The sequence below is a fragment of the Gossypium arboreum genome, chromosome 3 (genome assembly GCF_025698485.1).
Source record: "Gossypium arboreum isolate Shixiya-1 chromosome 3, ASM2569848v2, whole genome shotgun sequence".
Lineage (NCBI taxonomy): Eukaryota > Viridiplantae > Streptophyta > Magnoliopsida > Malvales > Malvaceae > Gossypium > Gossypium arboreum.
This window is the reverse complement of record NC_069072.1, coordinates 135,044,640-135,115,803: the sequence shown is the minus strand read 5'-3', so window position 1 is coordinate 135,115,803 and position 71,164 is coordinate 135,044,640. Positions and strand designations below refer to the sequence as shown.

The 71,164-nt window shown below is 35.8% G+C and overlaps 8 protein-coding genes, 3 non-coding genes and 1 pseudogene across 12 annotated transcripts in view; 8 read left to right on the top strand and 4 right to left on the bottom strand.

Moving 5' to 3' along the window:
* The window catches only part of LOC108474860 (uncharacterized), a 3,094-nt gene extending 2,198 nt beyond the window's left edge, over positions 1-896 (bottom strand). The window contains exon 1 of the mRNA XM_017776887.2: positions 281-896. Coding sequence (XP_017632376.1) covers positions 281-649 — 369 coding nt within the window. The 5' untranslated portion in view covers positions 650-896. The remainder of the gene's footprint in view (positions 1-280) is intronic.
* Positions 897-12,943: 12,047 nt separating this feature from the next.
* LOC108475329 (callose synthase 12-like) lies at positions 12,944-18,146 on the top strand. The gene is given in 3 exon segments (XM_053026337.1): positions 12,944-13,680; positions 13,683-17,280; positions 17,282-18,146. Coding segments are annotated over 3 exon segments (5,142 nt in total). The 5' UTR covers positions 12,944-13,001.
* Positions 15,903-15,983, top strand: LOC128290906 (small nucleolar RNA J33). The gene has a single exon (XR_008280684.1). It is a non-coding gene; the product is annotated as a small nucleolar RNA J33 (small nucleolar RNA).
* A 2,037-nt stretch (positions 18,147-20,183) lies between the features above and the next one.
* Positions 20,184-35,549, top strand: LOC108475328 (callose synthase 12-like; annotated as a pseudogene).
* LOC128290904 (small nucleolar RNA J33) lies at positions 28,587-28,667 on the top strand. Its single transcript, XR_008280682.1, has one exon. It is a non-coding gene; the product is annotated as a small nucleolar RNA J33 (small nucleolar RNA).
* A 2,205-nt stretch (positions 35,550-37,754) lies between the features above and the next one.
* LOC108476025 (uncharacterized) lies at positions 37,755-45,150 on the top strand. Of its 2 annotated transcripts, XM_017778075.2 has the most exons (9): positions 37,755-37,974; positions 38,094-40,419; positions 41,402-41,531; positions 41,641-41,729; positions 42,574-42,812; positions 43,410-43,496; positions 43,694-43,793; positions 43,924-44,131; positions 44,210-45,150. In XM_017778075.2, exons 2-9 carry the CDS (start codon positions 38,218-38,220, stop codon positions 45,064-45,066), a joined length of 3,912 nt encoding a protein of 1,303 aa, XP_017633564.2. In that variant the 5' UTR covers positions 37,755-37,974; positions 38,094-38,217; the 3' UTR covers positions 45,067-45,150. The 2 variants fall into 2 exon arrangements, with proteins under 2 accessions (XP_017633564.2, XP_017633563.2); XM_017778074.2 differs by having other exon boundaries at positions 37,755-40,419.
* An 887-nt stretch (positions 45,151-46,037) lies between these two features.
* LOC108476140 (FRIGIDA-like protein 4a) lies at positions 46,038-49,591 on the top strand. The gene is made up of 3 exons (XM_017778248.2): positions 46,038-47,147; positions 48,267-48,442; positions 48,822-49,591. The coding sequence occupies exons 1-3, from the start codon at positions 46,262-46,264 to the stop codon at positions 49,308-49,310; spliced, it is 1,551 nt and encodes a 516-aa protein (XP_017633737.1). The 5' UTR covers positions 46,038-46,261; the 3' UTR covers positions 49,311-49,591.
* A 1,034-nt stretch (positions 49,592-50,625) lies between these two features.
* On the top strand, positions 50,626-52,199 carry LOC108475443 (uncharacterized). The gene has a single exon (XM_017777403.2). It carries the CDS (start codon positions 50,904-50,906, stop codon positions 51,927-51,929), a length of 1,026 nt encoding a protein of 341 aa, XP_017632892.1. The 5' UTR covers positions 50,626-50,903; the 3' UTR covers positions 51,930-52,199.
* Positions 52,200-53,232: 1,033 nt separating this feature from the next.
* LOC108474439 (callose synthase 12-like) lies at positions 53,233-58,618 on the bottom strand. The gene is made up of 2 exons (XM_017776358.2): positions 57,265-58,618; positions 53,233-57,024 (listed from the first exon to the last, which is right to left on the bottom strand). Exons 1-2 carry the CDS (start codon positions 58,474-58,476, stop codon positions 53,317-53,319), a joined length of 4,920 nt encoding a protein of 1,639 aa, XP_017631847.1. The 5' UTR covers positions 58,477-58,618; the 3' UTR covers positions 53,233-53,316.
* Positions 55,482-55,562, bottom strand: LOC128290905 (small nucleolar RNA J33). The gene has a single exon (XR_008280683.1). It is a non-coding gene; the product is annotated as a small nucleolar RNA J33 (small nucleolar RNA).
* A 140-nt stretch (positions 58,619-58,758) lies between the features above and the next one.
* On the bottom strand, positions 58,759-60,032 carry LOC108474440 (late embryogenesis abundant protein D-34). The gene is made up of 3 exons (XM_017776359.2): positions 59,594-60,032; positions 59,223-59,510; positions 58,759-59,128 (listed from the first exon to the last, which is right to left on the bottom strand). The coding sequence occupies exons 1-3, from the start codon at positions 59,933-59,935 to the stop codon at positions 58,964-58,966; spliced, it is 795 nt and encodes a 264-aa protein (XP_017631848.1). The 5' UTR covers positions 59,936-60,032; the 3' UTR covers positions 58,759-58,963.
* A 2,663-nt stretch (positions 60,033-62,695) lies between these two features.
* LOC128290160 (uncharacterized) lies at positions 62,696-67,626 on the top strand. The gene is made up of 2 exons (XM_053025316.1): positions 62,696-66,860; positions 66,963-67,626. The coding sequence occupies exon 1, from the start codon at positions 62,798-62,800 to the stop codon at positions 64,412-64,414; it is 1,617 nt and encodes a 538-aa protein (XP_052881276.1). The 5' UTR covers positions 62,696-62,797; the 3' UTR covers positions 64,415-66,860; positions 66,963-67,626.
* Positions 67,627-71,164: the final 3,538 nt, after the last annotated feature.

Below are 71,164 nucleotides of genomic sequence, written 5' to 3'. Positions count from 1 at the left end.
TAGCAGCACCATTTTAAGTTACTTAATAAAATACAAATAATTATACTAACCCAAGGCATTTTTTTTAATCAAAATCAGAGTTTAATGCATATACAATTAAACCAAAAATCAAAATCTCATTTATATAATTGCATTAAATCGAAGTTCAATTATAGCATTACAAATTGGATCTATATCTCTAAATCAGTTGAGGGTATGTTCATCTTTTAGTTAAATGATAATGATAATAATAATAAAATTTGTTGATTAAGAATAGTAAAGCAAGAAATTTGAGCATTACCTGAACTTGAAGAATACTTGTTCGATTTTGCACGGTGCTACTATATACAATAACTGAAGCTACTCCCATGAAAATGGTTAAAATTAAATAAGAAACAGCCGCCGACGCAGGTCCACTCTCTTGATCGACGCTCCTCGGGAAACCAGGCTGGGAATGATGATAATGATGATGGTGACGGTGATGAAGATCATGATGATCGTAATGATGATAATCATCATCATTACGGTGTGATGGCGGGCTCTCTGAAGAGAAAGAAGAGCCACCCATCCGACCACCGGTAGCAGCGGAGACTTCATATAGGTGGTGGGATAATAGTAAGGTAACAACAACAGCAAGAATGGAGAGCTTTGGGAAACTCTTGAAAGCCATTATTTTGGGGAAGATGAGATTTCGAGTTTTTCTTTGTATTTTGAAAGCTTAATGGAGTGGGTTTTGGAATCTCGATTTTAGGGTTATATGTATATATATTATTATTATATACAATTGAAGTACGCGTTTTCACATGAGAATTTCCTTAATTTTCTGGGAAAAACTTTGCTTCCAATAGAGGCGGTCATGGTTGGATGAAGGTGAAGGGTTCCTCCAAAAAGGAGAGATTTAGATAAAAATATAGTCTTAAAAATAAGTTTAAATAAAAAAATTTAAAGATTTTTTAAATAGGTTGAGCTTCCAATAAATTTTATTGGTTTGGATTTAATTTAGCTCGAATTTGTAAAAAAATTAGATTTTACCTTAATATTATAAAAAAATTATATACTGAAAATAAGTTATCGATGATTAATTACGAAAATAATATATTTTTTAGATCGTACTTACCAGCACAACTAATTTTTTTAATATTAAATTTTTTTTCGTTTAAAAAATAATTATTATATTATTTTTTTAATATTTATATTAATATATATGTAAAAATACGGATTTTATAAGGGTAAAAAAATACCCGAAACTGGTCGAGCCTGTCAAGTAGGCACGACTAGTCGTGCTTGACAGGTAGGCATGACACCCCCACTGCTGCTGCTGCTCCACCTACTTTTGCTGCCCCTGTATGCTACCCATTTTTTCTCCATGCATAAGTCACATCACTCATGGGAAAAAAAATTTTATAGGGATCTTATAAGCATGGTCCCCCCATATTGAAGCAGCCACTGATTGTGAGAAAGAAACGAGAGAAAAGAGAAGGAAGAAGAAGAAAAAAGGGTAATGTATTATTTTAGTAATTTGTTATAAAATTATAGTGTTTTGTGAGTTTTAGCAATGTAATTTTTTTAAAAAATTGTATAATTATTTTGTTAGTAGTTTATGATTAAGTTATAAATTATTAGTTTTTGTATTTTGTTATAGTTATTTGTTTTGTTAATAATTTATAGGATTAGGTTACAAATTGTTAGTGTTTAGTGTATTAGTGTATTGTGATTTTTTAGTAATAATATATTTTAAAAAATAATTTTATAGTTGGTTAGGTTATATAAATTGTTAATGTTTAGTAGTTTAGTGTATTAGTGTATTGTGATTTTTTAGTAATATATTTAAAAAAATAATTTTATAGCTATTTTATTAGTAATTTAAGATTAAGTTATATAAATTGTTAATGTTTAGTGGTTTAGTGGTTTAGTGTATTGTAATTTTTTAGTAATATATTTTAAAAAATATTTTTATAGCTATTTTATTAGTAATTTAATATTAGGTTATATAAATTGTTAGTGTTTAGTGGTTTAGTGTATTAGTATATTGTGATTTTTTTAGTAATATATTTAAAAAATATTTTTATAGTTATTTTATTAGTAATTTAAGATTAGGTTATATATTGTTAGTGTTTAGTGGTTTAGTGTGTATTAGTGTATTGTGATTTTTTTAGTAATGTATTTAAAAAATAATTTTATAGTTATTTTGGGTTAGTATATGATTATAAATTGTTAGTGTTTATAGTTTAGTGTTTTGTGATTTTCAATGTAATTTTTATATAATGTAATTTTATATTATTATATATTTATTTGATAATTTTATTGATTTATTAAAATGTTGATTAAATTTGTTGTTATATAATTTTATAGGTTATGTGGAAGTTCTTCAATTAGGTATGTTTCTAGTCCTTTTTTTTTAATTAAACGTTTTTTATATTTAGATAGTTTATATGTTTTTAATTATATTATTATTGTTATCTAACCTAAAAAAATTGTAGGTAAAAATGAGAAATTATGAGATATTTACCGTGTTTGTTTCTAAAATTTGAAATAATTTATTATATCTTTTGAAATAAGAAAAATGAATTCAATTTTTTTATTGCGATTTGTAACAAATGGGTTCTTTAATTGATAATACAAATCACATATCAAGTACCATTAAGGAGATTGTAATAAAATTTTTATTTCAGTCATGTTATTTGTTGAATTAAATTATATTGTATTAACTATTTCGCTAATATAATAATGTCAGGAGCCGTACTGCGTATTGAGAGGCCGTGTTAATAGTATAGGGTTTCAGCCAGATAAACGTCTAATACCGTTCTTGGAGTTTGTCGGGTTCGGATCAGCAGCATTGATCTGGACTTTTGATCTGCGATATGACTTGATTTCCGCTTTAGTCAAGCGATGGCGTCCGGAGACCCACACATTTCATTTGCCGTGCGAGGAGTGCACCATCATTCTAGAAGACATTGCAGTACAACTCGGGCTCCCCATCGACGGGAATGCAGTCACGGGCGTAAGTTCGATCTCCAAGCCGGCAACCTTTTGCTATGAATTACTTGGACGCTCACCAAGTGAGGGGAAATTTGCCAGTTTGAGGTTGTCATGGCTAAAGGCCAATTTTGAGTATTTTCCGAGTACTGCCAATGAACGGAAGGTGATGCAGGCCGTTCGAGCTTACATTATGCACCTTATAGGGGGTGTACTTATGACAGAATCAAACGACAGTACTGTTCACTTAATGTACTTACCCCTATTATCTAATTTGCATAACACCCGTTCATACAGTTGGGGGTCTGCAGTGTTAGCCATGTTGTATCGAGAACTTTGTCAGACGACAGATCCTTCTGCGATGGACATAGGCGGACGCCTCATACTACTGCAGTCGTGGGCACTTTACCGGATGCCATTCTTGGCATCAATTAGTCACCAATCATATATATTTCTACTCGTTAATAGGTGATGAATTTTTATGCGTTATAACAATTAGTTGACTTTTTTTTTTCGGATTATGTTGTTCTAACAAATTTTTTCTTAGATGGAGCACAAATCCAGGTATCGGAAGGTCATACACGGTTCTGATATACCGTCTGATGATTCAGAATCATTCTGGAGAGGGGGTAAGTTTTCCAATATTAATTTTATTTTATTATTTTATTTCACTCGACCTACGTTAATATAAAAAATATGATTAACTGTGCAGTTCATTTGGATGCCATATTCTGTTCTAGAAATTATGACTGTTATTCCCTCGTCTGCCCGCGTCCACTCAAACTTATGGTGCATTAGCGCACCCGTTATCAATTTTCAGATAGTGGAGTTGTATCATGGCGATCGAGTACTTCGGCTGTAACGTCCGCTAACCCTATACCGTCACTGGAAAAGGGTTACTAGACATTACCAGTCAGTACAGTCTAATTTCGGTCATTAATTAAAATAAATATTCACACACATCCTAGTTTTAAGATGTCGTCCCTTTAATGGGCCCTCGCTGTTCAATATGAACAGTAAATTTAATTCGGGACTAATTTAGAATCACTACGAATTTTTAGTAAATTTCAAAATTCATACTACATACCGTTGCCAACCATAATTTACTCATTTCATCAATACTTTTTCAACCTAAATGACTCTCATTAAACATCCTGGGTACATGCCATTATCAATACTCAACATACTTTACCTTAATGAATTCGGGATTGTCTTGGGATGCTGATTCAACGTACTATCTTTACTTAACCTGCGCACGGAAACAAACCGTACGCTGAGTATGGTATACTCAGTGGTATTTCTATAATCCGAACATTTAATAATATAACAAATACTTAAGATCATAATAACAATTACAATTATGCAATTATTTATTCATAGATAAATTTCAACTACTTACCATATAAATTTTATACAGTTCATATAATAAACACAATAACATAATTGTTCAATTCTTAAATAAATCCATTACTATTTACTCCATTCTTTCACTTACTATTCGGTATAGCTTTCCTTAATTTATTCACAATTCAGTATCATTAAACTATATTCAACTATACACTTATCAATCATATTCCATTTTAATTCATTTCAATAACAGTCAATTTCATTTATATCATATCAACTTACTATCCCTGATAGCTTTCAGTATATACATACGGTTCATATATCTCAAATCACATTTCAATTCATCAAGTGGCATCATATATCATCAATTCGAACTCCAATCATTTCATGAACCTTTGGTTCATATTTTCAATTTCATATCTAAATTTTCAATTCTCAATTCAATTTCTCGTTTCATTTCAATAGCTTGATCAATCAAATTTATTCGATTTATCTTTCACTTATTTACCCCTATTAACAAACCCGGACTTTGACGGATACATGGATTCCAACCCAAACACACCAGTACGGCACGTTGTGCCTAAAACGGTACATAGTACCTGATCAGTATACGACACATAAAGTGCCTAAAACGACACACGAGGTGCCTGATACGACACACGAGGTGCCTGAAATACGACACATAAAGTGCCTGATCGATAAAGCCAGCAAATCCCGTACACTTCCAGATCCTATGGCATGCCAATTATATCCGACTCAGCCCGACTAGTTAATAGGGTATTTCATTCACTTTCTCAATTTAATAATTCTTTCATCAATATCTCATTCCGATAATTACACATATTTACCCATTTTCACAATTCATACAATTTCATTCAATTCAACAAATATATTTCAATTATGCACATTAATTCATAATTCAATACAATTCAATTTACTTTTCAATACCAAATATTCAAATATCACAATCTCATATATTCATATCAATTTCCTCATATTTCCAATCAATATATTTTTCAATATAACATTCATTCAATATTCAAATTTCTACATAAGTCATATATATTATATAATTCAATCAATATAAATTCAATCAAAATAATTTCAATCAATATAAATTCAATAAATTCATCGCATACCAAAATCAATCCATTCCAATTGTAAAACATCATAATTCTAACACTAACAATTGCCATATGTATATAAATATAACAAATAATAACTAAGTTCGGATTATAGAAATACAAACCGTAATTTTCAAGCTAACTCCGTTGACTTTGTCTTGTCCTTTCTTAGCCAAGATTTCCGCACCACATTGACTACTGAAATTAATATAATTCATAATCATTAATACATTACTAATTCATATCTTGAGTTACAGAATTCTAAATTAAGATCCGCTAATTTTTCCTGAAACTAGACTCACAAATCTTCTTACAATAAAATTTTCAGAATTTTTGGTTTAGCCATTAAGTACAGTTTATTCTTTAAATTCACCCCTATTCTGCTGTCTGACAGTTTCGTCCCTTCTTTACTAAAAATTAATTATCTCACAGTACAGAACTCGGATAACATTCCCGTTGATTTCTCCTGAAATAGACTAATTAGGGATTCTAAACATATAACTTTAAGCTTCTAATTAATTTTCTTCAATTTTTGGTGATTTTCCAAAGTCAGAACAGGGGAACCCGAATTCATTCTGACCTTGTCTCACAAAATTTATTATATCTCCTAATTTACAATTCAGTTGCTTATATCGTTTCTTCTATAAGAAACTAGACTCAATAATCTTTAATTCCATATTTTATTCATCCTCTAATTCAATTTCTAAAATTTTTGGTGATTTTTCAAACTTAGACTACTGCTGCTGTCCAAAATAGTCTTAGTACAAAATGTTGATTTACTTTAATTTCAATTTAATTCTAACTAAATTCACTTACTTTTCTATCTTAATTCATACTTTATTTCTACTCAATTTTAACCAAACTTAGACATAATTATCTATTTTTCATCATAAAACCATAATTTCGAAATTCTTTCAATTTAGTCCTTGAAGCATAAAACTTATGAATCACTTTACAATTCAATCCTTGTATCATTTTTAACTTGAATTTCTATCAATTTAGCCCTTAATTCATCATTTTATTTAACATGGACAATATCTAGAAATCTAATAACTATCAAAATATCAACTTAATTTCATCAAAACTTTGTTCTAAAACCTCTAAAACATCAAAATTAAGTAAAAAGGGCTTGATTGACTTACCTATTAAAGCTTAAAGCTTCAAACCTTAATTTTCCCTTTTCTCCCTTCTTTCTTTCTTTTCTCCCCTGCTCTCTGTTTCGTTTCATTCTGTTTCTATTTCCTTTCATTTGCTTCTTTAGTTTATATATATAATATAATATAATATAATATAATATAATTAAAACATAAAGTATCTTTATTATATAATAATATAATAATATAATAATATACTAAACATAAAAAAACTTAGATTTTCTTCACGATAAACCGCCTCAATTTATACTTTTGTATAATTGCCCTTTTAGTCCTTTTATTTTTTTAATCTATAATTCAACTTTCACACTTTATTCAATTTGGTCCTTTTACTTAATTAAATTCACTTAATTAAACTCTAATTAACCACTCATTTTACTTCGTAAATATTTTTAATAAATATTTACGAATCCATTTTTCAGAAACGGAGACCCGAAAATACACTTTTTCGGTAACGATAAAATTCGGGTCATTACATCGGCAGTTCGGTTGCATTCAATTACAAAGGATAGTCATCATTCCCCCGGTTAAAGAACGTAATTATAATAGTAAATGAAATACATAATAAATCCGAGTTAAGTATGTATGAACACAAATAGTCATGCTTCACCCGGAGTAAGTATGTAAATTGTATATAAACATGTGCTTTGAAGGCGAATTTTGGATTTGCTTGGGTTGAAGTGCATAATTGCAAAAAAAAGAGGAGTATTAAAAACAATCAATTTTAAAATGCTTAAAAAATCCATTTAATACTACTCGGTGGGACATTTTCTTCCAACATGTAATTAACAAAATCTTAATTTCTATCCGATCGCGACGATTGTCCAATATGGTAGTTTCGGAGCGGGCATTTATTCCGATTATGACCGGGTAAACTGCATACTCCACACAACTTCCCATCAGATTTCTCTTTAATGTCCATTTCGTTACGGATTTTAGATGATTGCGGACGACCTTTTGGGTTCTTACGCAACCCTTTGTCTGGGATAAGCTCGAATGTCATCGAAGAAACCTCACAAGTAGATAGGTCAGGAAGTACGGGAAACTCATTCTCCCATACACGCAACGTGCATTCGAGGGTATACACTTCATCGATAAATTGATCTACATTGAGCGAGACTTTAGCACAAGCTGATACAACATGTGCACAAGGATAATGAAGTGTCTGAAACCTCTTATAATCGCATTGTCCATTTCGGAGATCAACTCCGTAAGACCTAGGTGGTATACCGGGTCGACGACCGATGGTTTCTGTAACGCGAAACGTTTCATTACGTCGTGAATATACTTCTACATTCATCGACCTCGCCATCCGACGGTTTGCAACCATTGCATCTTTGACATATTCGACAAACACATGTCTTGCCTCATCTGGTTGACTTGTTACTGACCCATTCTTAGCATCAAGGTAGCCAACCTGTAGAATGTAGCCGAGAAGACAGATGAAATCGAAAGATGTGTTTTCAATAACACAGCGTTGATGCCCTCCACCAAATTTATGGTCATTTGACCGTAACGAAAGCCCTTGTCAAAACTTTGAGCCCATTGCTATGGCTCTATGGTACTCAACCATTGTCGGAAAGATGTGTTCGTTTGACCTTTCATGTCATTCTCAAGTCGAGTCATCCTTTGCCGAAAAATGTGTGGCTCAAGCTCGTACACTGTGTATGTATTAAGAAAATATAAGTTACAGTCTTATCACAAAACATTAGGTTATATATTGAAAGGATAAGGTTATTCTTTACCTATTTTCACAACTTGTTTCTTCCAGTCTGCATTCTTATAATCTCGATGGAAGTTAGACGCAATGTGTTGTATGCAGTAAACAGATCTCCATGGCACACCGGAACGCCTAATGACGGCAATTAATCATTTCCCTCTATCAGAGATGATGCAAATACTATCATTACTAATAACATACCTCCGCAGGTTTGTAAGGAAGAATTCCCACGACTCTATATTATCTTTATCTACGATGGCAAACGCAATCGGGAGCACGTTATTGTTCCCATCTTGAGCAATCGCAATAAGTAAGATTTGTGTATATTTACCGTATAGCCATGTCCCATCTACTTACACAAACTGCTTGCAGTAGGTAAATGCACGTACACATGATCAAATGTCCAGAACATCCGTTGAAAAATTCTTTTTTTAGGTTGTAGTTGCTCATCCGGGCCATAATAAAGTCGTGTCTGTAACTCAATGGCAGTCCCTGGTACGTACTCCCTCATAGCGGCAATCCATCCCTGCAACTCATTATATGATGCATTGAAATCTCCATACAATTGCTCCATTGCCATATGTTTAGCTATCCATGCCTTCCGGTATGACACTCAATACTGGAATCGTACCTGTATTTCGGCAATAAGTACCGAAACTTTAATGGTCGGCATGTCTTCAACCATTGGCATGATGCACGTACAGATAGTTTTGGAATCAAGTTTTCGACGATCTTCTATCATACGTGATGAAGTGCATGTGTGAGGCCCAACAAATTTTCGTATCTCCCACATCTGCGACTTTTGGATAAATGCAGCTCGTATCCGCCAATTACAGCCTTCCGCCGACTTCCAACACTCTCCAATATATAATGTCGGTTTAGACACGACGACTTTATAGTCTATTGATATATTCATACTATACCATTTAATGGAAAATACGCACTCTTCCTTATTTTCGAATCTCTGGCCCACGAACAACTCCTCAGGATCAGAATATACGGCCATCCGATGAGCAGATTATATTTCAGGGTACTCTAGAAACTCGGCTACATGCGCTACATTGGGGTTTATCCGAGACATGTGTGTCCCAGGATTATTACGTATCATAATACGACGAATCTGGTTCCCAACTGAAAACGCATTAACATTTACTTCCTCATTCACACCTTCATCATCAATATCATCCGGGACCTCATCCACGTCGGGATCACTTTCACTATCAACTTCATGATCAGAAGGATCACTACTATGGTATACATCATCACCAACCACAGCAGTCTCGGGTGCAGCATTAAGATCAATATCGATCCCATGTATAGTTGATTGACTACCAACGTATGATACTGGAACCACCATACACGATTCTTGAGCTCCATTTTCTTCACCTAATGGAGTGGGATCTTCAGTTTCCTTCACATCAGCTAACTCAGCAAATAACTGAATCGGTGCATTTTGGTTGCTCCAAGTCCCACAATAAAGAGTGACCATTGTCTCCACGTCTTCATCGTCTACAAGTTCCATTTCGGTGAATTTTATGGGATCCGTCGAAACTGGAAACTTGTAGAAAAGTTTCGACATCCTTCTCCTACAACGTTTATAAATTTTTTCACTAATTTTTTCCTTCATATCATCAAAAGAGATATTTCTATTGAATCTCATTGCTACTTGTTTGCGACATTCAAATATATATCCTACGCTTGTTGTCAAAATTTCTCCATCAAAATAAACGCATGCGAAAAACTGATTCTCAATATTCAATACTAGATCTGTTAAAAAATTTTCAAAATTCTCAAAATAGTTTCGAATAGCGAAAAAGTTACATAAAATTTTTAATGCAAAATTTTTCATTCAGAAGCTAACAAAATTATTAATCTAACAAACTTTTAAATAATAAAATTTCTAACAAAATTCTACATTCTATTTAAAAATAAATAAATTAAAATACCTTATCCTTCTTCTTGCTTTCCTTTCTTTCCTTCTTCTCCCTCTCTTCTTACTTCAATTTCCTGCTAAATTTTTTGTATGTTCTTCATCTGATTTTCGGGGAAATATATAGGGGAAAAATTAAGCATGTGGCCCCCACTAGTTGCGCCTACCAAGAAGACACAACTAGTCGTGCCTGTCAGATAGGCTCAACTAATTGAGCCTTTCAGATAGGCGCAACATGTATGTATGCTTATCACGTCCATATACACGGGTTGTATACTAACCCGAAAAAAATATATATATAATAACTTTTTAAACGAAAAAAAATTTAATATTAAAAAAATCGGTTGTGCCTGTCAGTGAGGCACGACCTAAAAAAATATATCATTTTCATAATTAATCTAGTGACAACCCATTTTAGTGTATAAATTTTTATTTATAATATTGAGGTAAAAAAGCCAAGAAAATTATTTATTTTAATGAGTCGAGCTTCTAATAAGTTGTATGTAAAATTTATTTTTATATAAAAAAGAACATAAAAAATTTAATACAGTCTATCTGGATCGTGTTCAAATTTTAATATTTTTATTTAGACTGAATTTAAGCAAAATTTTAGATCTGGATCGAACTTAGACCAAAAAAATAGGCTTGAATTTTTTACTTGAACCTATTTTTTATTTGAATTTTGACAGGTCCAAAATGGATGTAATTAAAAACAAATTATAAACCCAAGATTTTAGTACTTAAATTTTAATTCTATTTATCAATCTGGTACTTCTTTTTAACCGTGTTAAAATCTGACATTAATTTTTGATGATACGACATTATGATCGATAATAACGTGACATGTGGCAATTTTATTTTACAACATCAGTATCAATAACAGTAACATGATTAATAACAATTAAATGAAAAATTGAAAATGGTTTAGATTAAAACTCACAGATGCGCAATTTCGCGTATTAAAATTAAAAGATGAGCACATAAAACCCGATATCAATATCACTGAGGCTTCATTGGTACTAAACATTGTTTTTCAAACCTAATATAATATAATATAATATAATATAATATAATATAATATAATATAATATAGGATAAACTATACAATTAGTTACTCAATTATGAGTAAATTTTTGTTTTGATCGTTTAACTAAAAATAGTTATGTTTTGGTCACTAACATATTTAAATTTTTTTTTTTGCCACTTGATCGTTAAGTGGCTAACGATGACACTTTTTAGTTGGTATAATAATAATTTTAATTCTCATATTTTATATTTTCTATCAATTTGATCCTGATTCAATATAAAAATAATAAAACACTTGAATTCTAAAACTTTTCTAAAATACATAGAAAATTTAAAATTTAAATAAGAATTCATAAAAATTTCAAAAGTAGATAAAGTGAGAGAAAATGAGGAAAAAATTAAAATTTCTTGCAATATATTTTTAAAATACCATCTAAATTTCAACATGTCGTCAAAGTCATATATATGTATAAATTAATACGAATTATAACACAAATTTTTATTTAAAATAATATATAATATTTCACCAAAAAATAACATATTATAAATGATGAAATGTGTTAATAATACATGAAATATGTACTATATTAAAATAAATAAATTAGATTAATTTGTTAGTAAAGCGAAATTTAAACACATGAATACATCAAATTAAGATTATTAAATGAATACAATTATTTATCATTATGTTGTCATCAGTCCTAATTTGGTGTCAAGTTAATTTGTGATACCATCATCTCAATCAACAAGATCATTAATATTTTATCACATGCGCATGCGTGTTTAAAAATAACATAGGATAAATAACAAAATGTACGGTTTGAAACTGATTAACAATAAATGAAATATGTATAATATTAAAATAAAAATAAATTAAATTACAAGTAAAATGAAATATGCCTAATCGACTCATGACACCAACTCGGTGAGTGGCTTAGTAAGTATATATATACACAAAAAAAAAATTGATGGAGGTAATAAAAGTGCATATTAAAATAAAATGTATACAAAATATCAAAATAAAGTTTTAGTTGAGTGATAAATTTAAAATTTTACTAATCTAATTTGTAAGAGTTCAGATCTTAATTTTTGCATTTTTGTTGGTTTTAAAATAAATAAAAATCTCTCAAGTAATATAACTTATTTTAATTACAAGAAGATATTTTCATAAAATCTCTAATTAAATTGGTATTTGGTTGACTTGTGACATCAATTCAGTAGGTGCAATTACACAAACTCAATAAAAAACTAGATACTAACAGTTAAAATATTTATATAAAGGTTAAATTGTGTTACTAGTCCTTGTAGTTGTACATAACTATTAATTTTGTTGATAGTTTTGTCAGAATTTATAAAATTTTAAGTTGACAAAAATTTTAAAAAAAAAATATTGAGGGTAAAAAACCGTTACAGCTTTTTCAGGTCGAAGCGTTTTTCTTATTTTATATAGTTAAAAAGGTAGAACTCTAGAAACATACCGTATCAAATTCAGTAGGAAGCTTCCTTCATTTGGAAATTTAAAGCTAGATGAGTTCTGAATGAATAATTTACAACCACTTGTGCTAAAACAATTAGGACTTTCAAATGTTAAATGTAATTAATATGTATTACAAAAATTATTAATTTAATACCACTTGTGATCAAACAATTTACTAAGCTAAAAAAATCTATGAAGACGAACACATTGACAATCCTACTCAACTTCCTGGTATCCTGTTTGCATTTCCTCCAGCAGTTTTGGTGCCATGTCCCGACCCTGTAACCGGCTTTCACTAGAAGGCGAAGGGTACAACATAATCCCTGTTCACAATCTCGATGCCAATCATCCCTGCGTTCGGTACCCTGAAGTACGCGCTGTCTTATTATCTTTACGCGCCTTGGGTAACCTCAGCGAGCCACCATACCACACATGGCATCCTTCTTCCATGGACCTCCTCGATTGGTTGGGACTATTCTTTGGTTTCCAACGCGATAACGTAAAGAACCAAAGGGAACACCTTGTTCTCCACTTGGCTAATGCCCATATGCGCCTCTCTCGGCCACCGGTTGACAACAATGGAACCTTCCAAGCCATAGTCCTCCGCGAATTCCGGCGTAAGCTACTCGAAAACTACACTAACTGGTGTTCTTACCTGGGGAAGGCATCCAACGTGGACAGCTTGGAGTCTGATACTCGTAGAGAGTTGCTTTACGTTGGACTGTATTTATTGATATGGGGAGAATCCGCGAATTTGAGGTTCATGCCCGAATGCATCTGCTACATTTTTCATCACATGGCCATGGAACTGAACAGAATCCTAGAACATTACATTGATGAAGAAACGGGACGGCCATGGATACCATCGATATCTGGGGAAAACGCGTTTCTAAACCGCGTTGTAAAGCCAATATATGATACGATCAAGGCCGAGGTGGCGAAAACAAATATGGAACCGCCCCGCATGATAGGTGGAGGAACTATGATGATTTCAATGAGTACTTTTGGAGCAAGAGTTGTTTTCATACTCTCAACTGGCCACTTGATTTCAACAGTAAGTTTACAAGTGAAAGGAAAACTGGGTTTGTTGAACGAAGGACGTTTTGGAACGTTTACAGAAGCTTCGACAGGCTATGGGTGATGCTGTTTCTCTTCCTTCACGTAATGGTAATCTTGGCCTGGGAGGGGAAGAAGTATCCATGGCTGGCTTTGGATAACAAGGATGTTAAGGTTCGAGTTTTATCATTGTTCATCACTTGGAGTGGAATGAGGCTTTTCCATGCTTTACTTGAACCAGCTATGGAGTTTAGTCGAGTTTCGAGACAGACGTCGCGACTGGTCCTTGGGAAGGTGCTAAGGATTTTGGTTGCTGCAGCATGGACTGGCGCATTTGTGTTTTGTTACACAAGGATTTGGGAGCAAAGGAACCACGACAAGCATCGGTCTAATGAGGCTAACCAAAGGGTAACATTTTTTCTAGGGCTTGCATTTCTTTATGGGTTACCTGAACTGGTGGAATTGGTGTTATTATTCCTTCCTCGTATTTGGCTGAATTCGAAAGTATTTGACCCGCTATCATGGTGGTTCCATGGTGACTGTTACATCGGTCAAGGATTGAGGGAAGGGGTAGTTGATAGAATCAAGTATGTCCTATTTTGGGTTGTGGTGTTAGGTACAAAATTTATCTTCAGTTACTTCTTCCAGATCAAGCCCATGATTAACACAACAAAACAATTGTAGGATTCAACAATTGCAGAGCATGAGTGGGACTGGCAAGCCATCTTTAGTGTCAGCAACAAGTTCATCATTGGATTGTTGTGGTTGCCGGTGGTGTTTGTTTACTTGGCTGATACTCAGATTTGGTACTCAATCTATTCTCCCTTTGTGGGGGCTGCCATGGGGTTGCTGCAAATGTTGGGTGAAATTCGAAACATCGAGCAGCTGAGATGGAGGTTTCGGTTTTTTGCCACTGCCATTCAATTCAATTTGATGCCACAAGAGGAAATAAAGATCTCTGGTGGATCGTTAAGGGAAAAACTGTGTGAAGCCTTTCATCAGCTGAAGGTGAGATGTGGGCTGCAACTGCCTTTCAAAATGGTTGAACTCGAATCGAACCAGGTTAAGGCTAACAAGTTTGCTTTGATATGGAATGAAATAGTTACCACTTTTAGGGAAGAAGATATCATATCTGATCAAGAGGTTGAGCTACTACAGTTGCCTCCGAATTCATGGGAAATCAGGATCATTCGTTGGCCATGTTTTCTTTTGGGGAATGAGTTGCTACGCGCTCTTGATCTGGCTACGGACTTATATGATGCGCCGGATAACTGGCTCTGGTATAAAATATGCAAGAATGAGTATAGGCGTTGTGCTGTGATTGAAACATATGATTGTGTCAAGTACTTGATGCTTCATAAACTAATCAAAAGCAGTACCGATGAGCATTCCATTCTCGAAGTCTTGTTTCAGGAAATCGATCATTCTATCGAGATCAAGAAGTTCACTAAGACATTTAGAATGATTGCACTGCGTCAAATCCATTCCAAGTTGATAAAACTTGTTGAGCTGTTGCTTGAACCAAACAATAATATGAATGAGATTGCTACTGCTATGCAGTCACTTTATGCAGTTGTTGTTTCTTACCTTTTCAAAGCAAAGATGACTATGGACCAGTTGAGGAAAGATGGATTGGCTCCCAAGAGTCGAACCGCCATGGCTGAATTGCTATTCAAGAATGCGATTGAGTTTCCGGATCCGAGTGAGGAGCACTTCTATATGCAGATTAAGCGCTTGCATACAATTATTACCACCAGGGACTCGATGCATACTGTTCCCCTTAATAACGAGGCAAGGCGTCGACTTGCTTTCTTTAGTTACTCACTCTTTATGAAAATGCCTCGAGCTCCTCGAGTGGAGAAGATGATAGCTTTCAGTGTCCTTACCCCTTTCAACAATGAACATGTGTTGTACAGCAAAGAACAACTAAAAACTAAGAACGAGGATGGGATTTCCATCCTGTATTATTTGCAGACCATTTATGATGATGAGAGGAAGAACTTTATCGAAAGAATGCATCGAGAAAGAATGGTGACAGCTAATGAAATATGGACAACCAAGTTAAGAGATTTAAGGCTTTGGGCATCTTATAGAGGCCAGACATTTGCACGCACAGTCAGAGGCATGATGTACTTTTATCGAGCTCTACGGCTGCTAGCTTTTCTCGATTCTTCATCGGAGACGAATATTACCGTAACAAAAGAGGAAGAAGGTATTGCTTTGATGAAGTATACCTATGTTGTTTCATGTCAGAAGTATTGGGAATATAAGGCCATAGGGGACCCTCGTGCTGAGGAAATCATTGATCATTTGAAACACAATGAAGCCCTTCGGATGGCCCATGTTGATCAGGTTTCAACAGGGAGTGACGAGAAGGAATATTACTCGGTTCTCCTTAAGTACGACCGGCAATTACAACGGGAGGTGGAGATATATCGAATCAAGTTGCCTGGTCCAATGAACATTGGAGAAGGCAAACCAGAGAATCAAAACCATGGCATTGTCTTCACTCGTGGTGATGCAGTTCAAACTATTGATATGAACCAAGACAACTATTTCGAGGAAGCACTAAAAATCCGTAACCTGTTGGAAGAATTCAAGCACCATCATGGAATCCATAGACCAACTATCTTGGGAGTTAGAGAACATATTTTCAGTGGCTCTGTTTCGTCAGTTGCTTGGTTTATGTCAGCACAGGAAACGAGTTTTGTTACCTTATTTCAACGTCTCTTCGCGAATCTGCTGAAAATCCGAATGCATTACGGCCATCCTGATGTGTTTGATAGGTTTTGGTTCATGACTCGTGGCGGCCTTAGTAAAGCCTCCAAAGTGATTAATATCAGTGAGGACATTTTTGCCGGCTTCAACTGTACTTTGCGAGGGGGCAGTATCACACACCATGAATACATTCAAGTGGGTAAAGGACGAGACCTTGGGTTGAATCAAATATCAGCTTTTGAAGCTAAGATAGCTTGTGGGAATGGTGAACAATTCCTCAGCAGAGATGTTTACAGGTTGGGTCAAAGACTTGATTTTTTCAGGATGTTATCATTCTTTCACACGACAATTGGATATTTCTTCAATACAACAGTGATCATCCTTTCTGTCTATGGATTCCTATGGGGTCAACTTTATCTGGCTCTCAGTGGTGTCGAGAATTCCGTTCTAGGGTACAATAACAATAGCAGGAAAGCACTGAGCGCTGTTATCAATCAAGACCTCATCATCCAGTTTGGTCTCTTTATGACACTTCCAGCAATATTCGAGAGCTCCGTCGAAAACGGTTTCCTTGAAGCCATTTGGGAATTCTTGGTTATGCAGCTCCAGCTTTCAACTGTTTTCTACACGTTCTCAATGGGAACACGTGCACATTTCTTTGGTCGGACTGTCCTTCATGGAGGTGCAAAGTATCGACAAACCGGGCGTAATTTCGTCGTACGACACACAAGTTTCGCAGAGAATTACAGATTGTATGCACGCAGCCATTTCATAAGCCATTGAGTTTGGATTTATTCTCATGGTTTATGCAACATGCACCCCATCAGCCAAGGTCACATTTTTTTACATAGACATGTCAGTCACATGTTGGCTCCTAGTTCTCTCATGGATATTTGCTCCTTTCCTATTCAATCCTTTGGGTTTTGATTGGCTCAAGACCGTGTATGACTTCGAGGAGTTCATGAACTGGATTTGGTGCCGCAACGGAGTATTTGCAAAGGCTACACAAAGCTGGGAACGTTGGTGGAACGAGGAGCAGGACCATTTAGTCACAACCAGCCTATGGGGACAGCTACTGGAAATCGTTTTGAACCTACGGTTCTTCTTCTTCCAATATGGAATTGTATACCATCTGGGAATATCAGGCCAAAGTAGGAGTGTTTTCGTTTACTTGTGGTCTTTGATCTTCATATTCGCAGCATTCGGAATCTATCTAACGATGTCGTATGTTCGAAACAACTACGGGGCAAAAAAGCATATATATGTTCGGCTGGCTGAATTCCTTTTGATGGTACTTGGTATACTTCTTGTTATTGCTCTGAGACAGTTCACAGCCTTCAGATATGTTGATATTTTCATCAGTCTATTGGCTTTTATTCCCACTGGTTGGGGACTTTTATCCATAGCTCAGGTATTTCGACCCCTTCTTCGGCGTACCAGACTGTGGGACTCTGTGGTTTCCTTGGCTCGATACTATGAGATAATGTTTGGAGTCATAGTGATGGGTCCAGTGGCAGTTTTATCATGGATGCCTGGATTCCAATCAATGCAAACAAGGATTCTATTTAATGAAGCATTTAGCAAAGGCCTGCAAATGTTCAAGATTATTACAGAGAAAATACACCTAAAGGATGTCTAAGCTCCACTTACTATTGTACCTCATTTTTAAGCATCTATTTAATAGCATTACTCGTAATTATTACCATAGGCTGTGTTTATTATAATTATTTTATTTTTCCATACAAACTAGTCCTCTAATATGAAGTTTCATACCAACTTCCATTTTTCTTTTTTTTCTCAGTTGAACCAATAACGATTTCGTTATCATAAAATTAAAAATAGGGATTTGAATTTTTAAAAATATATTTATTAGGAGATTTTTTTAAATTTTCATAATTTTAATTTCAATATCACTTGAAAATTCCTTAAATTCAATAAAGAAATAGGATTTAAAAAACCCTCAAAATTGTACATTTAAATCACTTAAAAATAATATAATATGATATAAACTTATCTACATGTAAAACAAACTATCTTGAATGTTTTTTTATATATATTTTTAAATTACCCATAAAATATTCGAATATCAAAGTAACTAAATCTTTAGAAATTATGCTTTAGGTATTGTGGCACTCCAAAATTATACATGCATGCTAATCAACATATAACCTAACCATTCATCTAGCATCATTCATGCAACAATCCAAGCGATAAAAGCACCTAAAAACTAGTTATAAAAGTCCTTAAACAGTTCATGGAATATCCATTTACAAAATAAAACTAAAACTAAAGTATAATCCCTCAAAATGATCCCATGTTGCCATCTTTTATTTTCAAGAAAGCCATCTCACATACACAATCGAATTGTTTTGCCTTCGGATCACAAACTTACTGACTTTACCACTCCACACAAGCTATTTCTCTACAAAAAAACAAAAACAAAAACACGAGAGTGTGAAATTAAACAAACTCAGTGAGTGCTCAAGATGCTACAATAAACCACAATATTAACGGTTAAGAGCAAGAATAGATAGCACATAACACTTATCACCATTAATCATTTAATCATGTTGATACATTGGCATCTTGTGATTATGAAATATGTATAACAATACAACACATCAGACACTTGGATCTCCATTACACCAATTACTCATAGAGTCTAACATGTTCCAGTAAGTGTGGGATTAAGCTATCACTCTCCAACACACCAAACATGTCCAAATGAATGGAGCTTAGCTCTATATTCTTTTATCCCTCCAACATGTCCCAATATCAAAGCATGCACATATATGAATACTTAAATCTTATGACATGCCAATTATATTCAATGATTTCAAGATATCACAAAGCCAATATATCCACATTGCACATTCATTTTCTGGTTTATGCACACTTACACCTATCATGTTTATCATGATAAAAAACACTTATCACATGTTCATGCAATGCACTTTCAAGTTCAATCACTTCGTTCATTGAGCCACATACACTTTCATATCAGATGTGTGCATTAAACCAACATATCAATAGGCATATTTTGACATATTCACATCCATTTCTTTAACATATCACATGCAGATCTTGTCACAATTCATCATCATTTACGTAAGATTCTAGCTCCATGTAATAAAAAATAAGGATAAATTATACATGAATTTTGGTCGAATGTGCAATTTGATACATAAATTTTGATTTGATGCAATTATACACATGAAACTTGAATTGTGGTTCATATGTGTACATAAAGCTTTGATTTTGATTCAATTGTACACATTTAAAAAAAATGAATACATTCATTTATTTTCATATTGGGTTAATATAATTTTTTATGCAATATATCAACGTAAAATATTGTTAATTTATTAACATTGTCATGATTTGTGAAAATTGAATCAAATAAATTTTTTGTATAAAATCGCACAAAATCATAATTCATATATGAAATTGCACACTAGATCAAACTTCATGTATATTTTTGATAATTATCCCTAAAAAACATATCAATGGATAAGTGGGACTTCTTTTAACAAGTTAGAAGTATAAATGGTATGAAAAAGGAAATTTTCTTAAAAAGGAAACAAAAAGTACGTCAAAAGTTCCAGTTTCAACCCCATTGAAAGACAACTAAACACATTGAAGACTCCATTAACTACCCAACATCACTTTTGCTGCCATGTCTCAACCCCGTTACCAGTCATCTCCACCAGAGGACGAACCATACAACATAATCTCTATACACAATCTCCAGTCCGCATATGCACGTGTCGTCATGTCGTCCTTACGCGCTATCAATGGCCTCCGAAAGCCGCCATGCCATCCATGGCTTGCTTCCATGGACCTCCTTGATTGGTTGGGACTGTTCTTTGGTTTCCAACGTGAGAACGTAAAGAACCAATGGGAACACCTTGTTCTCTACTCGGCCAACAACAAGCGTCTCTCTTTGCCACCGGCCGACAACATTGGAACCTTTCAAGCCGTAGTCCTCCACGAATTCCACCATAGGCTACTCAAAAACTACACTAGCTGGTGTCTTACCTCGGCAAGGCATCCAACGTTGACAGATTCGATTCTGATACTCGTGGAGAGTATAATGCTTGTTACCTTATCAATTAATTACCATCATTCAATTAAAATAGAATCGTAAAAAAACTCATAAGATTCAAAATAAATAAAATATCTACGAGATATGATTTCAAATCATTTAACTCAATCTTCACAAATCAAAAGATTTTATTTGCTTGGTCCAGATCAATTCAATCTTTAAAGATATGTTGCTCCATAAGATTGATCTTCAAATATAGATCATTATACATCCATAATATCATTTAAGTCATGGAACGACTATTTTGATTCAAAATATTGCCTACTCCACAAAGGCAAGTTACGAATTCTAAGCAATGCCAAGTGTAGTTGTCGTTACTCGTGCCATTACTCTCAGAACAATTTCATTACTATTACCTCTTTCAAGCTTGAACAAGATTTTCATATTTAGAGCACAAATCTAGTTTCGCAAAGCAACATTTAATCCATGATGATCTACTTAAATCTCATCAAATCAATTACTTTTAATATAAGGATGCAAAGGATTGAGACAAACTCATATTTTCTTGGATATATCCGTATACAAGGTAAGTAGATCACATTAGGATTATTGAAAAGAAAATCTTGTTGTGATCCAATCTTGTTTCCAATTATAATTATAAGATTGACTGCGCAAAATTCTTAAAAAGATATAGGTAAATAATCAAACTTTTCGAATTTTGAAATTTCAGTCCCAACTCAAATCATAGCTATTAAATCTTGTTGGTTAAAATTATGCTGCTAATATTTTATTATGCATAAAGTTGTTGATTTTGTCCATGTCCTCTAATTAGAGTATTTTAATCTATCAAATTTTAAAATTTCAGTATTGACGTAAACAAACTACTAAATCCATTAGTTGACTTTTTTTTGAGTAACATGCGGAAATAATAGTTTCATATGGATTATTCATGTGGAAATATGTTTACCGCCAGGGGCGAAGCCAGAACAATTTTTTGGGGGGGCCAAATGAAATTTTAATTTTTTATAGTCTATATCTTTATAATCTTTAAAAGATTAAATCAAATTTTCATAATTTTAGGAGGGTCAAAGTGTAATTTTACTTTTATTAATTTAAAATTTTAAAAAATTTTAAAGGGCGAAAATGTCAATTTTTCATTTTAGGAGGGCCGGGGCCCTTGCCATCCCCCTAAATTTGCCTCTGTTTATCGCGTCAAATTTTGAAAATAATATAACTTAATAAATTTAATAGTTACAATTTGATAAGTATTATAATTTTAAAATTCAAAAAGTACAAGGATTAAAAATAATAAATTATAGTATAAGGACTAAATGCATAATTTACGACTAGTAAAAGATTAAGAGAAGAATCTAATTTACTATTTTTATTTTTATAAACTTTCCAAAACAAAACAAATGAAGGGCAATTAATTGTTTTTATTTTGTAAGAAAAGACTCTTACAAGTATAAATGTAATGTAAGCACAAGTAGTATAACACTAATTATATGAATATGTTTAAGTAATTAAAATAATATAATATAATATAATATAATATAATATAATATAATATAATATAATATAATATAGGGTAAATTGTACAATTAGTCACTCAATTATAGGTAAGTTTTTATTTTGGTTACTTTCTATCAATTTCATCCGATTCGTATAAAATTATAAAAAATGAAATTCTAAAATATATAGATATTTAAAAATTAAATAAAAATAGATAAAGTGAGAGAAAAGCGAGGGAAAATTGTTTTCATTATAATAAAAGAAAAAGATTTGGAATATAATTTGTTTTTACGATTTGAGTTTTGAAAAATAATTTAAATGAATTGAAATTTTGAATTGAGTTTGAAAAAGAAAACTTTATGGTATAATTTAAATGAATTTAAAAGATGGCATTATAGTCAATTTTACAAGTCTCTGTAATATCGGTTCTGGGAGAAGCTCTTTACCAATTTGAAACTCGATTGAAGATATTATTAATTTGGTTTTATTCTATTGAATGATGATTTTCGTTCTTATGTTTAAATATTGCACAATCTTGAGCTTTATTGCAATAGAACCTTGACTTCTTTTATATAAACATTAATTTTAATCCTATTTAAGCTTTATACCAAATGAATACTATGTCAAGAGATTGAAATTGATCTATTTTTTAATTTATTTTCATGATTTTATAAGATTTATTGTTGTAATAATCTGAATTTTTATATAAATTTTTTAATTTTTAAAATAAATTTTATATAGAAATAGAGCTAAATTAACAAAAAATATAAAAGTAGAAAGTTAAAATTGCTATAATACGAACTAAAATAGTGCCACCATTGCTTATCAATAGGGTAACTGAAAATATAATTTTAAAAATATTGTTGATGAAATTATTACTTTTCTTTAATTAAGTGATTAAAATAAAATTTACTTCTAATTAAATATAAAATATAAAATATAAAATATAAAATATAAAGTATTATATAAATATTTTAAAATAATTGATGCAATTTGGTACCTAGTTGGTAGATATATTCATGGGTTGGGTTACTCGTTTAGATCCGAAAGTTTGCCTGAAATTTGAGAGGGTTTGGACAAAAATATTAGCCTCGAAAAATGAGCTTGAGAAAAAATTAGACCGTTTAAAATTTGGTTCGGGCTCGATTAGTTTTAAGTTTATAGTACTTTATATTATGTTATTTTTATATATTATGTAATTTAGAACACATTAAAAAACACAAATCTATACTAAATATATAATACTACTCTAATGTAAACATTAAAATAATGTTAAGATAACTACATAAAAATTTCAATAAATAAAAATGTATAAAATTATTAAATATTAAAATAAAATAAATATTTTTAAAAAAATTAAAAATAATATAGACAGACCTAAAATATGCTTGGATTAATCTTTTACAAATATGGGTAGGATTAGACAAAACTTTAAGTCCATATTTCAGGTCGGGTTGAGTTTAGGCAAATATAAAATATGTTAATATCATACTTAAGTCCGATCTAAACTCAACCCGACCCTACTCATAAGCATCTCTTCAATATATTACACATTTATCCAAAAAAAAATAAAATAATTAATATATAATTGTAATAGGATGAAATAAATAAATTAGACAACCAACTACCTATCAAGTTCCTCTCATTGACTTCCCATCAAGTTTGGTAATATCAAGTCTTTGTTTTTTCTTTCTAAGAAAGTTCCTGACCATATTATTTTCCTTTTAGTAATTTCTAAATTTCAACATGCTGTCAAAGTCATATATAAATTAATATAGAATTATAATATATAATAATAGTGAAATGTATAAATAATAAAATATAAAATATGTAGAATATTAAAATAAATAAATTAGATTAAATTGTAATTAAAACGAGATTTAAACATATTAATACGTTAAATTAAGATTGCTAAATGAATACAATTATTTATCATGATATTGTCATTAATCTTAAATTGGTGTCGAGTTAATTTGTGACACCATCTCAATCGACAATATTATTTTTTTTGGTGAATTACAAACAACAATTAGAATCCAGGTCACACTAGGGGCAGTGAACACCTTTGATCATCAGGCCAATACATGGGGTTCTCAATCGACAACATTATTAGTATTCTATCACATGTGTATGCGTATGAAAACCACTATTTAGAGCACAAATGCATGTTTAAAAATGACATATAATAAATAATGAAATGTATGGTCGGAATCTAATTAATAATAAACGAAATATGTACAATATTAAAATAAAGAAATTAGATCACATTGTAAGTAAAATGAAATATTTTCGGTTGACTCGTGACGCCAACTCAATTATGGGGCGTAAATGATAACAAGTATATATATTTCTACACACACAATTGATGGAGGTAATAAAATCCCTCGAATAATATAATTTATTTTAATGATGAAATGACATTTTTATAAATTCTCTAACTGAATTCATGCCAGGTTGACTTGTGACACCAACTCAATCAGGTGCTTAAATAATAGTACGTATAGATATAAATATATACAATTGATGAAGGTAATAAAGTGTGATAATAAAATTAAAATGTATAAAAATATTAATATTTTTTTTAGTTGAGTGGTAAATTAAAAGTTTTACTAATGCAATTACTTTGGGTTTAAATCTCACAATAAACGTTGTCGTTTTAGCTCGATTGGTATGAGTATTGTTGCCAATGCAGGAGGACGTGAGTTCCAGTGCTTTGAAGCGCATTATCCTCCTATTTATGAATTGGGGAGAGGTTATGGGTAGTTATAGTTATTATGTCAAAAAGAGCAAATATGATCAAAATTTATAATAAGATTGTTGAAAATAAAAATTCACAATATGCATTTTTGTATAAAGGTTAAAATGTGTTGTTAGTCCCTATAGTTGTACAAAATTATGGAAGGGCATTTTTGTAATTCTCTAATTGAATTAGTGACCCGATTGAAGGTGACACGAACTTAGTAAAATACTTAAAAAGATAGTATAGATACTAATGGTTAAATAATAGTAATATAATATTTATATAAATGTTAAAATGTGTTGTTAGTCCCTATAGTTGTACAAAATTTGAGATTTAGTCTTTGTATTTTGAAAGTTAAAAATTCAATTTTCTACTTTTTAAATTTAAAATCCTAACTTAATTATTATCTTCGTTGGTTGGTAGTTTTGTTAAAATCCGTCAACCTAACATGTTTATTTTCGCCAATTGTATGTCATGTGATATAAAAATAACTTAATTAAAATTTCAAATTGACAAAATTTGATGAAATATTTACAATTTTCATGACAAAATCGAGATTTTTAAATCAATAAAATAGAAAGACTTAAAATTTAACTTACCTAACAAAATATTTTTATTTTATATAAACTTATAAAATTAGTTTTTTTATATTATACAATTAGAATATTAGTATTCACGCGTGTCCTAACAACATATCCTTTTGTATTCACTCATAAGACCACTTGTGTTAGAACAATTGTAATTAATAAATATTACAAAATGAATAATTTAAGACTTGTAATAAAAATAATTTATAATTTAGGGTTAATTTGATAAGCTAAAGAAAAGAAGACAAACCGACAACCGAACACATTGGCAATCCTACTCAACTTCACGGTATCCTGTTTGCATTTCCTACAGTTTTGGTGCCATGTCCCGACCTCAGAACCGGCTTTCACTAGAAGGCGGGTACAACATAATCCTGTTCACAATCTCGATGCCAATCATCCTGCGTTCGGTACCACAAGCACGCGCTATCTTATTATCTTTACGCCTTGGGTAACCTCGTGGAGCCACCATACCACATGGCATTCTTCTTCCATGGACCTCCTCGATTGGTTGGGACTATTCTTTGGTTTCCAACACGATAATGTAAAGAACCAAAGGAACACCTTGTTCTCCACTTGGCTAATGCCCATATCGCCTCTCTCGCCACGGTTGACAACAATGGAACCTTCAAGCCATAGTCCTCCGCGAATTCGGCGTAAGCTACTCGAAAACTACACTAATCGGTGTTCTTACGGGAAGGCATCCAACGTGGACAGCTTGGAGTCGATACTCGAGAGAGTTGCTTTACGTTGACTGTATTTATTGATATGGGGAGAATCCATGAATTTGAGGTTCATGCCGAATGCATCTGCTACATTTTTCATCACATGGCCATGGAACCGAAGCAGAATCCTAGAAGATTACATTGATGAAGAAACGGACGACCATGGATACCATCGATATCCGGGAAAAAGCGTTTCTAAACCGCGTTGTAAAGCCAATATATGATACGATCAAGGCCGAGGTGGCGAAAAGCAAAAATGGAACCGCCTACGCATGATACGTGGAGGAACTATGATGATTTCAACGAGTACTTTTGGAGCAAGAGTTGTTTTATACTCTCAACTCGCCACTTGATTTCAACAAAGAAGTTTACAAGCGAAAGGAAAACTGGGTTTGTTGAACGAAGGACGTTTTGGAACGTTCTGAAGCTTGACGTGCTATGGGTAATGCTATTTCTTTTCCTTCACGTAATGGTAATCTTGGCCTGGGAGGAGAAGAAGTATCCATGGCTGGCTTTGGATAACAAGGATGTTAAGGTTCGAGTTTTATCATTGTTCATCACTTGGAGTGGGATGAGGCTTTTCCATGCTTTACTTGAACCAGCTATGGAGTTTAGCCGTGGTTCGAGACAGACGTCGCGACTGGTCCTTAGGATGGTGCTACGGATTTTGGTTGCTGCAGCCTGGACTGGCGCATTTTTGTTTTGTTACACAAGGATTTGGGTGCAAAGGAACCACGACAAGCATTTGTCTAATGAGGCTAACCAAAGGGTAACTTTTTTTCTAGGGCTTGCATTTCTTTATGGGTTACCTGAACTGGTGGAATTGGTGTTGTTTTTCCTTCCTCGTATTTGGCTGAATTCGAAAGTATTTGACCTGCTATCATGGTGGTTCCATGGTGACTGTTACATCGGTCAAGGATTGACGGAAGGTCTGGTTGATAGAATCAAGTACGTCCTATTCTGGGTTTTGGTGTTAGGTACAAAATTTACCGTCAGTTACTTCTTCCAGATCAAGCCCACGATTAACACAACAAAACAATTGTTGGATTCAACAATTGCAGACTATGAGTGGGACTGGCAAGCCATCTTTAGTGTCAGCAACAAGTTCACTATTGGGTTGTTGTGGTTGCCTGTGGTGTTAATTTACTTGGCTGATACTCAGGTTTGGTACTCATTCTATTCTCCCTTTGTGGGGGCTGCCATGTGGTTGCTGCAACTGTTGGGTGAAATTCAAACATCGGCATTTGAGATGGAGGTTTCGGTTCTTTGCTAACTGCCATTCAATTCAATTTGCTGCCACAAGAGGAAATAATGATCACTGGAGGTTCCTTAAGGGAAAAACTGTGTGAAGCCATTCATCAGCTGAAGGTGAGATGTGGGCTGCAGCGGCCTTTCAAAATGGTTGAACTCGAATCGAACCAGGTTAAGGCTAACGAGTTTGCTTTAATATGGAATGAAATAGTTACCACTTTTAGGGAAGAAGATATCATTTCTGATGAAGAGGTTGGGCTACTACAGTTGCCTCCGAATTCATGGGAAATCAGGGTCATTCGTTGGCCATGTTTTCTTTTGGGGAATGAGTTGCTACGTGCTCTTAATCTGGCTATGGACTTCTACGATGAGCCGGATAACTGGCTCTGGTATAACATATGCAAGAATGAGTATAGGCGTTGTGCTGTGATTGAAACATATGATTGTGTCAAGTACTTGATGCTTCATAAACTAATCAAAAGCAGTACCGAGGAGCATTCCACTCTCAAAGCCTTGTTTCAAGAAATTGATCATTCTATCGAGATTGAAAAGTTCACTAAGACATTTAGAATGATTGCACTGCTTCAAATCCATTCCAGGTTGATAAAACTTGTTAAGCTGCTACTTGAACCAAACAAGAATGTGAATGAGATTGCTAATGCTATGCAGTCACTTTATGAAATTGTTGTTCCTTACCTTTTCAAAGAAAAGAGGACTATGGACCAATTGAGGGAAGATGGATTGGCTCCCAAGAGTCGAAACACCATGGCAGGATTGCTATTCGAGAACGCAGTTGAGTCGCAGGATCCTAGTAATAAGGACTTCTATATGCAGGTTAAGCGCTTGCATACAATTCTTACCACCAGGGACTCCATGCATACCATTCCTGTTAATAATGAGGCAAGGCGTCGACTTGCTTTCTTTAGTAACTCACTCTTTATGAAAATGCCTCGAGCTCCTCCAGTGGAGGAGATGATAGCTTTCAGTGTCCTTACCCCTTTCAACGATGAAGCTGTGTTGTACAGCAAAAAAACACTCAAAACTAAGAACGGGATGGGATTTCCATCCTGTATTATTTGCAGACCATTTATGATGATGAGTGGAAGAACTTCATCGAAAGAATGCGTAGAGAAGGAATGGTGGCAGCAGATGAAATATGGACAACCAAGTTAAGAGATTTAAGGCTTTGGGCATCTTATAGAGGCGGACATTTTGCATACGATCGGAGGCATGATGTACTATTATCGAGCTCTACAGCTGCTAGCTTTTCTCGATTCTTCATCTGAGACGGATATTACCGTAACAAAAGAGGAAGAAGGCATTGCTTTGATGAAGTATACCTATGTTGTTTCATGTCAGAAGTATTGGGAACATAAGGCCATAGGAGACCCTCGTGCTGAGGAAATCATTGATCTTTTGAAACACAATGAAGCCTTCGGATGGCCTATGTTGATCGATTTCAACAGAGAGCGACGAGAAGGAATATTACTCGGTTCTCCTTAAGTACGACCAAGCAATTACAACGGAGGTGGAGATATATCAAATCAAGTTGCTGGTCCAATGAACATTGGAGAAGGCAAACCGAGAATCAAAACCATGGCATTGTCTTCACTCGTGGTGATGCGTTCAAACTATTGATATGAACCAAGACAACTATTTCGAGGAAGTACTAAAATCCGTAACTTTGTTGGAAGAATTCAAGCACCATCATGGAATCCATAGACCAACTATCTTGGGAGTTAGAGAACATATTTTCAGTGGCTCTGTTTCGTCGGTTGCTTGGTTTATGTCAAGACAGAAACGAGTTTTGTTACCTTATTTCAACGTCTCTTCGCTGAATCTGCTGAAAATCCGAATGCATTACGGCCATTCTGATGTGTTTGATAGGTTTTGGTTCATGACTCGTGGCGGCCTTAGTAAAGCCTCCAAAGTGATTAATATCAGTGAGGACATTTTTGCCGGCTTCAACTGTACTTTGAGAGGGGGCAGTGTCACACACCATGAATACATTCAAGTGGGCAAAGGTCGAGACCTTGGGTTGAATCAAATATCAACCTTTGAAGCCAAGATAGCTTGTGGGAGTGGGGAACAATTCCTCAGCAGAGATGTTTACAGGTTGGGTCAAAGACTTGATTTTTTCAGGATGTTATCATTCTTTCACACGACAATTGGATATTTCTTCAATACAACAAGTGATCGTCCTTTCGTCTATGGATTCCTATGGGGTCAACTTTATCGGCTTTCGGTGGTGTCGAGAATTACGTTCTAGGAACGATACCAACAAAGAAGAAAGCATCGAATACTGTTATCAATCAAGAACTCATCATCCAGTTTGGTCTCTTTATGACACTTCCAAAGCAATACCGAGAGCTCATCGAGATTGGTTTCCTTGAAGCCATTTGGGAATTCTTGGTAATGCGACTCCACTTTCAAGCTTTTTACACGTTCTCAATGGGAACGCGTGTACATTTCTTTGGTCGGACTGTCCTTCACGGAGGTGCAAAGTATCGACAAACCGGGCATAATTTCGTTGTGCAACACACAAGTTTCGCAGAGAATTACAGATTGTACGCACGCAGCCATTTCATAAAGGCCATTGAGTTCGGATTGATTCTCATGGTTTATGCAACATACACCCCATTAGCCAAGCTCACATTTTTTTACATAGACATGTCACTCACATGTTGGCTTCTAGTTCTCTCATGGATATTTTGTTAGAATTAAGTGACCCAAATTCTTATTTAAATAAAATACGATGGAAAATAAAATAAAAGTAAAATCCATATAGAACTAGACTTCTTTTATTTTATTTTAGAATAAGGTTTTAAACCTTATTAAACTCCATCTATTTTATATTGATTAGGATAAGGTGTTTCAATCCTACTAGAATATGGCTTTGCAAGCCTATAAATAGACATAGTCTATTCCTCTTGTATTTGAGTAAAAATTTTTCGACATAGTGAATTTTCTTCTCCTCTGCGTGGTTTTTTTCCGAAAGGGTTTCACGTAAAATTTATGTGTTCTTTATTTTATTTATTTTATTCTATTTTATTTTTCACAAACCGGTATCGAGCTTAGGGTTATTCATCTCGATCACGGTAATGGCGTCTTTGAAGTATGAAATTCATTGTTGGATCGCAACACCGATTTGCGTTGTGGCAAATTAAGATGCAAGCGTTCTTGCAGATGGATCTAGAGGATGCCCGCTAGGATAGATAAGATGCCTTCGACATTAACAGATGAAGAGAAGAAGCGTAAGGATCGAAAGGCATTAACACAATTACATCTCGCATTTGTCCAACGAAATTTTGCAGGATGTGATGAAAGAGAAAACCGCCATTGCATTATGGAAGAGGCTAGAACAAATATGTATGTCGAAAACTCTAACAAGCAAGTTACATATGAAGCGGCGTCTTTATGCTCATCGTTTGGAGGAAGGTGCGTCGTACACGAACACTTAACAAGTGTTTAAAGAAATTCTCTCAAACTTGGAGGCCATGGAGGTTCAAGATGATAAGGAAGATCTAGGGTTGATTCTACTTTGTTCGTTGCCCCGTCTTATTCAACCTTTAGAGACACGATTTTATATAGCCATGAGTCTCTCACAGTTGATGAGGTTTATGATTCTTTAACCTCGTATGATAAGATGAAGCATCTTGTGGTTAAACCCAACTCTCAGGGAGAGGGTCTCATTGCTCGTGGGAGACAAGACCGGAATGTTGATGATAATCGTGGTAGAACACAGGAACGGAATCCTTGTGGTAAATCTAAGGGTAGATCGAAATCTTCAAACAGAGGTAAAACTTGCAACTTCGCAAGAAGAAAGGGCACATTAAATCTGAGTGCTATAAGCTACAAAATAAGATTAAAAGGAGGTGCGAATCAAAAGGAAAACAAATGAAAATTCGGTGAAGGCGATGTTGTAGAAGACTACAACGATGGTGAACTTCTAGTTGCTTCATCAATGATTCTAAAGTAAGCGAGAGTGGATACTTGATTCAGTGCACCTTCCACATGAGTCCCAATCGGGATTGGTTTACAACTTATGAAACAAGATCTGAAGGTGTTGTTTTGATGGGAAATAATGCTTCATGTAAAATCGCGGTGTTGGAACAATTAAAGTTAAGATGTTTGATGGAGTTGTCGAACACTTAGTGACGTGCGGCATGTTCCGAATTGAAAAAATTTAATTTCATTGAGTACTCTTGATTCAAAAGTGCAGATACACATTGAAAGTGGGGTTTTAAAGATTTCAAAGGGTCCCTTGTTGTGATGAAAGGGCAAAGAAAGATTGCCAAGTTATATGTTTCTGTGGTTCTATCATTATTGGTGATGCAATTGTCGCTTCCTCTTCCTTGTCGATGATGATATTACTAAACTTTGGCATATGCGCCTAGGGCATATGAGTGAGAATGGCATGGCGAATTAAGCAAAGAGGACTTCTTAATGGGCAAGGAATTTGCAAACTGAATTTCTGTGAGCCTTGTGTTTTGGGAAGCAAAGAGAGTTCGATTCACTAGAGGAATCCATAACACGAAGGAAACGTTGGAGTATATCCATTCGATCTGTGGGGCCGCCCGAGTGCCTTCGAGAGGTGGAGCTAATTATATGCTAACCTTTATTGATGATTTTTCGAGAAAAGTTTGGCGTTCTTCACAAGCGAAAAGCGATGTGTTTTCCATATTTAAGTCTTGGAAAATTATGATTGAAAAACAGACGGAAAAGCAGATAAAATACCTCCGTGCATGACAATGGCTTAGAGTTCTGCTCGATGAGTTTAATAGATTGTGCAAGTCGAAGGATCATGAGACACTTGATTCGTCATACTCCACAAACAAAAGCGGCATTGCGAAGCGAATGAACGAAGCGATCATGGAGAAGGTTCGATGTATGTTGTCAAATGCCAACTTATCAAGTCATTTTGGGCGAAGCCTCTCTCTGCATGTTTTTGATCAACCGATCTCCATCCGTTGCCATTGAGAAAAGACTCCACAAGAGGTATGGTGCGTAATCCCGCTAATTATTCGATTTAAAGATTTTTGGGTGTCTGCGTATGCTCATGTTGATAATGGAAAATTGGAACCGAGATCCATTAAATGCGTTTTCTTGGTTATAAAGTGGTGTAAAAGGCTATAAGTTATGGTGTCCTGAAAATAGAAAAGTTGTGATTAGCGAGATGTTGTTTTTGATGAAACCGCTATGCTACCTAACTTATCTCTTAAAGACTCTTCCAATAAAGAAAACCAAAAGCGGGTGGAGCATCGATTAATACAGAATCAACTCCTCAAGCCATACAAAAATTGAGAATAGAGTTGCTTCTTCACCGCAATACTCTATCGCCAAAAACAGGACAAGAAGAGAAATTAAACCTCCAAAGAAGTATGCCGAGGTTGATCTAGTTGCTTATGCTTTAAATGTGGTGAAGATATAGATGCGAATCAAGAGCCATTTAATTATTCGAGGCGATTAGTGTGAAGACTCGAAAAGTGGATGTTTGCTATGCAAGAGGAGATGGAATCACTCCACAAAAACAGAACATGGGATCTTGTAAAACTTCCTAAAGGTAAAAAGGTCATTCGTTGTAAATGGGTGTTTAAAAGAAAGAAGGGACTCAGGAGTTGAAGAACCCGGATATAAAGCAAGGCTTGTTGCAAAGGGTTACATCAAATTCGAGTGGACTTCATGATGTGTTCTCTCCGGTTGTTAAGCATAGTTCGATTCGAGCTTTGCTTGGTATTGTGGCCATGCATGATTTGGAGCTTGAGCGAGTTAGATGTAAAACGCATTTTGCATGGAGAACTTGAGGAAGATATTTACATGCAACAACCAGAGGGTTTTATAGTCTCGAAAAAGAGGACTATGTTTGCTTGTTGAAAAAGTCCCTTTACGGTTTGAAACAATCACCAAGACGGTGGTACAAGAGGTTTGATTCCTTTATGACTTCTCATGATTTCAAAAGAAGTAGTTTTGACAGTTGTGTCTACTTTAAGAAAAAAGTGATGGTTCTTTTGTGTATCTACTTCTTTATGTTGATGACATGTTGATAGCAAAGAAAAGATAAAGAGAGATAAGAAAGGTTAAAGCCCAACTAAGTGAAGAATTTGAGATGAAAGATCTAGGACCAGCAAAGAAGATACTTGGTATGGAGATTCTCGAGATAGAAAAGCAAGTAAATTGTACCTAAGTCGGAAGGGTACATTGAGAAAGTTCTTGCGTGTTCAATATGCAGAGTGCTAAGCCGTTAGTACTCCTTTAGCGACCCATTTCAGACTTTCATCGGCCTTATCTCCTCAATCGATAATGAGATTGAGTACATGTCACATGTTCCATACTCTAGTGCAGAGGATCTCTCATGTATGCTATGGTTTGTTCACGCCCGATTTATCATATGCGATCGGTGCGGTTAGCGGATACATGGCGAATCTGGTAAAGAACACCGGAAAGCGATTCGGTGGATTTTAAGATACTTACGAGGCACTACTAATGTTTGCTTACAGTTTGGAAGAACTAAAGATGGAGTTATAGGGTATGTTGATGCTGATTTTGCTTTGGAGACCTTGATAGAAGAAGATCTCTCATGAGTTACGTCTTTACAATCGGAGGTTGTGCAATTAGTTGGAAAGCCACTTTGCAAACTACGATCGCTTTGTCTACCACTGAAGTTGAGTACATGGCGATTCTGAGGCTTGTAAAGAAGCTATTTGGTTGAAGGGACTATTTAGTGAACTCAATGAAGACCTTCAAATCAGACAAGATTTTGTGACGATCAGTGCCATCTTTCTTACAAAAGATCAAATGTTTCATGAGAGAACAAAACACATTGATATTCGGTATCATTTTGTTCGTGATATTATTGCTCGTGGTGATATTGTTGTGAGCAAAATTAGCACTCATGAAAATCCTGCAGATATGATGACTAAGTCACTTCCTATAACCAAGTTTGAGCATTGCTTAGACTTGGTTGGTGTTCATTGTTGAAGTTAAACCCTTAAGGGGTTTTTGGAAGAGGTGAAGAACTTGTTTATTGAAAGTTCGCGATGAAGAACTTGTTCATTGAGAATTTGTGTCAAGGTGGAGATTGTTAGAATTAAGTGACCCAAATTCTTATTTAAATAAAATACGATGGAAAATAAAATAAAAGTAAAATCCATATAGAACTAGACTTCTTTTATTTTATTTTAGAATAAGGTTTTAAACCTTATTAAACTCCATCTATTTTATATTGATTAGGATAAGGTGTTTCAATCCTACTAGAATATGGCTTTGCAAGCCTATAAATAGACATAGTCTATTCCTCTTGTATTTGAGTAAAAAATTTTTCGACATAGTGAATTTTCTTCTCCTCTGCCCGTGGTTTTTTTCCCGAAAGGGTTTCCACGTAAAATTTATGTGTTCTTTATTTTTATTTATTTTATTCTATTTTATTTTTCACATATTTGCTCCCTTCCTATTCAATCCTTCGGGTTTCGATTGGCTAAAGACCGTAGACGACTTCGATGATTTCATGAACTGGATTTGGTACCGCGGCAGCATTTTTGCAAAGGCTACAGAAAGCTGGGAAAGTTGGTGGTACAAGGAGCAGCACCATTTACTCACAACCAGCCTATGGGGAAAGCTACTGGAAATCATTTTGAACCTACGTTTCTTCTTTTTCCAATATGGAATTGTATACCATCTGGGAATTTCAGGCCAAAGTGGGAGTGTTTTCGTTTACTTGTGGTCTTGGATCTTCATATTCACAGCATTCGGAATCTATCTAACGATGTTGTATGTTCGGGACAACTACGGGGCAAAAAAGCATATATATGTTCGGCTGGCTAAATTCCTTTCGCTGATACTTGGAATACTTCTTGTTATTGCTCTGAGACAGTTTACAGCCTTCAAATATGTTGATGTTTTCACCAGCCTGTTGGCTCTTGTTCCTACTGGCTGGGGACTTATATCCATAGCTCAAGTATTTCGACCCCTTCTTCGGCATACCAGACTGTGGGACTCTGTGGTTTCCTTGGCTCGATACTATGAGATGATGTTTGGAGTCATAGTGATGGGTACAGTGGCAGTTTTATCATGGATGCCTGGATTCCAATCAATGCAAACAAGGATTCTATTTAATGATGCATTTAGCAAAGGCCTGCAAATGTTCAAGATTATTACACAGAAAGTACATCAAAAGGATGTCTAAGCTCCACTTACTATTGTACCTCATTTTTAATCATCATTTAATAATTTCAATTAAAGGCATGTTTATTATAAATATTTATAAATTTTTATTTTTATTTTTAGGTGATTACATTTCAAAATCAAATTGAGAAATGTTGTAAATTTTCGAGATTTAAAGACTCAATTTAAAAATTACAAAATAAAGGGAGTAAATCTTTCTTTAATTTTTAAAATTTATTTTTGAAATCAATATGCCACCATAGTGAGCCATTGATTTATTTTTTTGATATTTTTCATGTCTGTTTACATTTAATAGTTAGAGTTCGTGGCTACACCTCCAATAATATCATTTCCAAAGTTTTAACCTCTGTCTCTCTCTGAGAGTATAACGTGCTTTATTATTGCACCTAACACTTGTTTAATAATTAATAATTTTATTGTTTAAAAATTTAAAATAAAAAATAGTTACTGTTATGTACTAGGTAAGTTTCATGCATACAAATACGTATTCTATTCTAGACCTGACATGTGTTTATCAGATCTTATGCACGTGTATCTTCACAGGAAAACAAGTTCTGTCTACGAGCTCAATAGAATTCGACCCAAACCCATTTGAATTTTTGAGTCAATAATGATAATTATTCTAACAAGACTATTTTATTAATCAAATAGTCTAGACTCCATTTCTAAAACAAACAAGAATGGTGAGCGTGAATCGCCCTTTCTATTACCCTTAAAATGATAGTTAAGAATTATTTGGAAAAATAAATTTAACTCATCAATGTGCTTCTTTAAGATGGTCTCATGCTTAGAATTACTTGAATGAATCATTGTTATCTTCATCTCTCAAAAGGAAAAATGTTGTCGTTGTTTCACTGTCTCATTCCGTAATAGATAATCTTTCAATGTTTTTAACGGGGTGCTGTGGTGTACTTCATATTTTATGGATGCTCATTTCTACTGACACCGCAGCAGTAGCCATATTTGATATTAGAGAGTACGAGAGAGTTGTAATGAAAGATCAACCTGTGCACGAGGTTCTTGAAGGGTTTATTTGGATTGTTGCTGCCTGCCTGCCTCTACCGGCTCCGATGTGGAAATCAAGTGACATAAACCTGATTGCTTTCTAATATAGGCCCATGAGAGATGTTATAGGAGGTTGTGGTAATTTTACATCATGTGGATCAAATTCGTAACTTAGATAAATTTTCAATCTTATTTCCGCACTCATTTTTATTATTTAGTATCATAAAATAAACAAAAATAACTTATTTTTTAGCACATAGATGGCGACAAGTCGAAAAGGATGGAATTAGCGACTGATATTAATGGATAAAACACAAAGTCAATTACTAGATTTAGATTATCATTGTAATGAAAGTGGGAGGATATTTCTTATTTTATTTAATATTAATATAATTATTTTTATTTACTAATAATATATATTTTTATTTAATTAGATTTTAATCAGCGGTGACATAGTGCTTTTTAATTGACTGACTATTTTTTTTAACTGACTATAACAGCAGTGGCGAAACCTAAAATGGAACAATTTCCATTTTAAATTACAAACTCTTACTATGCTTTATGGGAAGCAAACTCTAGAGTAAAAAAGGCATAATAAATTTTTTGGCCCTCCAACTTTACAGAAAAAGTTATTTTAGTTCTTTATTAAATTAATTTTAAAAATTTTAAAATATTAAAAAGTAATTTTATATTTTTAAAAATAATTAAATATTGACATGTCATCTATATTATATCTATGTATATCTCACGTCAAAAAGTTAAAATTGTTAATTTTTATTTATTTTGGATAATTTAATAAAAATAAGATTAAAGAATAAAAGAGGGAGGACTAAAATAAATTTTTTGTAAGGTTAGAAGGTAAATGAGTCATTATGCAAAAGAAAAAAGGAAAAAGGGAGAAGAAAAGGGTTTTGTCAAACGGTAAAAACAACAACAGACCACCTGGGTCAAACAGTTCAACACTAATGTGTAATGAGAATCGTTACGTAAGCAAACGGAAATCGTGGGCCCTATCTGACGTTTTCATCAAACGATGTCGTATCGTCATGGCCCGACTTCTTGTCACAGCGAGATTTGGACGGAGAAAAACCGCTGACGAGGTTAATTAAATTAATCAACAACCCAAAAAAAAGGAAAAAGAAAACGTAAAATATAAAATAAAAATAAAATAAAAAAAGGCAAATGGCAAACAGTAGTAATATAATTATATTAATTAATTAAATCCAAAGCAGCTTTGGATTTGTTTTTATTAAAAATTTTATATAATCCAAAGGCGAAGTATATATATATTTCTCTCTGTCTCTCTGTCCCCTTTGTTCTTTTTCTCTAATTTTCTCCTCTCGTTTTCTTCGCCGGAAAATTGCGTCAGTTATCACCGGCGAATTCCGATAAAAGGGAACTGTGTTTTAATCTACAGCGAGGTATCATCACTTTTCGCCTGAGAAATTATCTTGTTTGGAAACTTAAACTATTTTTTTAAAAGAATTTCTTTTTTCAGTCTGGTTTTCACTTTCTTTGTTCTTGGAAATTTTCACCGCAGATCTGGTGGATGAGAGAGATTTAGGTTTTATTCTTGTGTTTTTAACGGATTTTGTCTTGAATTTGTGATGAATTTGAGGAGAAGGATAGGAGTTTAGGGTCCTTTTTTGTTTGGTTGGTTTTTGATGGAAGAGCGATTGAGATCTGGTGAGCATTCGGGGGTTGTGGTGAAGAATAGGAGCCAATCGGGTTGTTTGATTGTCAGGAAGAAAGGGGATGGTTCGGGTGGAGCCGGTTCCACAGGGGCCCGTAAGATTTTCGAGCCTAAAGCAGATAAGAAGAGGTCTAGGATGATTATGAGTGACTCGGGTTCTAGCGATGAGCTAGTAATGCCACCTCGGAGGAGGGTTGGGCCGGAAACAATTCAAGTTTGTAATGGTTTAGCTATTTATGAAGAGAGTGAAATTGGTAGGAAGAGGAATAGGGAGGAGAGGATAAGGCCAAGTGAGGAATGTTTCATTGGTTGGAATGAGGAGGATTTGAGTGAGAGTAAGAGGAATAAGTTAGATGTGTTTGACTTTAATGAGTATGATGGACTTGATGAGGACGTGATTATGAGAAGGAACAGATTTGATTATGGTGGAGAAGAGGTTGGTGGGAGGAGACTGTTGGGATCAATGCCTGCAGTTGCTCGGATGAGAATTGAGAGAGAGTATGAGAGTGGTCCAAGCAGGCATGCTTTTCTTGAGAAAAAGAAGAAAAAATTGTACTTTGATCAAAGTGATGGGATAGGTCGGGATCATGATGATAGAAACAGGTTTAGGAAGGATAGGGATGGTGGTCGGATGCATTATCCCTTGTTGAGGGAGAGGTACATGGCTGATTCAGATGGACCCATCAGGGTTCAGGGCAAAAATGGTGTTTTGAAGGTAATGGTGAACAAGAAAAAGAAGGTTGGTGAGCCTTTGAAAAATTTTGATCACTTGGAAGTTGAGGAAGGGCGGAGTGGTTCAAGGATTGATGATATAGTTAGGAGGAACTTGCATGTTCTTCCATCATTGTACTCTGAGACAGAAGTTCTGGAGAAACCTGTTTCGTTTGGTAGGAAAGAGAAAAAGAAAGCAAATTTACCAAGGACACCAACAACTAAGAAGAATAAGGTCTCTGACTGTGATTCAGAAGACAGTGATACATCTCTGAAGCTACGACCAAAGGATACAGAAGCTTCTAACCTGACGAAGAGGGTAGGTAGCAAAGGGCAGAAAACTCAAGTTGAGCAACTTCAGCCTACCAGAATCAAAGAAGGAAAAGTTAGGCGTGGATGTGGCACAGAAAAACAGAAATTACGGGAACGAATAAGGGGGATGCTTCAGGAAGCAGGCTGGACCATAGATTATAGACCAAGGAGGAACAGGGACTACTTGGATGCAGTGTACATCAACCCTGCTGGAACTGCGTACTGGTCTATCATCAAGGCATATGATGCACTTCTAAAGCAGCTGGATGAGGAGGATGAGGGCAAACCCTATGGGGATGGTCCTGCATTTACCCCATTATCAGATGAAGTACTCAGCCAATTAACAAGGAAAACAGGAAAGAAGATGAAAAAGGAGATGAAAAAGAAGCGAAAAGATGAAAGTGGCAGTGAGAATGCTCAAGACACTGTTGCTAGGAAATCTTCAAGTACCAGGCATGAGGATGAGAGTATGGATAGCTTGAGTCATGAAGAGAAACTAAGTTCCTTCATGAAGGGTAAGTCATTCAAATATCGAGTGAATGACAACAATGGAAATGCAAAAGGTCAAAGTTCTTTCCATGTGCATGATAGCTATGAAAAACCATCCTCTATATCCAGTTCTCATATTCTTCATGGAAGAAAAAGTAGAAAACTTGGGAGATGTACCTTGTTGGTTCGTGGTTCTAATGTGGGTCTGAGTTCAGAGGGTGATGACTTTGTTCCATATTCTGGGAGAAGAACACTGCTTGCCTGGCTGATTGATTCTGGGGCTGTGCAGTTGAGCGAAAAGGTGCAGTATATGAATCGTAGGAGAACAAAAGTGATGCTAGAGGGCTGGATCACAAGGGATGGAGTCCACTGTGGTTGTTGTAGTAAAATCCTCACAGTTTCAAAATTTGAGATTCATGCTGGAAGCAAATTACGCCAACCATTTCAGAATATATATTTGGATTCTGGTGTTTCTCTCCTTCAGTGCCAAATAGATGCATGGAACAGACAAGTGGAGTCTGAGCAGATTGGTTTTCATTCTGTAGACGTAAATGGTGATGACCCCAATGATGATACTTGTGGCATTTGTGGAGATGGTGGGGATTTGATATGTTGTGACAGTTGTCCCTCAACATTTCATCAGAGCTGCCTCAATATAGAGGTACTTCTGCATGATTTTTGCACCAGCTATCTAGTGTTTTATATTTATAATGGTGTTGAGTCTCTTGTTTGCTTTTTTTTCTCTGAGTGTTCCTTGTAGACTTCTGGATCAGTTATAGAGATTAATGCAAGGTTTGTAGTTGAAGAGATTGCTCTTAGTGGTAGAGAATTTAGGGGATACTTGAAGTGTGACTACTCCAATTCATGGATCTTGGGTTCTTTAGTTTGCATAGATCATTTATTTATTTCTCTCCCCCGTCCCCCTTCCTGGCCCGATTCCAACTATCTTCTTGCTTCCTCTTGAGAAATAGCGATTGTGTTAATTTAATGGAGCTAATGACCAATTTGATCTACAAATGTTGTTTGGTAATACAATTTCTTTCTTTAAGTCGATAGTTATGTTCTTTTGAAGGTCTTAACTATTGAGCTTATCCCTAAATATGTTTAGAGCCAAACAGAATTTAAGGGAATTCTGAATAGTCCTTGGATTAGCTGTTGGACATGTAATTTACGCGGCATATATCTCTTTGCTTTCTATGACTTCTGGAAGACGTACCTTTTCCTGAATGTTTTTCCTAGCTGACTGTTCTTAGTACCTGCTCCCTCAGTTGGTATGAGCAATGTTTTTTATTTTAATGTAAGAAATATTTTTCAGTTGCTTAATGATGCTCCCATATAAAATATTTCAACTATGACCAATAAATATATTAATTGCTTTCTGTCTTACATTTTGATGACCTGAAAACTATTGGCTTTTAATTGCCTTCCAAAAGATGAAGTGAAAAAAGTTTATCCTTCTTACAGTATCTGCTGTTTTAAAAATTGAAAAATTATTTTGAATTTGTTCTCCTGGTTGAAAGTTTGCTTTTTTTGACCTTTGGTGCTTGTTGACTTATACTGATTAGTAGTTCTACATAACTTGGCTCTTGCTCGTTAACGATGCTGCGTAGTTTCACTTAGCTTTTACATATGCTCTTTCACAGTTCCTACCAGCGGGTGATTGGCACTGTCCAAATTGTATATGCAAATTTTGTAGTAATGGCAGCTGCATTGCTCAAGAGGATGAGATAACTGATTGCGCCCTTCTCACTTGCAGCCTGTTTGAGAAAAGATGTACTGATTCTCTTCCTTTTAGTGTTCTCAATTCTTTGCAGTTTGAAGTTGCTGTGTAGTTTCCTTGATTTCTTTTTCAATAATATTCTGATCCTTTCCACTTTTGCAGACCACAAATCATGCATCGAAGTGAGAGATGAGATTCATGTTGATTCGAACAGTTTAGTCCTTCCTTTTTGTGGGCAGACATGTAGAGAGGTAATATGTTTTTCTTCTGTTGGAATGCTGAATATTTTGATTAGATGTAAACCAAGAAAATGGGGAAAGAACTATCCTAGAAGCAATCATACCCTCTATATGTCATCTTTAATTGATGTTAAACCTATCTTACATCACATTGCCTAGAATAGAGTAATATATGTTATAAAGTAACTCAGGTTTATTCATGACATGAAGGTATTGGCATTTGTTACTATAGTTATGGGTAACTAAAATTGCTATTTGACCTTGATCCTCTGTTATATATGAACAGGTCATCAAGGTTTGTATATGTGTTTTCTGTTAGATTGTATATCATGCCATTTGTCTTGGGATTTTGTTTCTCTATTATTCAATTTATGCATATCAAAGTTTCATTTTTTATCTCTTTAATTGGGAAGTCATAATTTTTCTTTAAAATTTTTTAAGTGAGCAACACAACTTTTTGCTGTTGCTGTGGGTGAAACTGTTATCATGAAGTGTAGCAATAAAGTTCGTATTTGCTGCAGTGTTTGCTTTTTTATTTTTTTTATAAATGTTTAAGCAGAAAGGTTGGTTTGTAGGTGTGTGATATATCATTGTCTGGCAGTTTTAGTTGTATCTTATCTCATCATTTGATTCAGGAATTTGTTCTTTTAGGTTCTTTCCTAATTGAGTTGATGCATAATGAAAGTATAGATTCTCACTTTCTTTATTTTCCCTGAATAAAAGTTGGTATATTTTTTGCTTTTTTCTAGCGCCTTGATCTGGTTCCTGGCTTAACTGCTTTTATATCATACTATGAAGGCACTATGTTTAAAAATATGAAGTCACATATTAAGAAATATTTTTGTTGTTTCTACAGCTCTTTGAGCATTTACAGAAGTATCTAGGGGTCAAACATGAACTCGAAGCAGGATTTTCATGGTCTCTTATTCGAAGAACAGGTGCAGATTTGGATATAATTGCCAGAGGGCTTACGCAAAGGGTGGAATGCAATTCTAAACTAGCTGTTGCACTGACTGTGATGGATGAATGCTTTTTGCCCATTGTTGACAGGAGAAGTGGGATCAACATAGTCAATAATGTCCTTTACAATTGTGGGTAAGCATTTTGGTTGCTGAATTTTATTAGGATGTTGGTCATATTAGTTTCTCCATGATAGTGCTTGTCTAGCATATCACACTTATTTTTTTTTTCTTGATGTTAATTATTAGTCTCATTCTAATTTGTGAAGTGGGTTTTTGTTTATTTTATCCTGTGGTAGTTGAATTTTCCTGCTATGTTTATTAGATTATGTTTGATATATTAGCATGAACAGTTACTTCCAGGTTTGGATGAGCACAATGTATCAGTATGCACATTATGATTTCTTATTGCATTTCTTTTCATTTATAGATTTACTTTCAGAGAACTGTCCAATAATGATTGTATGTAGTATTATAGGTATTATAACAGTTTTCCAAATAATCCGAGGGATAAATTTCATATTTATGTGCTGTCTGATATATTTTATTCAACAGCTTAAAATTAACATTCAACAGCTTATGTTATGATTTTGGCTAATGTTATTTATCCATTTGCTGTTTTCTGGTTGGCAGTATTGTGTACTTGTTATAGTTACTGTGGTCGTAATGTTCTTTTCTGAACATCAAATATCTAACTATTTTCAATTTGCTTTTGCTGCTTTTATCTTTCAAGATCGAATTTCAACCGGCTGAATTATAGTGGCTTCTACACTGCTATTCTGGAGAGAGGTGATGAAATAATTTCTGCAGCATCAATCAGGTAAATAACATTTTAGCATCTGTAGTGCTGCACTTTCCCCCCTTGGACCCATAAAAATGTCAAACAAACATAGTGAAGACCGGAATCACTTATCAAAACACACTCACCTGACTTCTTGTTGGATGGGTGCATTACATGCATCTGGGCTATTAATCAAATGAACGCTTACCAATTTGGTATCTTATTGCTGTATGTAGGTTCCATGGAACTGAGCTAGCAGAGATGCCGTTCATTGGCACACGTCACATCTACAGGCATCAGGGAATGTTCCGACGGCTTTTCTGTGCTATTGAGTCGGTAAGCCGTGAGGATGGAGACGTTGAATTGTCTTTGTGTATATATATATAAATATATATCATGTTTGCCTTATGCTTAACTTTGTTGTTCCCTGCATCATTGATTTTGTTTGTTCTTTTGTTTTCTGAAGGCTCTCTGTTCTCTCAAGGTTCACAAACTAGTCATCCCTGCAATTGCTGAACTTACACATACATGGACTGCTGTTTTCGGTTTCACCGCACTAGAAGAGTCAGTTAAGCAAGAAATGAGGTCCGTGAATATGTTGGTCTTTCCTGGTATAGATATGCTGCAGAAGGTTCTATTGAAGCTGGAAAACATGGAGGCCACTGCTGTGACAGGTAATGCAAATGTTCCAATTGTTTCACATTTATGTTTTATTTACTGTTCTTAACTTCCTCAATGATTTGCCCCTCTAGGTGCTAAGTGTACTGAAGCGACACCTGAGGTGGCTAACGGATCTAAACCTGGTTCATCATCTGGGAATGATACTCAAGAATGTGATGATGGTGGTTTGAATCATTCTAGTCGGATAAATGGTAAAACTGAAGGTGCTGATTCAGATTCCCGATGTCCAAATGTTTCTGCGAATGATACTTGTGGAACCAGTAGTTCCTCAGATGCATCCCCAGATAGTAAATACAATGCTAACCCTAGCTCAAGCCATGATGCACTTAAGCTGCAGAATAAGGTAGGACTTGATGATCCCGCCGAAGATAATCAGTCCGATGATGAGACTGATTCACAGTCTGGGAACAAGGAAACCGAATCTGCTTCGGACAGTGAAAATTTTGCTACCTCTATGGACTATAATGCGGTAGACAAGGGAAATAAAATGGTGGTATCAGATTCTGCTATCGAGAAAAATACTGAATCCCGTGAAGATGGTGATATAGATATGGATGCTGTAGATGCAGTCGACAATGTTGAAGAAACTCTATCAGGGGACAGGCTAGCTGAATCATCTGTCGGAGAATCTGATGAACGTAACAGTCAGAGTGATACGACGAGTAAGGGTGTTAATCAAGTTGATAACGTAGCTGTTTCCGATGAACTTGAAGTTCGAGTCTCAGTTAAGGAAAACACACTTGCCGGTTCTGAGTCCAGGGAGACGTTAGCAATGTCGGCTTCCCCCGAGAAGGCTTTATTCTCTGGTACACGTACAAATTGTGATGCAATAGAGATGGAAACTAAATCAACGTTGGATCTTCGCAAAGATCTTTCTGGTTATTGTGAGGAGCATAATGTGTGTGATCAAGTGTCGAATTTACAGTGAAATGCTTACTCTTTGGGTTGTATTATGTAATTACCACAAGTTTTAGAAATGAAAAAGATTTAATTTTTTTTCTCCCACTGAAAATTTTTTTAATTAGTATCTCATTTCAATTTTTTATTTCGAGTTTTGTTCAAATTACATAATTAGTTTGCTTTTTTTTTAATGCATATTAAAAATTTATGGTATAAAAATGGGTTGAAAGAGTAAGTTGTTTCTTGTCAATTTATAAGAATAAATTATGATTATTGCTATTACTTTCAAATCTAATATATATATATATATATATATTTCTTTGGTTCAATTGGTTAACTTGTGAATCGGTTTTTAAATATTTTTAATTTTAAATAATTTATTAAATTGAATCAAGTAAATAGATTGGATTGATCAAATTGGTTAGATTAGGTATTTATGATTTAGTCAATTTAATCAATGATTTAATCTTGAAATATGAAACCACAAGATTATCGATTCAACCAAAGTTTTACTTTGATTTGTTACAAATTTTAATTTTAATTATGTTTTCACTTTTATCATTATATATCTATAATTAACTTTAATTTCTTAAATGGGTGTTATAAATTAATCGATATAACTCGGTTGAATAAATAATTAAAATATAATTTAATTGAGAAAATAAGTTATAAAGTGTTTCATTATTTATTAAATATCATTTTATATCGTATTCTTATTTGTAGTCTCAACATATATACACATAAAAAATTATACATATTTTTAAGTTTTTATTATTTTATGTTAACAAATGCATGTCTGAATAACGAATCAACTCAGCCCATGATTGGGTTATGACTCAATTGATGTCAGCATTTAACACCGTTAGTGTCAGGTACCAAATTGAAAAACGAAATAAAAATTTTAGGTATCAAAATGAATAAATTAAAAATACAGGGACTGTGAAAGTAAGGAGTCAAACTTGCTATTATCCCTATATGATATATGTAGACAAAGAATAGGAAAGAAATAATTCAGACAAAAGTATGCGCACCGACGGCGTAAGGTAGAGACAAGCATTACACGTGGCCTGCTCTGAAAGATCCACGCTAGCATCTGCTTAAGCTTTTTGACTTCCTTTGTCACTCCATTGCTAGGGTTTCTAATTTCTAATTTCTTCTGTCCTTTGGTTTCAGCGAACTGAGTCAGTCACCGGGACGATTTAACGAACGAAAGAAAGTTCACGATGGGGTCGATCCCCGATCCGGGTGAGTTAACCGAGTTAACTCATCCTAGTTTCGATGAGTTCCAGCATCAAACATCTCTTATGACGGGCTGCACTCTTATGTGGAAAGAACTCTCCGATCACATAAGTTCACTTGAGGCAAATCTGATTAGACAATCGGAGGCCTTGAAACGCAAAATCGAAGCACTAGACTCGGAGACCAAGACCTCACTCGACTCACTCAAGAAGCGAGAACTCAGCATCGACGACAGCGTCAAGATTGCAGTCAACCGAGTTGAGCTTCTAAAAAAAGATGCTTTGAAAACCTTAAACGACGACAATCCCGACGGAGAAGTTGACAACGGAGACGGCCTTTTGCAAATCCTGAAATCAACGTGTTTGAGAATGGAAGCTAAAGAGTTCTGGAACTTTGTCTCCGGCCGGAAGAAAGATATCGAATTATTAAGAGAGAAAATTCCAGAAGCTTTATCGGAATGCATCGATCCAGCGAAGTTCGTTATGGAGGCCATATCGGAGGTATTTCCGGTGGATGAAAGAGGGAATGAGAGAGGAAATGATTTAGGATGGGCTTGTGTTTTGGTTCTAGAAAGCTTGATTCCGGCGGTGGTTGATCCAGTGATCGGAAAATCGAGGATGCTGATTACGCCGAGTGTGAAAGAGAAGGCGAAAGAAATCGCGGAGACATGGAAAAGAAGCCTCGAAGAGAGAGGAGGGATTGACAATGTGAAGACTCCTGATGTTCATACTTTTTTTCAACACTTGATTACGTTTGGGATTGTTAACGAAGAGGAGTTGGAGCTTTATAGGAAGCTTGTTATTGGCTCTGCTTGGAGGAAACAAATGCCTAAGCTTGCAGTTTCGCTTGGCCTCGGTGATAAAATGCCTGGTATCTGGATTTTCTTCTCGTGATTGAATTACAGTATTTTCAAAACTTCTTATGAATTATGATTAAGTTTCTGTTAGTGAGAAAATGATTTAAGAGTTTCAAAAATGGCGCAGCTTATTAGAGGAGCTTGTGTTCTAGAAATTGGGTTTTTAACTTAAGCACTGGGAATGGGGATATTAATCTTCACTGTGATAGTGTAGCAAAAGTGCAGAATTAACTTAATTGTTGTAAAGATAAGTTTTTAGGGCATTTCATGAGCAGTATTGCTTGCATTTAGGAGTCTTGGATACAATGAGTATGATATATATTTTCTTTTTATCCTTGGATGGCTAGCTGGAATCAAAACTCATTGGGCATGTTGGTTGAATTTTGGCTGGCCATGGGTGCTTCTTCAAAATGAAGAATCCAAGCCGTAGTTTAGAGACGTAATTAAGTGACTCGTAATGAAGGATGTTACTTGGCTACTACTAATCTAACATGTTGGCAAAGCATTTGTCTTTTCTTTTGTAAGATTACATAATTTGGAGATGATTCATGCATGTGTATAAGCTCGCACGTGATTTGACTGGTCCTTCTATATAAAAATGTGTGTGTGTATGAAGGTATTTATACACATGGTCTTCTCATTATGTTGGTTGATGTTTTTGGAAGATAGTTTCTCTTCAGAGGAAAGATAGTTTCTCTTCAGAGGACCATTTACTTTTATCATTTTGGGACCTCGGTGCTGTGTCTTGTGAAGAGTTTACTAGCTAGTTGTTGTGGTTCAAAAGAATTAAGAACAAAGAACTTCATGTTGAGATGGGTAAAGCTAGATATTCATGGGGTTGGATTACTAAGAAAAATCTGACTTCAAAGGTGTTAGCAGTGCAGCCTAATGGATGTAACATCCATGACTCAAATAAGATTGAATGTCTAATTTTTATATCGATCTACGTTTAGGATAATTAATTTGTATGTTATTTTAACACTGTTAAATCCTTAACATGGTCAAGATTTCATTGAAAACATAGCTTTTGTTGATCCTTTCTATGACTATTTACCATAGTTAATTGGAACCTGACTCATTAAATTACAATTACAAGATTTAGTTTGTAATGCCTTTTAAGTTCTTTTCTGCAGACATGATTGAAGAATTGATCAGTAAAGGACAACAGCTTGATGCAGTTCATTTCACTTATGAAGTCGGCCTCGTTGACAGGTTCCCCCCTGTGCCCCTGCTAAAAGCTTTCTTGAAGGATGCAAAGAAGGCAGCTTCATCTATTTTGGAAGATCCCAATAATGCCGGCCGGGCTGCGGTATGCCGTTCTTTAGTCGTACTGATAATGGGTTTTATTCTTTACTGTTAGGGATATTCAATTATCCTTTTCTTTGCGTAAGCAGAGTGTTCTGTTCTTTTGTTTGATTGCTGTCATATATTCTTTGTGGCGGTTAATGGTATTGAGGCTCACTTTTTATTGTGAGGATTAGGGATGTGGGATTTTCTCTAGATTTTATCTAAGAAATATTCATAAAAGCTCTTCGCATATCTTTTTATCTCCTAATTAATCCCAAAAACCATGAAATAGGTGGTATTGACTATGGACAAATAGGTGGGAGAGAGTGTATACCTTAAAGTATTCTTCATTTCCAGCAGTTATGTTTCTACTAATAAGTAGTAGTTCTTGATTTATACAGCAACTTGCTGCACGCAAAGAGCAATCAGCACTTCGGGCAGTCATGAAGTGCATCGAAGAGTACAAACTCGAGGCAGAGCTTCCCCCAGAGAACCTCAAGAAACGCCTTGAGCAGCTAGAGAAGACCAAGACTGAGAAGAGAAAGCCATCCGCAGTTCCTGCTAACAAGCGAACACGGGCCAGCAATGGCGGTCCAATGCCTCCAGCTAAAGCTGGCCGTTCAACGAATGCATATGTCTCATCTTTTGCAGCACCACCGTCAATTGTCAGGTCTCCCTCACACCCTCAGTACCCTGCTGCAGTCCCAGCATACCCATCCCCCCCACCTGCCATTTACGGAACCCAAACCCCACCCACCTGTCCGTATATGTACTCACCAGAAGCAGCCACTCACCTAGCTGGTTCTTACCCTGGAGCTCCCATGAACTATCCTGCATATGGAGGGTATGGTAATGGTATAGCACCAGCATATCAGCAGGCTTACTACTGAGACGATGACTACTCTGGAGATTGTAACTACTGAGATGACGACTACCAACCGAGCTAAGTTTCTTTCTAAATGGTTTTTTTGCTTGTAATGACTAACCATTTTAATGGTAGCAATGCCTGTGTGTTAATTATTATAATTGTTGTGTGCTTCTTGCATTTGACATGGTGAGAAGCTGTATTTCTAATGTTGAGTGGAACTTATAGTAGTAGTAGGTGATTGTGAAGTAATGAACCATGTCTTGGAACTCAAAAGACAAAACCATCTAGGGTTAGTTGTAGAAATATGTTCTGTTTATCTGAGACTTTACATCCTCTTTTTTTTGGTTGCTTTCAAAATTCCAACAGAACAGAATGCCATTTGGAAAGGCTTTTTGGCAGTTTGATATTAAAAAAAAAAAAAAAAAAAAGTTCAATGATTTCCAGATGGTGTTTGATGAGAATTTTATTTAAATTTTGTTATTTTTTTCTCCAAAATATTGTTGTTTTGGGATTAGTTTACATTTTTTTTCATCAAATTGACTATTATTATTTAGTTAAAATTGATCTCTCCATATAAATGAATGAAGTTTTTAATAGGAATGACTAATTTATTCTTTAATTTAATATATAAGGACTAATTTAAAGGAGATAAAATACAATTTAATTTCTAATATATGCGACTCCATAATATTTTGGTGCGTTTTGAACTCACGTCCTCCTGTATTGATAACAATGTCGATGCTAATCGTTTTAACACTCAATCAGTAAATTGTTATAACTATTTAGTGCTTAATTTGAATTTTAGAATTGATTTGATTAAAATTAATAATACTAATAATAAAATTTAATTAAATCAAAATTTACCTTCGGTTAATGAAATGTAACTTTTGTCAAATAATTGAAAAACCTAAAGGCTAGCTTAGGTTAAAAAATGCGGTTAATTCTTGTGCTTTGATAAAATTTGATATTTAGTTGGTACATTTAAAAGTTAAAATTTAAGTCTCATTTTTTTAATTTAAAATTCTTAGTTCAATAATTAACTTTGTTAAATTTTTTTGTCAAAATTCTTCAACTTAGGCATATGAATTAAGCTGTCCTCGTATAATAGCAAAATATAAATTTATCAAGTTGATAAATCTTGATAGAAACTACAAAGGATAAAGATTAGGCTACAATTTTGAAATTAAAAATGCAAGAGGATTGGATTTTAAAATTTCAAAGTACAAGGATTAAATCTCAAACTATATAGAAATACAGGGATTAATAGCATAATTTAACCGCTGGCTTTTGCGTCCAACTTATAAATAATAATCACGGCCCCATAAATTCAGTTCATTTCTCAGCCTTTTCTTGGCTTCATGGCTTCTCTTTTTCTCTCCAGTTTTGTGCACCCATAGACTCCCATCAGTTTTAAGAGCTTAAGAGATTGTTCCCTGATCTAAAACTACGCTTTATTCATTGGAAAAAAAGCACCTCCAACCTTAAAATTCATAACTTGGTGGTCTTTGAAGAAGCAAATCTTTGTAGGCCTACCAACCGTTCGATGATTTGCCACTGAAAGCTTCTTCAATCTTGCCAGTTTTGGTCCTTTTCTGCCAACAACACCATATCCTAAATGGCGTTACATTTTCTTAGAAAAACCATTGCATACCCATCGATTAGGAATTCCGGGTTCCTTACGAGGCTGCGTAGTTTCAGCTCAGTGTTCCCTCCAATTATCAATAAGGAAGATACCAAGCCGACCAACTACTCTAGTAAGATTCATCTTTCTCCTTTGTTCAATGATTTCTCTTTTAAATTGGGTTCTAATGATATTGAGCTCGTGGATGATGAAACCTGGAGAGTCTCGTCGGGTTTAGCTCATGCTTACAAAGGGTTTGATGGGGAAATGGAAACACTACCCTATATGGAAGCAGTTAATCACAGGGTAGATAATGGTTCTCCTATAAGTGAAGATGATCAAGACTTCGATGACATAGATAATATGAGAATCCGGGGTAAGCTTTTTTATAAAATCGATCGTGGTTCCAAAGAGTTTGAGGAGTATGCTTATGACTTCCATAGGAAGAAAGGTCCCAAGAACAAGGATGATCGCAGAGAAAGTAAAAATAAGGAGTCTTTGCATAAGAAAGATGATCCAAAAGAAAGCAAAAGGCTCGAGAAGTCAAATGTTAGACTACTTAAAGATGTTAAAAATGGAAGTGTTAGAAATATTCCTGACAAAGTGGAGGTTTGTTCGGCTGAGAAGAAGTTGAGAACTCCCACTTTTAATCAACTAACTGGTCCTTATCATGAACCATTTTGCCTTGACATTTACATATCGAAAGCATCGGTTCGCGCCTGCATCATTCATCGGGCCACTAGCAAGGTTGTTGCCGTAGCTCATTCCATTTCTAAGGACATGAAAATTGATTTAGGTTCCACTAGAAATGCTTCTGCTTGCGCTGCTGTGGGTTTGATTTTGGCTCAGAGAGCATTGGATGATGATATACATGATGTTATTTACACACCAAGGAAAGGGGACAAGTTAGAGGGGAAGCTTCAGATAGTTCTTGAATCTATTATCGATAATGGAGTAAATGTGAAGGTTAAACTTAAACAAAGAAGACCCAAGAAAGCAGTGCAGGTGTCTACCACTTAAGTGCATTTATCTGGCTGTCCTGATAATATATTGGCTATGTTTTCGGTTTGCATTCTAAAGTTCTCGAGTTTGCTAAATGAAATCACTGTCCTAATGATGCAATATTAATTCATAGCAAGTAGATGCTTGTTCTTTCTGTTTCATGGTAGAAAGGATCAGTAGTTCTACAGATTTTCTGCCCTAGTAAATGTACATATGCTCACTTTGTAAATGTTTGATTATTTGCGGGTTAATTGATGAAGCAGCTTCTTCTTTTTTTTGTTTCTTAAAGTATTTATGTCTGGATTCGACATATATTTAGATGTGGAAAAGAAGACTAATATAAGGCCTCTAGGAAATGAATGCTAGAAACCAAGCATAACGAAATAGAATGTATTTATATTTAGTGTAGTGCACCAGAACCGTTAAAGGCAGACACTGAGTAGTGTAAGAAACTGATGATTGAAAGTTACCTACAATACTATGTGGAGCTTAGACATCTTTTTGGTGTACTTTCTCTGTAATAATTTTGAACATTTACAGGCCTTTGCTAAGTGCATCATTAAATAGAATCCTGGTTTGCATTGGCTGGAATCTAGGGATCCATGATAAAGCTGCCACTGGAGCCAACACAATAACTCCAAATAGTATTTCATAGAATCGAGCCAAGGAAACCAGAGTCCCAGAGTCTGGTATGCCGAAGAAGGGGTCGAAATACCTGAGCAATCTATATAAGTCCCCAACCAGTAGGAATAAAAGCCAATAGACTGGTGAAAATATCAACATATTTCTAAAAAGATATAAAACTTGGTGCACCCCTTTTTCTAAAACAAAGAAGAAGTTTATATTTCCATTGACAAGAAATAAACTTAACTAATTTATATGTCAAAAAATGAGAAAACAAAGGTCAAATATTCATGAATTTAAAACATGCAATGCAATTTGGGAATTTTTATGTTATATTCTAGAGATTTTTCTGTTTTAAGGATTTAAATGTAATGTTTTGAGATTTTTAAAATCGTAATTTTTATTGAACTCGAGGTATTTTCAAATTCAAACTCGTATTATTGCTTCAATCAATAACTTGATGACATTTTAATTAATTTTTATTCATTATTTTTATTAAACAATAAAGTTGTTAATTATTAAAATTTTATAAAAAATTAATCCGAGTCTTTAAACATTTTTTATTCATATTATTCCTGAAAATTGATAACATTTTCCAATTTGATTTTTAAATTTAGATTTTATTAAAATTTAATGATATATTACTATGAAATAATAGTTATGTAGTCACTTAAAATTTATTAAAATTTAACACGCCTTTAATTGAAATGATTATGATAATAATTAAAAGTAATGCCAATAAATATATTTATTAAAAATGAGGTACAATAGTAAGTTAAGCTTAGACATCCTTTTGATGTACTTTGTGTGTGATAATCTTGAACATTTGCAGGCCTCTGCTAAATGCATCATTAAATAGAATCCTTGTTTGCATTGATTGGAACCCAGGCGTCCATGATAAAACTGCCACTGGACCCATCACTATGACTCCAAACATCATCTCATAGTATCGAGCCAAGGAAACCACAGAGTCCCACAGTCTGGTATGCCGAAGAAGGGGTCGAAATACCTGAGCTATGGATATAAGTCCCCAACCAGTAGGAACAAGAGCCAACAGGCTGGTGAAAATATCAACATTTTTGAAGGCTGTGGACCGCCTCAGAGCAATAATAGCAAGTATACCAAGTACCATCAAAAGGAATTCAGCCAGCCTAGCATATATATGCTTTTTTGCTCCGTACTTGTCCCGAACATACGACATCGTTAGATAGATTCCGAATGCTGCGAATATGAAGATCCAAGACCACAAGTAAACGAAAACACTCCTACTTTGGCCTGATATTCCCAGATGGTATACAATTCCATATTGGAAAAAGAAGAAACGTAGGTTCAAAATGATTTCCAGTAGCTTTCCCCATAGGCTGGTTATGACTAAATGGTGCTGCTCCTCGTACCACCAACTTTCCCAGCTTTCTGTAGCCTTTGCAAACATGCCACCGCGGTACCAAATCCAGTTCATGAAATCATCAAAGTCGTGTACGGTCTTTAGCCAATCGAAACCCGAAGGATTGAATAGGAAGGGAGCAAATATCCATGAGAGAACTAGGAGCCAACATGTGACTGACATGTCTAGGTAAAAAAATGTGAGCTTGGCTGATGGGGTGTATGTTGCATAAACCATGAGAATCAATCCAAACTCTATGGCCTTTATGAAATGGCTGCGTGCGTACAATCTGTAATTCTCTGCGAAACTTGTGTGTTGTACGACAAAATTACGCCCGGTTTGTCGATACTTTGCACCTCCGTGAAGGATGGTCCGACCAAAGAAATGTGCACGCGTTCCCATTGAGAATGTGTAGAAAACAGTTGAAAGCTGGAGCTGCATAATCAAGAATTCCCAAATGGCTTCAAGGAAACCGTTCTCGACGTAGCTCTCGAGTATTGCTGGAAGTGTTGTAAAGAGACCAAACTGGATGATGAGGTCTTGATTGATAACAGCGCTCAGTGCCTTCTTGCTGTTGTTATCGTACCCTAGAATGCAATTTTCAACACCACTGAGAGCTAGATAAAGTTGACCCCACAGGAATCCATAGACAGAAAGGATGATCACTGTTGTATTGAAGAAATATCCAATTGTTGTGTGAAAGAATGATAACATCCTGAAAAAATCAAGTCTTTGACCCAACCTGTAAACATCTCTGCTGAGGAATTGTTCACCACTCCCACAAGCTATCTTCGCTTCAAAGGTTGATATTTGATTCAATCCGAGGTCTCGTCCTTTGCCAACTTGAATGTATTCATGGTGTGTGACACTGCCCCCTCGCAAAATACAGTTGAAGCCGGCAAAAATGTCCTCACTGATATTAATCACTTTGGAGGCTTTACTAAGGCCGCCACGAGTCATGAACCAAAGCCTATCGAACACATCGGGATGGCCGTAATGCATTCGGATTTTCAGCGGATTTGCAAAGAGACGTTGAAATAAGGTAACAAAACTCGTTTCCTGTGCTGACATAAACCAAGCAACTGACGAAACAGAGCCACTGAAAATATGTTCTCTAACTCCCAATATAGTTGGTCTATGGATTCCATGATGGTGCTTGAATTCTTCCAACAGGTTACGGATTTTTAGTGCTTCCTCAAAATAGTTGTCTTGGTTCATATCAATAGTTTGAACTGCATCACCACGAGTGAAGACAATGCCATGGTTTTGATTCTCTGGTTTCCCTTCTCCAATGTTCATTGGACCAGGCAACTTGATTCGATATATCTCCACCTCCCGTTGTAATTGCTGCTCGTACTTAATGAGAACCGAATAATATTCCTTCTCATCTCTCCCTGTTGAAACTTGATCAACATAGGCCATCCGAAGGGCTTCATTGTGTTTCAAAAGATCAATGATTTCTTCAGCACGAGGGTCCCCTATGGCCTTATGTTCCCAATACTTCTGACATGAAACAACATATGTATACTTCATCAAAGCAATACCTTCTTCTTCTTTTGTTATGGTAATATCCGTCTCCGTTGAAGAATCGAGAAAAGCTAGCAGCAATAGAGCTCGATAATAGTACATCATGCCTCTGACCGTGCGTGCAAATGTCTGGCCTCTATAAGATGCCCAAAGCCTTAAATCTCTTAACTTGGTTGTCCATATTTCATCTGCTGTCACCATTCCCTCTCTACGCATTCTTTCGATGAAGTTCTTCCACTCATCATCATAAATGGTCTGCAAATAATACAGGATGGAAATCCCATCTCCGCTCTTAGTTTTGAGTGTTTCTTTGCTGTACAACACATCTTCATCGTTGAAAGGGGTAAGGACACTGAAAGCTATCATCTTCTTCACTTGAGGAGCTCGAGGCATTTTCATAAAGAGTGAGTTACTAAAGAAAGCAAGTCGACGCCTTGCCTCGTTATTAACAGGAATGGTATGCATCGAGTCCCTGCTGGTAAGAATTGTATGCAAGCGCTTAACCTGCATATAGAAGTCCTTGTTACTAGGATCCAGCGACTCAACTGTGTTCTTAAATAGCCACCTTGCCATGGCGGATCGGCTCTTGGGAGCCAGTTCATCTTCCCTCAACTGGTCCATTGTCTTTGCTTTGAAAAGGTAAGGAACAACAATTGCGTAAAGTGACTGCATAGCATCAGCAATCTCATTCACACTCTCGTTTGGTTCAAGCAACAGCTCAACAAGTTTTATCAACTTGGAATGGATTTGAAGCAGTGCAATCGTTCTAAATGTCTTAGTGAACTTCTCGGTCTCGATAGAATGATCAATTTCTCGAAACAAGGCTTTGAGAATGGAATGCTCCTCGGTATTGCTTTTGATTAGTTTATGAAGCATCAAATACTTGACACAATCATATGTTTCAATCACAGCACAACGCCTATACTCATTCTTGCATATTTTATACCAGAGCCAGTTATCCGGCGCATCATGTAAGTCCGTAGCCAGATCAAGAGCACGTAGCAACTCATTCGCCAAAAGAAAACAAGGCCAACGAATGACCCTGATTTCCCATGAATTCAGAGGCAACTGTAGTAGCTCAACCTCTTGATCAGATATCATATCTTCTTCCCTAAATGTGGTAACTATTTCATTCCATATTAAAGCAAACTTGTTAGCCTTAACCTGGTTCGATTTGAGTTCGACCATTTTTAAAGGCAGCTGCAGCCCACATCTCACCTTCAGCTGATGAATGGTTTCACACAGTTTTTCCCTGAAAGATCCACCAGTGATTTTTATTTCCTCTTGTGGCAGCAAATTGAATTGAATGGCAGTGGCAAAGAACCGAAACCACCATCGCAGCTGCTCGATGTTTCGAATTTCACCCAACAGTTGCAGCAACCCCATGGCAGCCCCCACAAAGGGAGAATAGATTGAGTACCAAATCTGAGTATCAGCCAAGTAAATCAACACCACAGGCACCCACAACAATCCAATAATGAACATGTTGCTAACACTGAAGATGGCTTTGCAGTCCCCCTCACAGCCTGCAATTGTTGAATCCAACAATTGTTTTGTTGTGCTAATCATGGGCTTGATCTGGAAGAAGTAACTGAAGGTAAATTTTGTACCTAACACCACAACCCAGAATAGAACATACTTGATTCTATCAACTACCCCTTCCCTCAATCCTTGACCGATATAACAGTTACCATGGAACCACCATGATAGCAGGTTAAATAATTTCGCATTCAGCCAAATACATGGAAGGAAAAACAACACTAATTCAAACATATTTGGTAACCCATAAAGAAATGCAAACCTTAGAAAAAAAGTTACCCTTTGGTTAGCCTCATTAGACCAATGCTTGTCGAGGTACCTTTGCACCCAAATCCTTGTGTAACAAATCACAAAAGTGCCAGTCCATGCTGCAGCAACCAAAATCCTTAGCACCATCCTAAGGACCAGTCCCCACGTATGTCTCGAAACACGACTAAGCTCCATAGCTGGTTCAAGTAAAGCATGGAAAAGCCTCATTCCACTCCAAGTGATGAACAATGATAAAACTCGAACAGTAACATCCTTGTTATCCAAAGCCAGCCATGGAAACTTCTTCTCCTCCCAGGCCAAGATTACCATTATGTGAAGAAAGAGAAACAACATCACCCATAGCCTGTCGAAGCTTCTGTAGACGTTCCAAAACGTCCTGCGTTCAACAAACCCGGTTTTCCTTTCACTTGTAAACTTACTGTAGAAATCAAGTGGCCAGTTGAGAGTATGAAAACAACTCTTGCTCCAAAAGTACTCGTTGAAATCATCATAGTTCCTCCACGTATCATGGGGAGCGGTTCCATTTTTGCTTTTCGCTACCTCGGCCTTGATCGTATCATATATTGGCTTTACAACGCGATTTAGAAACGCGTTTTCCCCTGATAGCGATGGTATCCATGGCCGTCCCGTGTCTTCATCAATGTAATCTTTTAGGATTTTGTTCAATTCCATGGCCATGTGATGAAAAATGTAGCAGATGCATTCAGGCATGAACCTCAAATTCGCGGATTCTCCCCATATCAATAAATACAGTCCAACGTAAAGCAACTCTCTACGAGTATCAGAATCTAAACTGTCAACGTTGGATGCCTTCCCCAGGTAAGAACACCAGTTACTGTAGTTTTCGAGTAGCTTACAGCGGAATTCGCGGACGACTATGACTTGGAAGGTTCCATTGTTGTCGGCCGGTGGCAGAGAGAGGCGCATATGAGCATTAGCCAAGTGGAGAACAAGGTGTTCCCTTTGGTTCTTTATGTTATCGTGTTGGAACCCAAAGAATAGTCCCAACCAATCGAGGAGGTCCATGGAAGGAACCCACGGGGAGAATGGTGGCTTTCGTAGGTCACCTACGTTGCGCAAGGACGATAGGACGACGTGTACTTGAGGGTACCGGAGGCCGGGATGATCTATGTGGAGATTATGCATGGGGATAATATTGTACGGTTCATCTTCTGGCGGTGGTGAGAACTGTGAGCGAGGCCGGTGACGTGGCAGAGACATGGCTTAGGCAACAAAACTGGAGTCTCCGGTTGTCTTAAAAGGTGTTGAAACTGGAATTTTCAGCGTAATTTCTTTTTTCGTATTATATCCGAGTGACATAATAATTATTATCAATAAAAAGGAGAGAAAATTCTCTAAAACAAAGAAAAGTCTACTAAATTTCCATTGAGAGGTTATATACGAAAATGAATGTGGAAATTTGACTTTGTTGACGATGTCTGGGAGGATGATAACGACAAGTAAATATAATCCATGTTCTTCAATTAATACTTAGCCGGAATATTCAACAAAGGTGGCAGCCACACACTCCATTGACTTAAAACAAAACAGAAACCCCATCTTTTGCTTATTTTACAAAACAGGACACCATTTTTATATATAGCTGCTACAGACTGCATACTATCTTAAACACACAAGATTTCACTTCCCCAGCATTATATATAACTTTAAAAAACTACATATAGATGATGAAGCTATGTATATATTATTATGCGTTGACGTTCTCATTAAGCCTAGCAGCTGCCGCCATAGATGCTGCCACTCCTCCTGGATGTGTGGCTACATTTGGATTGTTTCTCAGCTCTGCACTCACCACTCCTTCAGCATCTTGCCTTGTCACTGCTTTATCCGCCGGTAACTTCGCCGTTGCACCCTACAAAGTATAAATATAATCCTCATTTTTTAACTCTCAATGTTCTGTAATGTATATTGAGATACACCCTAGGTCTTAAGTGATTGTTTTGTACCGTTAAAACTTGATTCAGCTTGATCTTTTCCTCATCGCGATCCAGGGTCGCGTTATGAGCCGCGGCGGATTGAGCAGTAGCGGCGAGTCCGCCGGGGATTATGACATTCGAACCAGTCGCTCGAACTTCCGCGGCTTGAACGGCAGCGGCATCGCTTTGATCGACGGGCTTGTCGCCCGCTGTTTTAGCGGTTGCTTCGAGGGCTTCACCTATGGTTATTGCGTTTTGCTGCACAGCGCCCACTTGGCTTGTCATAACCGGTGTTGCTTGAACATGTTGCCCCACAACCTAACAATGAAACGAACGAAAGCATAAATTTTAATGTGTTCATTGGAGAGGTAAAAATTAAAAGAAATAAATGATCAAAACACCTGGCCAGCGACTGCCTCAGTGATTATACGCCGACCAGCAACATCAGTTTCAGCGACGCTAACGCCTTGTTCACCAGCAATGTCAGTTATATCATTATGACCCACAACGCCAACTTGTTCGTTCCTCGTGGCGGCAGATTGCATCACAGCAGCGGTTCCACCTTTCTGGGTCTGACCCAACACTTGGGTCTCAGCTGTTTGCATCATGGCTGCATCTTGGGGTGCGATAGGCTTGTTGGCTAACTCACCGCTCACGTTGAAAACATCTCCATATTTGATAGGCTCTTGGTTCTCACCTTGACCTGCTGGTTGTTGAGGCCTCCTAGGTTGTCCCTGGCTCATCTTGGGTCAATAAAAATAATCGATACTCCTGGACTTCGGGCAAATGTAATGCGGTCCCGTATGGATACTTTGTTGAGCTCGTTAGTGTTTGTATATGGGGCACAGCTTATGTACACAGAGTATATAGAGGGGATTGACCGGTGGATCGGAATGTTGGGGCCTTAACACGTAACCCAACATTGACACGTGAGCGTACACCTGGCTGTTTTGTGAAGGAGGAAAGTGTCCGAAAGGTGAGGGACACTCGGCATAAAAGTTATACATATGGCAATTTCATAGCTTACCAACCGAGTGTAAGCTTACCTCAAGGACTAATTAATTAAAAATTTCACCTAAAGACTAAATTTAAAATTTTTTTATTTGGACTAAATTTATTTTAATTACTACTAAATTTATTTTAATTACTTTTTTATTATAAAACAAAGTAAAAACTATTTGACTCATAATATTTTTTCTGATTCAATCTTAACTTACTAATAATTGTTGTATATAATATATAATATATAATTTTATATTATATATTATAAAGAATTTTCAAATAAAATATAGAATTTTATATCATTTATAATATATATAATGGAAAAGAAAGAAAGAATGTAATAAAAGAGAGGCGTCTACGTAAATATATTATATATATAACTACTCATAAAATTTTCTAAAGAAACGGTCGTGTCTTTTCAAAGAAGCACGTAAGTACCTCTTTGTGTTCTATATATAAACACTAAAAATGAGAATTAATATAGAACTGAGTTCTAAGAGAATGATACTATTAAAATTATATTCTTTCTTTATTGTGTGTTTCTAAATTTCATTCTAGTTTAAAACAATTGGTAATGCAATACGAATTATTACGTTCGAGTAAATGCATTGTATCATGAGAATAGTATTTGTTGATTGTTCTGCACATGGAGAGAAAATAATTATTCTTAAAGTAATTTTATAGAAATTCTTACCTTTACAAAATATTGATTTCGGATCCAATTAAAATATTTTTATACAACAGTTTCCATTCTTGTCTCGTGGAAAGCTATTTTCGCTCTACTTAGCCCTATCTCCTTCTAGGGGTATTTTAGTGATCCGAACAGACTGAATCAAGAAGAGACTGAGGTATTGTCCAAAATAAGAGGTTAAGCATGTTGATCCATGAACTGGTACATATCAGACTAAAAAACTCAATTAGAGCGATTTTTCTATTCTTATTTTATGAATTTTTAATAATTTTTAATCGAACTAGTCGGACCAATAACATGACTAATTCTATTATCGATCTAGTTCTGAAAATCTTGATTGGCACTAGATGTGTTCATAGTCAAAATGGCTCATCTGACCAACATTGGGCCGAGCTTGGGCTTAAATTTTAAACCAGTCCAACCCATTTTACTATTAAAAATTAAAAAAAAATTATATTTATATATTTTTATAGTTAAATTTAAATAAAAATATTTTTATTATTGTTTTAATAGTGAAATGGGTCATTTAGACAAACCCAATCTGGAACTATAACTTTGCCTAAACTTGTTCATCTATGAATATACTATTACTATTGCAATAACCAAAATGATGTGGATTTGAAAGTTCATTTAACATATTGTTAAATAGAACAAGTAAATATTAAACTTACATAAATCCAAAGTCCCTCCCGAACCCATAATAAGAGGATAATGAGTTTCAGCGCACTCAAACCTACATCTTTCTACATTGACAACAATGCTCTTGTCAATCGAGCATTATTACTAAACTAAAACAATGGAAACTTTCGAGTTTCTCAATCAATTTTATGGACTTGCAATTCTAGCTTCACTTAGTTAATCAATTATCTCTCGTTCAATTGTTCAATATATGTAATTACTAACCCATAATTCAAAGATGTTAACTAGACCCTTGTAATATCTAGCTAAGTTAATCCCCCTTCCCCACTAGCTTTGATTTTATGCTAGGCAGGTTAAGTTAAGTAATTAAAAACAAACATATTGGGTTGATTATGACATAAGGTATATTCAAATCCTAATTGCAAATCAACTCATATGTTAGCACTATTAAAGTTAATCCTAATCTATCCAGTCTAAATTTCAACCCTTTCTCTTTCAAGATAAATTAAGTTTATCAAATTAATACAACTTGTTGATTAAACAAGTAGATAAATAAGCACGAGACTGAATAAATAATTAACATAAATAAAAATAATTAAAGAGAAAATAATTAATCAACTAATATATATATATATATATATATATATATATATATGATCCATCATGGTTCCAAGAATATGAAGTTTAGTTGATTATGAGTTAAAAAAACATCACATCACACATCTACGTATAGAAGATTTGGAGGTTTTACAAAACTAACTTTACCAACATAAGTCTCCCCTCAGATCCTGTGCAATAACTAGTGTTGAAATCGTTATGTAAAATATTTTTGGTTAATCAAATGGAATAGGTGTTTCTTTGCCCTGCAATTTTGATCAATTAAAAAAAAAAATTTAAGTGAAGGTTCAATTGTTAAGCACCTGCGTGTATACAATTGATTTTAAAATTATCAAAATTTAGAATATTTAGGGGTGAAATTTATAGATAAAAGAAAGTTTCATTGGTTTGTTGTGTATGTTATAGTACCTAATATACACGTGTTTAATGTGTAAATATCTAAGTAGTTAGTCAGTTACAAAAGCTGGTATTTTGTTATGCTATCTTGTTAATAGTAGTTTACATTTCTTCTCTATATAAGCATGTATCTAAACAAGTTAAAGCAGCTAAGAATTCATTACCTTGAGAATAATATTTCTTCTCTGTTATACTCTTCATCTTTAAGATTTTATTGCAGTATTCGTTCATGGTATCAGTCGCTCGGTGATTCTCGGGCATGACTTCTACGCACTCTGCTGAGTCCGATTCTGCTGAGCTTAATAGCTCGACGTTTCTTGGTGACCGGGTGGTCACGTCTTTCCCTCGTCATGAGGTTGTGAAGTTAGATGACGGTTCGTTTGTGCAATGGCAGCAGCAGATCCGTCTTATACTTCGTGGATACGGATTGTTTGGCTTCCTTGACGGATCAGTGATGGTTCCGTCCGCTGATGGCAGTCTCGTTGTCAACCCGTCTATTTTGGTTTTTGACCAGCAGGATAGTTTACTAACCTCATGGCTTTTATCCACGATTGGCTCATCGTTCTTGACTTCCTTCACGGATGTTCGGACGGCACGAGATGTTTGGATCATGGCGAACAATCTGTTTGCGGCCGATTCCAGCTTGAAGCAGTCCCACTTGCGTCATGAACTTCATTCGCTTCGGAAAGGTAATCTTTCTGTTCGTGCGTATGTAAATAAAATTACGAGTTTGTGTGCCTTGCTTGCAGATCGGTTCAGATATATCGGAGGCGAACGAGCAGCGGTTACGCATCGCCTCTCCTCGGAATTTGATGCGATCGTTTCTTCCGTATCACTATCCTCGGAACCCTTACCGTTTCAACGAATCGTGGATGCCTTACTTGAGTGCGAAGCTCGACAGTTGCGATCCGCTCTTCAGTCAGCTCCGGAGATGTTGATTGCTGCAAATGCCGTGGAGGGGCCGCAATCTCAGGAGACGGATGTTGCGCTTCGTGGAGGAGGTCGTTTTTCTGCTCGTGGCCGCGGCCATTTTTTTCGTCCACGGCTCCAGTGTCAGATCTGTAGTCACTTTGGGCACCTTGCGCAAAAATGCTATTACCGTTACCATCGTGATGATTCATCTCCAGTTGACGTCTCGGGGTCACGACGTGGTGATTTTGTGCCTGGAGCAAATGGGAGAGCTGATGACCGAATGGGGATGAATGAGTTTGGTGGTCAAAATTGGAGAAATAGTGGTCAAAATTGGAGGTCTTCATTTTGGCCTACTTTTGGTGGTGACAGTTGTCTCCCACGTGGGCCACATGCAAGGCCTGGGTGTAATGGATTTAATCCATTTGTTCAAAGTGGAAGTGGGCAGCATGGTTTTATGGATCCAAAATCATATAGTAATGGGTATGATATTGGTGCCCACAGAAATGACATGGGCCCGCAATTTGGTGATGCATCTTTGGGTGTTCCGTATGGTCACATGGCTCCTCGGCCACGTGGGCCCAGTGGGTTGGTTCGGTCTCGTTCAACTCATGATCCAGTTGTTCCTGAACCTTCTGCTAACTGTGTCGGTGTTGACCGATCTTGGGAGACTGTTCATGAAGCCCCATGGAGGACAAAACCACGAGCTCGGGTGTTTAGTGTTGAGTCGTCTCTATTTGATTCGTCTCAATTTGTTGGGCTTCCACCCACGATTTCTGAGTTACATGCTTCAGATTACTCGGTGCTACAAAGATATGACTCAATTTTAATTCTCTTGGTTCATTCGTTCCATTCTTGGGTGGCAAGACATCCCGGTGTCCGGACTCGGGTGCTACTCATCATGTTTGTAGAAATGATTCCACTTTGCGTGGCTCCACTCTGTATTCAGGTAAAGCTTCTCTCTTAATGGGTAATGGTGTGACTACTAAAATTTCATCTGTTGGGAATGTTATTTTTCCTACACCGATAAGAATCCTACATCTCTCAAATGTACTGTGTGTACCGAGCATTCGAAAGAATTTACTGTCTGTGTCTCAGTTTGCTACTGACAACAATGTATTTTTTGAGTTTCATCCCTCGTATTGTGTGATTAAGGACATTCAGACAAGGGAAATCTTGATGCGGGGCCAAGTTCGTGATGGGCTCTATCATTTCTCAGCAGGTTTGGATGGTTCGTTTCCTTCTGTTCACAATGCTGATCTTCAAGTTTGTTCTCCGGTCACTGATATTTTTGGTTTGTGGCATAAACGGCTAGGGCATCCGGCTGATAATATTGTAAAAACTGTTCTTGCAAATTGTCAGATTTCTTACAATAAAAGTCATCTTAATGGTGTTTGTGTAGCGTGTCAGAAAGGTAAATCACATAAGTTACCTTTTTCGCAGTCTCAAACTAAGTATGTTGATTTGTTTGAATTAGTTGTTTCTGATATGTGGGGCCCAACTTTTGTTCCATGTGAAGGAAAGTTGTATTACGTTTCCTTCATTGACATGACTAGTCGTTTTACCTGGGTTTATCTGGTCCGATGCAAATCTCAGGCTATAGATTGTTTTGGTCAATTTCAGAAAATGGTCTTCACTCAGTTTGGGAAGACTATCAAGCAATTTCAAAGTGATTGGGGAGGTGAGTTTCGTGCATTCTCTTCTGTCTTAGCTAATCAGGGGATACTTCATAGAGTTACACCTTTATACGTCGAACAGAATGGTGTTCTTGGCGTAAACACGTACATATTATGGAGACCGGCCTTACGCTCGCTCAAGCTAATTTACCGATGGATTCTTTGGGGTTATGCGTTTTGTACTGCTGTTCATCTTATTAACCGATTGCCCACATTCGTTCTCGAAGGGAAGACTCCGTTTCAATGTTTGTTTGGTCGTGAACCGACTTATGATCATCTCCGAGTGTTTGGTTGTTGCTGTTTTCCGTATTTACGTCCGTTTGGCAAACACAAGCTTGAGTTTCGGTCTCAGCCTTCTACGTTTTTGGGGTATAGCCCGCGTCATAAAGGTTATTTTTGTCTAACACCAGATGGGAAAGTTATTGTCTCTCGTTATGTTGTGTTTGATGAGAATCAATTTCTATTTCCGATGTCTCCTACTCTCGGTGACAAATTGCCTCTGAATACCACTACGTATGTCCCAGTTGTTTGACCTTTGGTACCTACCGAGGTTCGACTAGATCCTGTGTCTGGAGTTGAGGTTTCTGTAGATAGTCATAGTACTGACCATTCTCAGTCTGATCGATCTAATTCTAGGTCTGCTATTCCAGAGGAGGCTCCCTCTACTATAATTTTTCCTTCCGAGCCTCCTGATGTTCCTCTTGTCCCTGCTACTAACACCCATACAATGGTAACTAGGTCTAAAGCTGGGATATTTAAACCCAAAGTCTTGTGTGCTGGAAACGTTGAAGTTAAGCCCTGTTCTGTGGCAGAGGCTCTTGCTCATCCAGACTGACGACTAGCAGTTCAAGCTGAGTTTGATGCTTTGTTGGCCAACTCGACACAGGAACCGAGTTCCTTCCTCCCGCCAAAAAGCAATCGGTTGCAAATGGTTGTTTAAGATTAAGAAGAATCCTGATGGGACGATTAATCGTCGAAAGGCACGATTGGTTGCCAAGGGATGTTCCCAGGTACCTGCCTGTGATTTCAAGGAAACATTCAGTCCGGTGGTCAAGCCTACTACCATTCGAGCCATTCTATCTGTTGCGGTAACCAACGGGTAGCATCTTCGACAAGTTGATGTTAATAATGCTTTTCTGAATGGAGACTTAACTGATGATGTGTACATGCAACAACCTCCCGGCTATGAACAGACTGGTCCAAATGGTGAACGATTAGTATGTCGTCTGACTAAAGCATTGTATGGCTTACGGCAAGCTCCTCGTGCCTGGTTTGACAAGTTAAAACAGTTTCTTGTTTCTGCTAATTTTACATTGTCAAAATCTGATGCTTCGTTATTTGTTCGCTCTTCTTCAGACCATATTCTCTATGTTCTTGTCTATGTAGATGATATTGTTATCACTGGCAGTTCAGTTGATGAGATTAACTGCTTTGTTCAGCAACTTCACAATACGTTTGCTCTGAAGGATATGGGGGAGCTTCATTATTTTTTGGGGATTGAGGTCAGTCGATTTCCCTCAGGTAGTCTTCATTTATGCCAACGCAAGTACATTCGTGAACTTCTTGCTCGGAGTTCTATGACTGATGCCAAGAGCGTTCCTACACCGATGGTAAGCTCTTCTATGTTGTCAAAAGATGAGGTGACCTCTCACGATCCAACTGAATATCGTAGTATTCTTTGGAGCACTTCAGTACATTGTTTTGACACGACCAGATATTGCGTACGCTGTTAATCGGGTCTGTCAGTTCATGCATGCACTCACTACTCTACACCTGATTGCGTTGAAACGTATTTTACAGTATTTGTGTGGTACACTGTCTCACGGTTTGCTTTTTCAGAAGTCTGATAGGTTGTCCTTGATTGGCTATGCCGATGCAAATTGGGGACTTGATTTTGATGATCGTCGGTCTACTACGGGATGTTGTGTGTCTTTTGGTCACACACCTATTTCTTGGTGTTCTAAGAAAAAACAAGTTGTTTCTCGTTCTACGGCAGAGGCTGAATATCGAAGTTTAGCAGCAGCCACTAGTGATGTTACATGGCTGGTCTCGTTGTTAACGGAGTTACAACTCAGCTCGATTGATCCTCCGACAGTATGGTGTGACAATTCTGGTGCTGTAGCCGTTGCTGCTAACCCAGTTCTCCACTCTAAGTTCAAACATGTTGAACTTGATTTGTTTTTTGTTCGAGAAAAGGTGGCTCGTGGTGAGTTGGTTGTTGGCGAAGTTTCCGCTTGTGATCAAGTAGCGGATATTCTCACTAAACCGTTGTCTGTTTCGACGTTTACCCGGTTTCGTCATCTTCTTCGGGTCGTCTCACTTGAGGAAGTTGGATGCATGTTATAGTACCTAATATACACGTGTTTAATGTGTAAATATCTAAGTAGTTAGTCAGTTACAAAAGCTGGTATTTTGTTATGCTATCTTGTTAATAGTAGTTTACATTTCTTCTCTATATAAGCATGTATCTAAACAAGTTAAAGCAGCTAAGAATTCATTACCTTGAGAATAATATTTCTTCTCTGTTATACTCTTCATCTTTAAGATTTTATTGCAGTATTCGTTCAGTGTACAAATCTTGATGCCTCCTATTTGGGATTTTAGAATCATACCCTCTGAGAAAAGAGGGAAAAAAAAAACATAAACAGTGAGACCAAAGACCACATTTACATGCTGTTATTTATTTTGTGGCATGCAAGATAATAACCGAAGAGTGTTTTCTATTACAAAGAGTAAATTGCTATGTTTAATGGATTTTCTCATTTCCTCTGTTGATGAAGGTAGCGACAAAATGGGGAAGCTGCCTATGACGGGTGGAACTAGTCGGGTTGCTAACAAGAATAGGATGGGGGATGATGATTTAGAGTTTGATACAAGATCAATGGATTGTACGCAGGGTGTTTCTTAGTCGTATTTCAAGGATACGCTTTTAAACGGTGGTCAGGTCTTTGGGGATAAATCCCTTTGGTTTGATGATGATATTGAGTTATTAGATTTAGATTTGAAAGGGGTTCTTCTGATGAAATCCAGGCTATTGACTTTTCTACTCGGGTACATTCATTGATTGAGAAAAATATGGCAAGTACTGTGATCTTGAAGCTTCTAGGAAGGAAGATTGGTTTCAACGCTTTTATGAGTACATTTTTATGCTTTGGAAGTTGTCTCAGAATTTTCAGTTGATGGATATTGAAAATGATTATTTTTTGCTTAAATTCCAACTAGCTGTGGATTATACGAAGGTTCTGTCGGGAGATCCCAGCGTGATTTTTGAGCATTCTCTTACATTTCAACCATGGAGTAGTTTGTTTTGTCCGAGTATCTCTTTCTCTAGGAATGTTATCGCATGGATTTATCTCCATGGTCTATCGGGTTGTATGTATAAACGAAGTATTCTAACGACTATTGGTAACATGATTGGTGAAGTGATTAAGATTGATCGTAATACTAATCAGTGTGCATGGGGTTGTTACATTAGTTTGGCGGTGAGCGTTATTATGAATAAACCATTAATAGCATCAGTTAGAATTTATAGACGACTTCAATGTGTGGAATATGAGTCTCTCCTTAACATCTTCTTTTAATGCAAATGTTATGGCCATGAATGTGAAAATTGTCCTAAGGTTGGCAACGTTATATTGAAAAGAACTTGGTTGATGCAGTTGAGTCTATAGAACCGCGACTGTCATAGGGCTAAAACTTTAGTCTAGCAATCCGTGCGGCATTAGGTAATTTCTTTGTTTTAAATTCGCCTACGCCGGCCTAACTTTTGTAAAGTGAGAATTCTCAAAAGAAATTCTCCAAGGCACCAAAATTAAAGTGGAAGCAACTCAAAAACAAAAGAGCAACGAAAGAACAGAAAAGTCACAAGAAAGCAATACTCACAAGGTATTTGAGTAAATGTGTAACAGTCCAGTTTTGACTCTAGTCGGAATAGTGGTTTAAAGACCACAAATCCGAGTCTGAAAAATATTTTTACATTATTTTCTGTGTCTGTGGTATGTGAATTTACATCTGCGAAATTTCTGTGATTAAATTTGTCTGTTTCTGTGCTTAATTAAGAAAAATGATTAAATAGCGAAAAGTGTGAAAGTTGAGTGCTAGATGTTAAAGCATCCAATTGACTTGGCTGTTAAAATAAAGGTCCTTACATGTCAAATTTACCATTTATTTTAATGGTGGACAAAAATGGTCATATAGTTGGTGAATTTAATGTTATATCATTAAGGGCAAAATGGTAAAAGGTGATTATAATGCTTATTATAATAAAATGAAAACAAAAAAGTGGCTTATTATCATGCATAATAGTAAAAAATTAGCCAAAGAAAGAAGGGTTTGAAGCTTTCGTACATTCGACACTTTGGTAGCTAAATTAAGGTATGAAATTTGTTCGGTTTTTGATCATTTCTACGTTTCTATGATCGTTGCTTCGTGTTCTTCAAAGCCCATGTCTGAATTTCTGTTTCTGTTAAAGATTTCATGAAATTCCATTGTTGATATCATGAGTTTTGTGATGTTTTTGGATGAATTATGAAGGCTTGTTAGATGGGTTATATGTTTTGTTTTTGAATTTTTGATGAAATGAGCTATTTGGGCTAATTTGTGAAAAATAAGGTTTTGAAGGACTAAATTGCAAGTTAAACATGTTGTATGGGCTTATATGGAAGCCATATATATTTGGCCAAACTTTAGTCTTGGTAAATTTTGCATATTTGTGATTTTGTGAAAAATGGACTAAATTGTCAAAGTGTGAAAATATAAGGGCTATAATGTAAAGTGCCCTAAATATGTGTTCATGGATTATTTTGAATAAAATGAATGATTAAATGGTTGAAAATATATTGTATTAGATCAAGAACAAAGAAAATCGGACTTAGATCTAGGGAAGTCCAAAGTAGTCGAATAGTCGACTCATTTACATCCAAAATCCGTACGAGGTAAGTTAAATTACACTTATGTGTTAAGTTGATTAAATTTTGTGTTTATAAACTGTTATCTACACTGGACGGCCTTGAGAGCCTGATAAAAGAACGTTGGTATTGATCTGAATTATCGTGTAAGACTGTGTCTGGGACATAGGCATCGATTTGAAATTTACGTGTAAGACCATATCTAGGACATCGGCATCGTATCTGTTTTCGCATAAGACCCTGTCTGGGATAGAGGCATCGATACTGAATTACATGTAAGACCACGTCTGGGATGTCGACATTGTACTTGATTGTGAATATCTATTCTATTTCTGGATTGTCCGATGATAAAGTATGAGATATGAAATGTATAATTCCTACAGGTACGTTTGTATCGTACTTAATTTCTGAATATGAAAGACTCTGTTTCTACAAAGTAGGTTTGGAATCATAGAAATGAATATGATATGCTTACAAGCAAATGAGCATGGTTAAGTTTATGAACAACTCTGATAAATGGCTATGAATTCTTATTGTTGTTTTGAACTACATATATATGCTTTATGTAATTAAACCAATTTTGTTTGGCTTACTAAGCTCTTCGTAGCTTACTCTGTGTGCTTACTATCTGTTTTACAGTTATCGTAACTACTGAAGGCTCGAGAATAGTCGAGGATTGTCATCACACCATCAAACTCTTTTTGGTACTTTCAGAAATGTACATAATTAAATATGGCATGTATAGGCTAGAATGGATTAGTTGATATGTATGTGCAAGTTATGCCATTTGAATTGGCTAGCAAATGATATGTTTGTGTATTGTTTTGGTGTATGTGGTAATGTGCCATGTTCTAATGTGTTTTGGTCATATTTGAGTATGGAATTGGTTGGAAATGTTGGTATAATTGTTGCATATTAATGCTTGTAGGATTGGAACCATATGGGATGGCAAATTGGCTTAAACCAAGCCTGCATTGTGCCACACGGCCAGGGAACACGGGCGTGTCTTGTGGCCGTGTGAGAAAGTTAGTAGCTAGCTAAATTTTACATGGTCATGGCACACGGCCGTGTCTGTTGGCCGTGTTAAAAAGTCAGTATAGGACCTCTTTTTGACACGGTTGGACCACATGGGCG

Coding starts and splice junctions, on each gene's coding strand:
- LOC108476025 (XM_017778075.2), top strand. CDS start 38,218: ATGGAAGAGCGATTGAGATCTGGTGAGCATTCGGGGGTTGTGGTGAAG. Junction 43,794..43,923: donor TTTTCTGTGCTATTGAGTCG/GTAAGCCGTGAG, acceptor TGTTTTCTGAAG/GCTCTCTGTTCTCTCAAGGT. Junction 44,132..44,209: donor GGAGGCCACTGCTGTGACAG/GTAATGCAAATG, acceptor TTGCCCCTCTAG/GTGCTAAGTGTACTGAAGCG.
- LOC108476140 (XM_017778248.2), top strand. CDS start 46,262: ATGGGGTCGATCCCCGATCCGGGTGAGTTAACCGAGTTAACTCATCCT. Junction 47,148..48,266: donor CCTCGGTGATAAAATGCCTG/GTATCTGGATTT, acceptor TCTTTTCTGCAG/ACATGATTGAAGAATTGATC. Junction 48,443..48,821: donor ATAATGCCGGCCGGGCTGCG/GTATGCCGTTCT, acceptor TGATTTATACAG/CAACTTGCTGCACGCAAAGA.
- LOC108475443 (XM_017777403.2), top strand. CDS start 50,904: ATGGCGTTACATTTTCTTAGAAAAACCATTGCATACCCATCGATTAGG.
- LOC108474439 (XM_017776358.2), bottom strand. CDS start 58,476: ATGTCTCTGCCACGTCACCGGCCTCGCTCACAGTTCTCACCACCGCCA. Junction 57,025..57,264: donor CTAATGAGGCTAACCAAAGG/GTAACTTTTTTT, acceptor TACTTCTTCCAG/ATCAAGCCCATGATTAGCAC.
- LOC108474440 (XM_017776359.2), bottom strand. CDS start 59,935: ATGAGCCAGGGACAACCTAGGAGGCCTCAACAACCAGCAGGTCAAGGT. Junction 59,511..59,593: donor CTGAGGCAGTCGCTGGCCAG/GTGTTTTGATCA, acceptor TTTCATTGTTAG/GTTGTGGGGCAACATGTTCA. Junction 59,129..59,222: donor AGCTGAATCAAGTTTTAACG/GTACAAAACAAT, acceptor TATACTTTGTAG/GGTGCAACGGCGAAGTTACC.
- LOC128290160 (XM_053025316.1), top strand. CDS start 62,798: ATGACTTCTACGCACTCTGCTGAGTCCGATTCTGCTGAGCTTAATAGC.